Source organism: Vigna unguiculata, chromosome 9 (assembly GCF_037176805.1).
Source record: "Vigna unguiculata cultivar grain cowpea cultivar isolate G323 ecotype 2 chromosome 9, ASM3717680v1, whole genome shotgun sequence".
NCBI classification, from domain to species: Eukaryota; Viridiplantae; Streptophyta; class Magnoliopsida; order Fabales; family Fabaceae; genus Vigna; species Vigna unguiculata.
In genome coordinates this window covers 10,730,777-10,802,865 of record NC_140800.1, presented here as the reverse complement: position 1 = coordinate 10,802,865, position 72,089 = coordinate 10,730,777, and the positions used below count along the sequence as shown (strand labels likewise).

Here is a 72,089-nt window from a genome sequence, read left to right as displayed (position 1 = left end):
AGGCAACAGGCCTCAGGCGACGGGCAGAGTCTATGCCATGACCAGAGCTGAGGCTGCAGGTTCAGGTAACCTTGTTATAGGTTATTGTGTGATTTATGCGATGAGATGTTGTGTGCTATATGATTCTGGAGCGACACATTCTTTTGTGTCAAATGCATGTGTGGAACGGTTGGGTCTGCCGGTGCGCGAGCTACAGTGTGAGCTTGCGGTGTCTACTCCGGCGTCGGGTTTGGTCAGGACATCGTCCTTGTGTGCTAGGCTGCCAGTGGAGGTAGAGGGGCGCAAGTACAGGGTGAACTTAATCTGCCTACCTCTACAGGAATTGGAGGTGATCTTAGGAATGGATTGGCTCTCTGCCAATCGCATTCTGATAGATTGCCGGGAGAAGAAGTTGTTGTTTCCCGACTTAGAGGAGCCTGAGTTGATGTCTTCCCAGGGTGTTATGAGGGAACTACAAGACGGTGCGCAATGTTACATGGTCATCACGCTTATGGAGGTGGAGAGAGAGGGGAGATGACGTTTGTGATACTAGTCGTCCAGGATTTTGTGGATGTGTTTCCGGAGGAGGTACCAGGGTTGCCTCCCAGTAGAGAGGTGGAGTTCTCTATTGATCTAGTCCTAGGAACAGGCCCGGTCTCGATGGCCCCATATCGCATGGCTCCGACAGAGTTGGTAGAGCTCAAGAAACAGATAGAAGATCTGATGGAGAAACAGTTCATACGGCCCAGTACTTCGCCTTGGGGAGCACCAGTGTTGTTGGTGAAGAAGAAGGATGGGAGTTCGCGCCTGTGTGTGGACTACAGGCAGCTGAACAAGATGACGATCAAGAATAAGTATCCGCTCCCGAGAATTGATGGCTTGATGAATCAGTTGCATGGGTCATCAGTGTTCTCGAAGATAGATCTACGATCGGGTTATCATCAGATTTTGGTAAAGGCTGATGATGTACAGAAGACAGCCTTCAGGTCGAGGTATGGCCACTATGAGTATGTGGTTATGCCGTTCGGTGTGACCAACGCTCTGACAGTGTTCATGGACTACATGAACAGGATCTTCCGACCTTTCCTAGATAAGTTTGTCGTGGTCTTCATAGACGACATCCTTATCTACTCCAGGACTCAGGAGGAGCATGCAGAACACCTGAGGTTGGTGCTTGGTGTTTTGAGAGAGAAGCAGCTGTATGCCAAGTTATCCAAGTGCGAGTTCTGGATGGGTGAAGTTCAATTCTTAGGACATGTGATATCAGCCCATGGGATTGCAGTGGACCCGGCAAAGGTCGAGACAGTGGTAAAGTGGGAAAGTCCTAAATCAGCCACAGAGATCAGGAGCTTTGTGGGGTTAGCGGGCTACTATAGGAGATTTATAAAGGGATTCTCCAAGATAGTGACGCCCCTGACTTTGCTTACCCGGAAAGACCAACCCTTCACTTGGACGGACAAGTGTGAGGAGAGCTTTCAAGAGTTAAAGAAGAGATTGACGAGTGCTCCTATATTGGTAATTTCGGATGTGGGGAAACTGTTTGAAGTCTATTGCGACGCGTCTCATCTTGGACTTGGATGTGTTTTGATGTAGGAGAAGAAGGCAGTGGCATATGCTTCACGACAACTTAAGGTGCATGAGCGTAATTACCCCACTCATGACCTTGAGTTAGCAGCGATAGTATTTGCCTTGAAAATTTGGAGGCATTATCTATATGGTGCTCAGTTTCGGGTGTTCAGCGACCACAAGAGTTTAAAGTACTTGTTTGATCAGAAGGAGTTGAACATGAGGCAGAGGAGGTGGATGGAGTTCCTGAAGGACTATGACTTCGAACTCTTATATCACCCGGGGAAGGCAAATGTGGTGGCAGATGCTCTGAGTAGGAAGACGGTACACACAGCACACCTCATGATAAAAGAGGTAGAACTACTAGAGAAGTTCAGAGACATGAGGATACAGGTGGAGTTGGGGTCCGAGTCCATTAGGTGTAGTACCCTTACTATATCTAGTGACTTCTTGGGCTCGATCAGAGAGAGGCAGTTGTTGGATGCTAGTCTGAACAGAGTTAGGGAACAACTTGGATCAGAGGAAGCCAGAGACTTTGCCGTGAGTGATGATGGCATACTGAGGTTTCAAGGCAGAGTATGTATACCTGATGATGCTGAGGTGAGAAAGTTGATCCTTGAGGAAGGACACAAGAGTCGTCTTAGCTTGCATCCTGGCATGACTAAGATGTACCAGGACCTCAAGGAAACTTTCTGGTGGCAGGGGATGAAGAAGGATGTGGCTAAGTTTGTATCCGCCTGTCTGACTTGTCAGAAGGCGAAGGTGGAGCACCAGAGACCTGGGGGCGTTCTACAGTCGTTGGAGGTACCGGTGTGGAAATGGGACAGCATCTCCATGGACTTTGTGACTCATCTTCCACGGACTTTCAGAGGACATGACACCATCTGGGTGATAGTGGACCGATTGACCAAGAGTGCTCATTTCTTGGCGATGAACTTGAGGATGTCCATGGCCAAGTTGGCTCAGCTGTACATTAAAGAGATAGTGAGGCTCCATGGGGTGCCCTCGAGCATAGTTTCCGACAGAGACCCACGGTTCACATCCCGGTTTTGGCAGACGCTGCAGAGTGCTATGGGTAGCAAGCTCACCATGAGTTCAGCTTATCACCCTCAGACCGATGGTCAGTCTGAGAGGACGATCCAATCATTAGAGGATTTGTTGAGAACTTGCATATTGGATCATCTGGGTGCTTGGGACGAGGTATTGCCTTTGATAGAGTTCACCTACAACAACAGCTTTCATGCGAGCATTGGCATGGCGCCATACGAGGCTCTTTATGGCAGGAGGTGTAGGACCCCTCTTTGTTGGTATCAGGATGGAGAAGCGGTGTTGGTTGGACCAGAGTTGTTAGAGCAGACCACCGAGAAGGTGAGGATGGTGAGAGATAGGATGTTGGCTTCGCAGAGTAGACAGAAGGCCTATGCGGATCGCAGGAGGAGGCCTTTGGAGTTTGCAGCGGGAGATCATGTATTCTTGAGGGTGACCCGAACCACGGGCGTGGGAAGAGCTCTCTGCTCAAGGAAGCTTTCGCCTAAATTCCTTGGCCCATATCAGATAACGAGGATGATTGGACCAGTGGCCTATGAGATAGCTTTACCCCCGTAGTTGGCGAACCTTCATCCGGTGTTTCATGTGTCACAGCTGAGGAAGTATGTATTCGATCCGGCCCACGTGTTGGAAGCTGAGGATATACAGATCAGGAAGGATCTCACAGTGGAAGTACCACCCATAGCTCTTGAGGATAGCAAAGTTGAGGAACGTCGTGGGAAGACCGTCAGCCTTGTCAAAGTCATCTGGGATCGGAGAACGGGTGACTCGACTTGGGAGTTAGAGGAGGACATGAGAAAATCACATCCACATCTATTTACTTGGTGAGTCTTTATTTTCGAGGTCGAAAATTTTCTAGTTGGGGAGAATGTAAGACCCCTTTTTTTATTTTCTGCCCTAAAGTTAGTGGGCTGCCCTACAATATTGGGCCTAAAGGTCGGCCCATAGGATAAAAGCTTTCATGTTGCCCTGATCCCACACTCACTTTCATTCTCACAGATCCAACCGTCAACCCTTTCTCCCTCTCACGAAAAGCTCTGCTAGGGTTTGCCCTAAGGTCCCCTTCCTTCAAGCTCAAACTCAGTTCCTACTCACGTAAGTCGTCCCTTGGCTCATGCTTCTATTTTCCATTGTCTATGTTTGCTGCTATTGTTAGGGTTTAGTAATAACCCGCCTCCTTTCTTCTGTTTTACCGTCCGTTCCAGCTGCTGACCACCCTAAGGACAGTTTGGTTTCCTATGTGCGTGTCGGAGCGTCCCGCTAACTTGACTTCCAGGTACGGGAAGTTAGGATTCCAGTCTTTTGGTGTTGTTTTGGCTGTTCCTGAGTTATTCACTGATTGCATGGATAAAACCTTCGATTTGTTGTGATTGAATGCTTTGTATGCTTGGTTGGTTCGAAAAGTAATGACTGTTGCAGGTGAAACAGTGGCGAGACCTGTTAATCTCGCCTAAGCGAGCTAGTCTCGCCTAAGCGAGACAAATAGGGATTCGCCCAAACCAGTTTGCGCGAAGGGTCGCCCAGGCGACCCGCTCGAATTTTGAGCGAGCAGACATCTCGCCCAGGCGAGAGGGGTCTCGCCTAAGCGAGATCCCGCATTGGTTTCTGGATGCCCTTTTGAGTTCTCGCCTAGGCGAAGGGGGGGTTCGCCTGAGCGAGCTCGCCTCGCCTGAGCGAGGTGCTGGGCAAGACAGAGCTGGGATTGAATGTCTGTTTGTTCCTGAATGATCTGTTTTGGTTGAGTATGATTGTATGATGAATGATATGTATATAAAGGAGCATGAGGTATGTTTGGCATGATTCATGAATTGCGTATGACGGGTTGGGTATGATATTGGCATGTGAAATGAATGAGTGGTTTGGAACTAAAGGAACACGTGATTAATATGAGATGAGGCCCTAGATTCATGGGGTGATAATGATCAGAGGTATGGATTCGAAATATGATGCGTATGAGGAATTAATCTCAGGGGTTGGGATGGAAATGTAAATATGATTTTACGTTCATTTATTTCTGAGCTATGAATGTTGGTCCGTATCAGCACATAAATTCCTTGGGGTCTCTAGGTGAGACCTCTAGGGTCGCGCTTCAGTGGTCGGGACGTAATTCCATGGCCCTTGTTAGTGGGTGTCCATGGTAGTGCCCCATCTGTATAACTAAGTAAGGATTCAAGGTAAGGACTGTATCCTGACACTCTAAGGGGCCAGTTAGTCTCACTTGGAGCGGACTGACTCCTGTGGTGAGAGTAGCAGGAGGCCTGAAATTCATTAAGGGCTAACCTTGTGGTGCGGGAGATTTGATTCATCATAACACTTGTATCACATAGCTCAGGATCGAGCAGCTCAGGGTCGAGCAGAGGTATCCACCACAAGTGCAAGCATCCGCTGAATCCGACCAAGTTATACGTATCCGTATGAGTCGAGTCGAGTCGTAGTGTATTGATTGAGAGTCATAACATGTTTGGTTGATTATATGAATGTGAGATGATGAAAATACTTTTGACTGTCTGATGCATATGTTGTTGGCTCTAGCTTACCCGTTTCGTTGCATGGTTTTGTTGTATGTGGCTGTTCTTTCTTGCGATGATCATCGACTTGGTTGATGGGAGCAGATGGGCGAAGTTCTCGTGGTCAACAAGGGAATGGTGATTCCACCGCTTAGCCGTCTGGGTTGGATCTTACACTTCTCTTCTTGATGTCTTCTTTAGGGCTATGGCCCCTGTATTCGTTGTCTTTGGATTGTAAACTCTTAGTTACTCTGTTATCCTGCTTTGGTTGGCATCGTGGTGTGCCTGGTTTTGTAGGGGTGATGTTGGGAACCCCAGGACTGCGTGATTTCACTATCTTATGTGTGACGTTTCCTTTAATTGTGTTTATAAATTGAATGGGACGTTACATCAAATACTAAATTGGATCAAAGTTTCAAAAATTGACTAATTTCAATTTTAATTAAAAATCAAGGAAATAAGAACATATTTAACCATTTTATTGGTGACAAATATGATATATATATATATATATATATATATATATATTATTTAAAAATTATTAAAATGTATAAAAATTCAATCAATGATAAATAATGAATTGGAAAGGTTATGAGTGTGTGCTTTTGAACAAAGTAACGTGAAGATTGGCTTGTGTGTTAATATAATTACTAGTATGAGGTCCGTGGGTACGCACTGTTATGAAATAAATTGAATAACAAAGAAGAATAATAGATAATAGATAAGAGAAGAAACAATAGAGAATAGGGAATGAGAGAATAGGGAGCAACTCATTTGTGTATTATTATTGATAGGAAGAGTCCTACTTATAGATACAATATCTAATCCATAAAGGAAACAAATCAACTTAGTTAATACAAATATTTACATTAACATTAAGAGTAATGAATCATATGAGTAAATGTATAAAATCAATGGACAATCATTAATTCATAACACTCCCCCTTGAGTGTTCATTGATAAAAGAATGTGCTTCGTTAAAACCTTACCAGGAAAAACCCTTTGGGATAAAAAAAACCCTAGTGAAGGAAAAAGAGTACAACATTATGTATTCTTTAATACAATATTATTCATCACATATTCTATTTCTCCTCCTAATGTAAACTTACATCATTAAGGTGACAGAGTTCGAACTTGTGAATCATTTGCTCAAAAGTTCTTCTTGGCAAAAACTTCATAAATAGACTTGCCATATTTTCACATTAATGAATTTTTGGATATCTATATCATACTTTCAATTGAACAATACATTATTGTCTTCATATATGGTTGTTGATTCCATCTTTGTCGGGGATAGTCACAAGTTTCTTGCACATGTTGAATTATAGACCTTAACCAAACATATTCACAACTTTTCGCGTAATTATGTATGATTAGACGATGTTGCTACTATGGTTTGTTTCATATACCTTCATAAAACCATTGTGCTACCACATGTGAACAAACATCTTGTTTGTGATCAACCATTGTGACATTGTGAGAATATGTAAAATAACATGCATATACATAACCCATTGGTTTGAATCTGAATCATTTGGATGGAATAAGCTCATATTCGTAGTACCCTTAAAGTAATGAAGTATATTTTTTACTCCAAACCATTTTCTTCTTGTAGTTGAAGAACTATATCTTGCTTAACAAATTTACAGCAAATGCAATATTAGATCGAGTATAATTAGCAAGATACATTAGTGTTTCTATGACACTAAGATATGGTGCTTATGGACCAAGAAGATCTTCATCATTTTCTTGAGGTCTAAGAAAAGTCTTTATCAACATCTAACGACTTCACAACTATTGGAGTGCATAACGGACATGACTTGTCCATTTAGAACATTTTAAGCACCTTAATTATATAAGCCTCTCGATGTATAAAAACACCTTTATTTAAATACTCAATTTCTAATTTCAAATAAGACTTTGCCCCTTAAAGATCATTCATCTCAAATTATTTCTTTGAGTAATCAATTGCCTTTGTGAGCTCATTAGGAGTTCCAACAGTGTTTATGTCATCTACATAAAAAAATATTTATGGCAAATCCATTTTTAGATCTTTTCATATAAGTACAAGAACAAATATGATCATTTCTATATCCTTCTTTTAATAAGTACTCAATAAGACGGTTATGCCACACACGTCCTAATTGCTTTAATCAATAAAAGAACATGTTCAATTTTATTGAATAACCCTCTTGAGAATTTGTCTTGTTGGGCAAATAAAATCCTTTAGGGATTTTTATATAAATATGATTCTCAAAAGAACCGTACGAATAGGTTGTAACATCATAAAATCCAATTGTGCTTTGTATCTAACAATTTCATCATTCTTAATTTGATTTTTGCACAAAATCCATATGTACCCAACGGGTTTCACAACTTCAGGTGTGTGAACTATACGTCCAAAAACCTTTCGTTTAACAAGCAAATATAATTATGCTTCTTTGCATATTTTCATTTTGGCCAATATTTTCTTTGCCGACAATCTTCAATGATCATTGCTTATTGATCCTCATTGTCATTCATAGCATTCATCGCTATGTTATAAGTAAAAGTTTCGTCAATGTTAACTTCATTTTGGTTTCATATTATATGATTCATGACATAATTTATTGAGATCTCATCATTTTCAACAATTTTAGGTACCTGAGGTTCTTCTGGAACTGAACCATTAATTATGTCAAATGAATCTTTTGGGATTTCAACCTTTTTTATTAGGTCATTTTTCATTTTAGCTCCCTTTTCTCATTCAAGAGTTTTTATCTTTGGAACCACACTAAAAAAATTCTTACATGAGAATATTAGGTGACTAACCAAAAAACTGCATAATAGAGTATTTGTGATAACTTATTGGCTTGATGCGAATCAATAATGCAACATGCGAAATTGTATATTTCCATGTAGCCATTGGAAGATTAGATCTCGTAAGTAATGGTCTTGCAATCAATTTTAGACGTTTTAGTAATGATTTTGCAAGTCTATTTTGAGTATCAACATGTGCTACTGGATGCTTGACTCCAATTCTAATTTATAAACGATACTCATGAAAAGTATAAGATGTAATTTCACTAGTATTATCAAAACAGATTTTCTAAATCGGATAATCTGGGAAGTGAGCTCTTAATTGTACTAATAACTTTGCAATTACTTGATTGCGAGTTGATAATAAACAAATATGTGACCATCTAGTTGATGCATCATTTAAAACCATAAAATATATAAATGTTCCACATGGTGGGTGTATTGGACCACAAATATCACCTTGTATTCGTTCTGAAAATGAGATTGACTCATTTCTAATTTTTCTGGTGATGGTCTAATTATCTACTTCTATGAACGTATAGTACATGAAAACTCATTGGTCTGAAGAAGTTTCTTGACTCTTAAGTGGGTGTCAACATGAGTTTTTCAACCCCTTTTTTTCGCATCATAATATATCCAGGATGACCTAACTAATCATACCAAACAAAGAATTCATTTTGATTTGTAAAATTTTGGTTTACCATGACATGCATTTTAATTGTACTAATATATGCGTAGTACAAATCATCCAACTGATAATGTCAAACAAGACATTCATTTTGATTCGTAAACTTCTGATTTACCATGACATGCATTTCAATTGTACCAATATACGTGTAGTACAAACCATAAGAGAATGCTGATAATTTCTCCAATATTTTTTTTAACTCAATCATAGAGATATAAAGATATTTCATATCTTTTTCATTGTTTGTCTCAATATAATATCCATTTAGACAAATATCCTTGAAACTTAATAAGTTTCTATTCAACTTCTTGGTAGAAGTATAATAGCTCTTCTACAGTCTTCAAATATATTTGTAGTACTATAAATAATACTAACATTGATGTCTCGCATTATCAAACAAGAGAAAAAATTATTACTCTTGAGAATTGTATAAGTTGTTGCACTATCAATAAGACACATATCCTTTGGTACTAGTGCAAACATTTGTTTTTCATATAAACGTAAATATCAATATGAGATTTATTTTTTTAACACTCTCATAATCAATGAGGTGATCAATGCTTCCATTTGCTTTAGCAAAGAAAATAATAATATCAAGATGAGTAGCATCCATATGGTCATATCAGAATCACCATCTTCATAAGCAAAGTGTGTTTCTATGTTTTTCTCATTATTTCTAAGATGCTTTGGTGTACAATAAGTACAACTCAAATGGCCTTTACCATTGTAATGATAATATATACTTTCATCTTTTTGTCAATATTTTCATATTTTCCTTTTCTCCTTTTCACATTATTGTGCCACTTCTGGTGACAAAATGTGTCTTTGAAATTTTCTTTATAACGATGTCCATAATTAATATCATGATCACGATCATAAAAATATAAATCAAATGTTGCTGCATTCACTTCTGGGAATGGAGCATAACCAATTTGGATAGGTTTCTTGATTTTCTATCAAGAGCTCATTGCTTTGTTCAGCCATACAAAGGCATAAAATAAATTCATAATATTTATTGCTACATTCACTTCTGGGAATGGAGCAGATTAGGCGGATCTCATGATTTTTCATCAAAAGCTTTATTGCTTTGTCCAGCCAGCCATACATAGGCATGAAATAAATTCATAATATTTGTGAAAGCTCTTTTCACAATATTTTTGTCATGAGCAAATTAATTGCTTAGATGCTTTATTTTTTTATTTAATGGTATCCCAATATCCATTGCATCTAAATATATTTCAACATTTAAAATCTAATATAAGGAATTCTTCCTTGTAATATCAAGCGTCACAAATCCAAATTTTGCAACATTTCGCGTGTTTAGAACTAGCACATAAAATAATAATATTAATAATAATAATCATCATCAAAATAATAATAATCACCGTCATAATAAAAATAAAAATAATAAGACAGAGACGAAAATTGATAAAGTTAAACAATTCTTATCTCAAAAGGAAGAATATAAGGTAAAATTATAAATTGAGAAAGGATTAGAAAGAGCCTGGATTGAGACACACAGAGCACTGTTGTTAGAGAGAGAAAGCTTTTACTAGTCCTCAATTGGTTGGAGCATCGTGTTGATGACGTGTTATGAAATAAAGTGAATAACAGAATAACAAAGAAAATAATAGATAATAGAGAAGAGAAGAAACAATAGAGAATAGAGAATGAAAGAATATGGAGCAACTCATCTGTGTATTATTATTGATAGGAAGAGTCATATTTATAGATACAATATGTAATCCATAAAGGAAACAAATCAACTTAGTTAATACAAATATTTACATTAAGTGTAATGAATCATATGAGTATCAATCATATGAGTAAATGTATCAAATGAATGGACAATCATTAATTCATAACACGAGTTTTTTTTGTTTTTGTGTTATTGTTGTTATAGGTATTTTGTTTAAATATTATATATTATATTAGTTAAAAATTAAATTAAAGAATTGTTATTATTGATATAATTTATGTAGATTTGTAAATATATCATTTAGATTTTGGCTAATTATGACAATCTGCTTCATTATCTAATTATTCAAGACCATTGATTATGTTCATTATATATTGATATAATTCATAGTTACATAATACATAGTTTATAGTTATACTTAATTTATATTGAAATGATTACATTTGAGAATAAATCTGAAGGGTGTGGTTTTGGGGGCAAGGTATAATAATCAAATGTCTTGTGAACTTTTGTTCCGTGCATATGTACATATCGTTATTAAAATAAAATATTGGTATATTGTGAACTTTTGTCTCGTACAAAAGTATTGCCCACATATGAATAATCAACTTAAAAAGATATGGAAAAATGCAAACATATTGTGAGATGATATGGCCCCTATTAAAAGTTAGAGTAATTAAAATTAATGTTAAAATTTTTAAACAAAAATACATGTAAAAATTGTTATCAATGCAGACATTGAATTTTTAATACTATTATAGTAATTAATTTTTTTAATATTCAATAAATAATAATAGATAAAACAAAAAAACAAAATAAATAAAAAATAAAAGTATATCTATAACAATATATAAAGAGGATTCATTCTTTTGTGTTCACATTTCGTTATTTCAGTTTTACTCTTAATATTATTTTTAAAATTATAACATTTTATATATAACAATATATAAAGAGGAGACTAGTGCATATACATGGTCATGTTTTTTGTTTGTTTTTTTTTAATTTTTAAAATAGATTCCATTACTATTATATATTAATAAAAATTAATTTAAATTTAAATTTTTATTGGATTCATTGTATATAATTATTAATTCATTATTTTAGCATAGAATTGATTTAATTAACTATAATAAATTTATTTTAGTGAAATTAGTTAAAAGAAATAGTAGAAATAATAAGATTTGAAAATAAATATTTAAATATGATATTGACAGTGCAATGATGAATGTAGATTCTAGAATCTATTCATGACGCAAATAATAAGAAAAGCAATTGATTATTTAAAAAAAAATATTATTACAAATAAATTTAAAAATATCTTTATTGGAAGTTGTGTTTTCATAAGTTGGAATACGCTCAAATTTAATAATTTAGTAATACGAATATATTTGCATTATTTCTTGAGCAGTCATAATTGTCACATCATCTTGGAATAAGTTCATTTGCAGTTCAATCGAAACAATTATAATGTTGGAATATGAAACTATTTATGAGTCATTTATGTAAATCATTTAATAAATATTTATTAATGAATTGGTAAATGTAAACAATTTTAATCTTGGAATACGAAACCATTTATTGAATTTGTAATAATATATTAATTACTTGATTTTTAATATAAATTTTAATATAAATACTAAATAATATTTAGAAATATCAATAAAAATAAACAAAAAATTAAGAATCAAATAAACATGAAAAATGTGAAAGGTAAACTATTTCTGGATAAATATTATCTTTGGGAGCCTACACACAGGTCTATATGTTTTTTTTTAATTATATATTCGCATATGAATTTGTTTGTGTCATATTATAAAATTATATAATAATTAATATATAAAAAAATAATAGTATTATACAGTTAAAATTATTATTATGAACTTTGATCCTATATAAAATAAAAACACTAAATTTGTTAATAACTATTAATACTAATAATAATTATAATAACAATACTATTAATAATAAGAAGAAAAAATGACCAATAAAAAATATAATTATGATGCATTATTAACTTTTGATTTAGAGAATAATGTTAACTCAAACCATAATACAACACTCAACCAATTGTTAGTATTTGTTAGAGCCCTATTAAGATTTTATTTTTCAGCTTGAAACCTAATATAACGCATAAATTTATTTAAATTCCTAATTTATACCATACAATGTTAATCCTTTTTTATACAAAAGTCGTTGTATCCAAGATATCAGCATAACCAACAATGTCCCTTTTAAAATGTGTTTTTTTATAAAGTCTTCTCCGGTGCTCTTTTAAAACAAAATAACTACATCGTGAGCACAAATACCAGAAGTATCATCATTATAACTATACTGCCAATAGTTTAAGTCACCATAAAATTAATCTTTTAAACACAATCCAAACAAATACATTCCCGAAGTAATTCCATCCAACAAAAGTACATTTAAAAAATGGGTTGTTAGAATGAAATCCAATGCACAAGAACCTTTTGTAATTTAAAATGCAATGTAAGATGTAGAGAATTACTCCAAAACTCCAAATATCTACTTTTGGCCTATAATTCGTGTCATAATTTTTCCATAAATCTAAGTTATACTTTTACAGTTTCAGTTAGACACGTGAGTAACTAAGATTTAATTGATGTGGTTGCATCATCTTTGTGCTTAATCATATCAAAATCCACAAGAATGGGAACCTCAACTCCAAGCCAAGATGCAAGACCTAAGCAAAGTACATGAGCAATACTAAATCAGGGGTTGTAAGGAAATCCAATAACATAAACATATTGTTATTTAAATTTAGAAAACATTATAAGGATGCTCGCTAAAATGTCCAATTAGAAAAGGAATGTGATATGATCCTAAAATGTACGTTATTTATCCAAAAACAGAATTTACAACTTTAAATCATTTTTAAGTTACTCATAACAAAACAACCCTAAAACAAAAACAAAAAAATCTGAAATCCACATCAATATTCTACTAAAGTACAATAAAGTGTCATGTTAAGCTATCGTAATATGCACTTGCATTAAACAACGAAAGTTACCTTCTAGTAAACAAAACGTATACCCTCTAGTTACCTTATTTAGCTTTAGATGTTAATTACTCATTAATATGATTTGAAAAAAATTGTTGTCTAATAAGAAAGTAAAATAAAAACATGTCCATATTAGTGCACTTTTTGGACCAGCTTAGCACAATTCCTAGTGTCGAAGAGAACCTTCAAACCTCTGGTTACGCATGCAGTGAGAAGTGCCACCTATGACATATGACAAACCATATAATGAAATATCAAGCTTATGACAACATATATTTGAACTTGAAAGCCATGATTATTAATAGTAAGGAGCACAACATAGGAAAATACTTTTTAATAAGTTTTTTGAGTCCAACCAAGCCATATTGGCTTGACAGACTTTTTTTCTTCAATAGATGAATCATATAATACCAATTTGGCATCTTTTTAAGACTGTGGAAAGAGAGATAAGAAATGCTCCTTAAGCAACCGAGCTTTCGAGATGCCAACATCTGCTCTTGTCGGAACAACATGTCAAATTAGGGATGAAAAAGAAACTTTTTCATTTAACAAATAAATAAGTACCAAACTATATGGAAGGCACATGATAATAAAAATGGTGGACTTGAATAAATTATGACAACAAAGATAGAACTACTTTATTTTTCTTTATTATGTTTGACTAAATACAACTTAATAGCATTGTTAACATGATTTTAGCTTGAGTTTCTTTAACAATAATCACTTTTTGAATTATCTAAGTTCGCTTTCTTTCTTTATAGTATAGCATGTTAATGTTCAACCAAAGCCTTTGTAACAAAGATGTACGCATAACCAAAAGTGATTTTTTTTGTAATCAAAATGTGTTCTATAAAACCTTGTCCAATGCCCTTTTAAAACAAAATAACTACATTGTGAGCACAAATACCAGAAGTATCATCATTATAACTATACTGCCAACAGTTTAAGTCACCAGAAAATTAATCTTCTAAACATAATCCAAACAAATACATTTCCGAAGTAATTCCATACAACAAAAGTATATTTAAAAAATGGGTTGTTAGAATGCAATGCAATGCACAAGAACCTTTTGTAATTTACAATGTAGTGTAAGATTTATAAAATTACTCCAACACTCCAAATATCTACTTTTGGCCCATAATTCTTGTCATAATTGTTCCATAAATCTAAGTTATACTTTTACAGTTTCAGTTAGACACGTGAGTAACTAAGATTTAATTGATGTGGTTGCATCATCTTTGTGCTTAATCATATCAGAATCCACAAGAATGGGAACCTCAACTCCAAGCCAAGATGCAAGATCTAAGCAAAGTGCATGAGTTTTACTAAATCAGGGGTTGTAAGGAAATCCAATAACATAAACATATTATTATTTAAGTTCAGAAAACATTATAATGATGCTCGCTAAAATGTTCCATAAGAAAAGGAATGTGATATGATCCTAAAATGTACGTTAATTATCCAAAAATAGAATTTATAGCTTTAAATCATTGTTAAGTTACTCATAACAAAACAACCCTAAAACAAAAAAAAAAAAATCTGAAATCCACATCAATATTCTACTAAAGTACAATGTCATGTTAAGCTATCGTAATATGCACTTGCATTAAACAACGACAGTTACCTTCTAGTAAACAGAACGTATACCCTCTAGTTACCTTATTTAGCTTTAGATGTTGATTACTCAATAATATCATTTGAAAAAAATTTGTTGTCTAATAAGAAAGTAAAATAAAAACATGTCCATATTAGTGCACTTTTGGACCAGCTTGGCACAATTCCTAGTGTCGAAGAGAACCTTCAAACCTCTGGTTACGCATGCAGTGAGAAGTGCCACCTATGACATATGACAAACCATATAATGAAATATCAAGCTTATGACAACATATATTTGAACTTGAAAGCCATGATTATTAACAGTAAGGAGCACAACATAGGAAAATACTTTTTAATAAGTTTTTCGAGTCCAACCAAGCCATATTGGCTTGACAGACTTTTTTTCTTCAATAGATGAATCATATAATACCAATTTGGCATCTTTTTAAGACTGTGGAAAGAGAGATAAGAAATGCTCCTTAAGCAACCGAGCTTTCGAGATGCCAACATCTGCTCTTGTCGGAACAACATGTCAAATTAGGGATGAAAAAGAAACTTTTTCATTTAACAAATAAATAAGTACCAAACTATATGGAAGGCACATGATAATAAAAATGGTGGACTTGAATAAATTATGACAACAAAGATAGAACTACTTTATTTTTCTTTATTATGTTTGACTAAATACAACTTAATAGCATTGTTAACATGATTTTAGCTTGAGTTTCTTTAACAATAATCACTTTTTGAATTATCTAAGTTCGCTTTCTTTCTTTATAGTATAGCATGTTAATGTTCAACCAAAGCCTTTGTAACAAAGATGTACGCATAACCAAAAGTGATTTTTTTTGTAATCAAAATGTGTTCTATAAAACCTTGTCCAATGCCCTTTTAAAACAAAATAACTACATTGTGAGCACAAATACCAGAAGTATCATCATTATAACTATACTGCCAACAATTTAAGTCACCAGAAAATTAATCTTCTAAACATAATCCAAACAAATACATTTCCGAAGTAATTCCATACAACAAAAGTATATTTAAAAAATGGGTTGTTAGAATGCAATGCAATGCACAAGAACCTTTTGTAATTTACAATGTAGTGTAAGATTTATAGAATTACTCCAACACTCCAAATATCTACTTTTGGCCCATAATTCTTGTCATAATTGTTCCATAAATCTAAGTTATACTTTTACAGTTTCAGTTAGACACGTGAGTAACTAAGATTTAATTGATGTGGTTGCATCATCTTTGTGCTTAATCATATCAGAATCCACAAGAATGGGAACCTCAACTCCAAGCCAAGATGCAAGATCTAAGCAAAGTGCATGAGTTTTACTAAATCAGGGGTTGTAAGGAAATCAAATAACATAAACATATTATTATTTAAGTTCAGAAAACATTATAATGATGCTCGCTAAAATGTTCCATAAGAAAAGGAATGTGATATGATCCTAAAATGTACTTTAATTATCCAAAAATAGAATTTATAGCTTTAAATCATTGTTAAGTTACTCATAACAAAACAACCCTAAAACAAAAAAAAAAATCTGAAATCCACATCAATATTCTACTAAAGTACAATGTCATGTTAAGCTATCGTAATATGCACTTGCATTAAACAACGACAGTTACCTTCTAGTAAACAGAACGTATACCCTCTAGTTACCTTATTTAGCTTTAGATGTTGATTACTCAATAATATCATTTGAAAAAAATTTATTGTCTAATAAGAAAGTAAAATAAAAACATGTCCATATTAGTGCACTTTTGGACCAGCTTGGCACAATTCCTAGTGTCGAAGAGAACCTTCAAACCTCTGGTTACGCATGCAGTGAGAAGTGCCACCTATGACATATGACAAACCATATAATGAAATATCAAGCTTATGACAACATATATTTGAACTTGAAAGCCATGATTATTAACAGTAAGGAGCACAACATAGGAAAATACTTTTTATCAAGTTTTTCGAGTCCAACCAAGCCATATTGGCTTGACAAACTTTTTTTCTTCAATAGATGAATCATATAGTACCAATTTGGCATCTTTTTAAGACTGTGGAAAGAGAGATAAGAAATGCTCCTTAAGCAACCGAGCTTTCGAGATGCCAACATCTGCTCTTGTCGGAACAACATGTCAAATTAGGGATGAAAAAGAAACTTTTTCATTTAACAAATAAATAAGTACCAAACTATATGGAAGGCACATGATAATAAAAATGGTGGACTTGAATAAATTATGACAACAAAGATAGAACTACTTTATTTTTCTTTATTATGTTTGACTAAATACAACTTAATAGCATTGTTAACATGATTTTAGCTTGAGTTTCTTTAACAATAATCACTTTTTGAATTATCTAAGTTCGCTTTCTTTCTTTATAGTATAGCATGTTAATGTTCAACCAAAGCCTTTGTAACAAAGATGTACGCATAACCAAAAGTGATTTTTTTTGTAATCAAAATGTGTTCTATAAAACCTTGTCCAATGCCCTTTTAAAACAAAATAACTACATTGTGAGCACAAATACCAGAAGTATCATCATTATAACTATACTGCCAACAGTTTAAGTCACCAGAAAATTAATCTTCTAAACATAATCCAAACAAATACATTTCCGAAGTAATTCCATACAACAAAAGTATATTTAAAAAATGGGTTGTTAGAATGCAATGCAATGCACAAGAACCTTTTGTAATTTACAATGTAGTGTAAGATTTATAGAATTACTCCAACACTCCAAATATCTACTTTTGGCCCATAATTCTTGTCATAATTGTTCAATAAATCTAAGTTATACTTTTACAGTTTCAGTTAGACATGTGAGTAACTAAGATATAATTGATGTGGTTGCATCATCTTTGTGCTTAATCATATCAGAATCCACAAGAATGGGAACCTCAACTCCAAGCCAAAATGCAAGACCTAAGCAAAGTGCATGAGCAATACTAAATCAGGGGTTGTAAGGAAATCCAATAACATAAACATATTATTATTTAAGTTCAGAAAACATTATAATGATGCTCGCTAAAATGTTCCATAAGAAAAGGAATGTGATATGATCCTAAAATGTACGTTATTTATCCAAAAACAGAATTTATAGCTTTAAATCATTGTTAAGTTACTCATAACAAAACAACCCTAAAACAAAAAAAAATCTGAAATCCACATCAATATTCTACTAAAGTACAATAAAGTGTCATGTTAAGCTATCGTAATATGCACTTGCATTAAACAACGACAGTTACCTTCTAGTAAACAGAACATATAACCTCTAGTTACCTTATTTAGCTTTAGATGTTGATTACTCAATAATATCATTTGAAAAAAATTTGTTGTCTAATAAGAAAGTAAAATAAAAACATGTCCATATAAGTGCACTTTTGGATCAGCTTGGCACAATTCCTAGTGTCGAAGAGAACCTTCAAACCTCTGGTTACGCATGCAGTGAGAAGTGCCACCTATGACATATGACAAACCATATAATGAAATATCAAGCTTATGACAACATATATTTGAACTTGAAAGCCATGATTATTAACAGTAAGGAGCACAACATAGGAAAATACTTTTTATCAAGTTTTTCGAGTCCAACCAAGCCATATTGGCTTGACGAACTTTTTTTCTTCAGTGGTTGAATCATATAATACCAATTCGGCATCTTTTTAAGACTGTGGAAAGAGAGATAAGACATGCTCCTTAAGCAACCGACCTTTCGTGATGCCAACATCTGCTCTTGTTGGAACAACATGTCAAATTAGGGATGAAAAAGAAACTTTTTCATTTAACAAATAAATAAGTACGAAACTATATGGAAGGCACATGATAATAAAAATTGTGGACTTGAAAAAAATTATGACACCAGAGATAGAACTACTTTATTTTTCTTTATTATGTTTGACTAAATACAACTTAATAGCATTGTTAACATGATTTTAACTTGAGTTTCTTTAACAATAATCACTTTTTGAATTATGTAAGTTCACTTTCTTTCTTTATAGTATAGCATGTTAATGTTCAACCAAAGCCTTTGTAACAAAGATATACGTATAATCAAAAGTGATTTTTTTGTAATCAAAATGTGTTCTATAAAATCTTGCCAAGTGCCCTTTTAAAACAAAATAACTACATCGTGTTAGTTGATGCCTCACGATTACCAAAGGATCTATTTCTCAATTTCTTAAAGTTGCTTCGTAATTAGGTATGATACTACTTTCAACTCCTATACTATAGTAGTTTATGTAAACTCTAGTGCATGCTTTAGACTACCAAGTTGAATTATTGAAATGAAACTTGAGACACAAAATCATATTGTTTTTACATCTTTGGTCTTGTCCCTATCTTGAAGTCTCATACCATAAAAGTACAAACATATTTTAAATCTTACAATGTTGCATCTTACTTGGTAAAACACTTCATCAACAACTTGATTTCAAATACTTGAAATATAGTAAAGATTGAAATAAGTAAAGACTATATTTAGTTGTTATCGGAAGAGTCATATCAACTTTATTAATTTTTAAACTTTAAACATAAAAAAAGTAAAACAACCAAATATATATATATATATATATATATATATATATATATATATATATATATATATATATATATATATATATATATATATATATAAAGTTCAAAGCCCAAACCTCAAATCCAACAATCAAATATGAAAATTGGGAAATTTATCAATTAAGAGTTTTTAGGATGGGTTTGAAGATAAAAGTACTACATCCATCCTTAATTTTTTTCCTTATAATCTTATAACATTACCATAATGAACCAACCTAAAAAGTAAAAATACACACCATCAATTTACATAGAATCAGAAAATAATTGAAGGAGGAAATCTTAGAAAAACCAAACAATTCTACTACTATGCAAAAGTGGAATATAATGAAAAACAACGGAATACTGAATTGGTTAGGATGTTAAAGGAATTGCTTTATACATTTAAGTTGAAAACCTAAAAGTGTAGATGCAATATAATTACAGAGGTTGTGTCTAAATATAACAATACCTGACAATGATTCAGTTGTGTAGTAGCCGACTCTAGAAGCTGGAAACAAAAGTGAGTAAACCCTTGTAAAAGAACATCCTTAAAAGTAAAAAAAAAAAAAATCTTTAACATGGAAACTAAAACATGCAGATCATACCTTTTAACGGGAAAGAGAAATATGAGTAAACCTCTTTAAAAGGACTTGCGGAAGAAGAATAGGAAAGATTTAGAAGCAATGAATAATGAAGAAAGAAGAAATCTGCTCAAAATGAACACAACAAAATCAAGAAAGAGTAAGTCATTGCATTAAATGGTCTTGAATAGTAATTTATGTTTCACATGCTATTAAATGTCTTGAATAGTAATTTATGTTTCACATGCTATTAAATGGTCTTAAATAGTAATTTATGTTTCCCATGCTACTGATTTGAAGAGACCGAAACATCCAGAGGTTTCATTGAAGAAACTTTACCATCTAAGTTGCATTAAATGACCTTAAATAGTAATTTATGTTTCTCATGCTATTAAATGGCCTTCAATAGTAATTTATGTTTCCTATGCTATTGATTTGAAGAGATCGAAACATCTAGAGGTTTCATTAAAGAAACTTTACCATCTAGTGTTGAAGAAACTTAATTAAGCAAGTCATTCATCTTTTCAAAAAGTCAAAAGTATTCAGTTTCAAGAACTTGCTTCAGAACCTCATCTGCATCCTAAGTATAATATTTATTGACTAATAACGTCGTCATATAAGCCAAACAAATTATATATACACAAAATCCATAAAAAAAGAAACTTCCATGAATAATGTACTCACAAAAATCAAAGAATTATATATACGCATATTACATATTTGAAAATGTCATCAGGAAAAGAACTTCAACCTAAAAACATAAAAAAACCAAACCATTAAAAAGGAAAAAAATACAACTCCCATGAACAGAAAACCTAACAACAGATCCTTCAAAGTTTAACCTCGTAAACCCACATATGAGGAACACCATTGGAACACCACCAGGAGGACATGTTGGCTCACAAAACAAAAATGATTAAAATCAAACTAAATAAATGGAAAAATAATAAAAATCAAACCTTTTAAAAATAAAACCTCTTAATAATAATTTTTCATCCTTCTGCTTGAGAACTTCATTTTGGATCTTCAAAAATCTTCCATCTTCTCTTTAATAGAAGAAGAAAACATGAAAGAATAGAGGAAAAAATAATAAACGTTAGAAAACTCTAGAACACAAGTACTAAGAAAAATTGAAAACATAACATTAAAATACATACTTGGTAAAACATAAAAACCCAAGCACCAAACACCAACATACAAAACTCAGCAAACATAAACACGAAATCTAAAATGGTCTCAAAACAACTGAGATAGAGAATCCAACCAAAAACTCAGACACACAAACAAACAAAAGTGGCATACCTCAGGAAATTGGGGGAATGAAGAAGAAGGAGTGCAGACAACGAAACCACCCAGCACTACTTTATTTTAAATGAAGATCATCCCACAAAACCCAAATACGAAATAACAATTTAAGATGAGTGGAAGAGGAAGCAAATAAAGTTTTGATACATAAATGTCATACCTTGAAACTGAGGAAACCCAGAAGAAAGCACAACCAAAAACTAAAATCTTCCATGTAGTGAAAAAAATAAATAAACCACATACAAAAAACTAAAGAATGGAAATGACATACCTTTACAAAGGTAGGAAATCTGGAGAAAGGAACCACGCAACAACACCTTTACAAAATAAAAAATTATAGCAATCCAACTTTGACCTAACATTTATTAACGGATGAAACATCCATCAACTCAATGCACAATATTCCCTCCACCCAACAATCCCAGAGGCGGGAAAAGCCAAATGACGAAAAGGAAGCTAGACAAGAATTTTAACTCAAACAAAAAATGAAAAGGAAGGTGGGCAAGAAGGATATAACGGTAAAATAATGATTTAAGTTTTTAAAACACGTAAAACTTCTTCAAGACATAGGTAATTGACCAAAAAACCTGTAAAATGGACAGGTGTCACTCGTTTAAGTTGGGGTATTTGGATAATATCTAGAGGTCATTATTTTCTTATATTTTAGATAAGATTGTACGAAAAATTTTGAACAAACCACTCCGGCTACAATTACTTAAATTTGTTTAATAAACTATTTTTAGGAAGATTAGAAAATTTTGAAGATCAAACTCTAAATAAGATTTTTAACATAAAGTTGACTTCTTGGTAATTTTGAAAATTAGTTCCAAAATATAATATTAGTTCGAAAATGGTTTATTCAAGTGGACCTTACCAATAAATAACATTTTTAAAGTCAATATCATAAGTTAAAATATCGTAATATTTCTTCGGTCTTACCTAATATCGTGGTACTATTTTCAATGTGACTAAAATTAAAGTTATATATAAATTCATAAACAAAAATTAAATTTTATGACTTATGATTGAAGATATCGAGTCAAAGGAATAAATAAGAAAATTGATATACAAAAGTTGAAGTGAGTAAAAATAAACATATCGAAACACATAATATTGAGGAAGGCGATCAAGAAAAAGTGTTGTCAAGATATAGAGAATAGTCCGATCAAGAAAGAAAGACGTAGAGATAAGGACACTAATGTAAAATAAACATATTAGAATAGGAATATAAAATCGGTTGTAAGGGGACCCATGTAGTAAAAATTGAGGTGAAAATTTTGTAAATAGTTGGAAGTATATTAGATCGGTTGTTAGGAGAATCGATATAATATTTCTGATTAGATCGATTATGGAGGGAATTGATATAGCATGTCATTTTTTAATAAAAAAAGAAAATTGGAGCCTAATTGAGACATCTTTTCAAAAGTTAGAATTCAATTGACACCTTTTTAAAAGCAGGTACCAAATTGACACATCTATATGAAAGTGAGTACTATTAGACTAATTAAACCTTGTAAATAATATATTGTGCACAATTAATTCCAATTTCTAGATCTACAACAACTAAATATAGATGTGCACAATTAGACATTAATTTGATTAATTGTTTTTCTCTTCCTGAACCACCTCTCAAAGTAAATCTTTCTCACTTTAACTCCATCAATAAATTCAGCTCCTTATTTCATAATCCTGGATGCTTGTGCTTACACAATCAAGGTGTTAATTGAATCCATTGTGTTGCTTTTCTCTCTGGTTGATGATATAGTGAAAATCATTATGCTATGTATATTGAACATGTGCGTACATGATATGTAAGTTAAGTTAATTGATTGCTAAACACTTTCATTGTTGAAATCGAAGAGTTGGTACTTTCAACTTTTAGGGAGAAGTTGCATATCCTGCATAATTGAAACAATCACACTCTTCTATTTCATTTCAATTTTTTTTTTTTGCATTTGGTTCATGTTATAATAGAAATTTCAAAACTTTATAATTTTATCTTGATTATGATAGGGGAGGAAAGGGTGAGGGTCATGGTGGATATGGAGCTAATTGGACAATAACTGGGAAAGATAATTTTGTGAGGTATAAATTCTTTCCACCTATTGTGATTCTTGCTAATTATTTTGTTATTGTTAAGTGTTGTTTGACTGCTGTGATTTTGATTTTGATTGCACTAATTGCACTTTGTATTTTGGGTTCAAGATCAAGTTCCTCCATTCCCTTCAAAGACCTTTATAGCTATTGTTGAATGAAAAGAGCTTGGATCTCCTATAGGTGATATATTTTATCAGTTTAACTTGATTTGTACTATATTAATTTATCCTCTTTGACCTATTTTGAGGTTATGCTTAGTGACACTTAATATCCTATATTTATAAAATAAACATTCATCTCTTTTATAATTATTTTAATTACATAACATTTTGCTCCCCTCTACTTTTTAAAGAGACCATAATTTTATATTCTTGGATCCATTTTACTATAAGTAGGTAATTACTATAGGAATTACTAAAAGTAGATTCCAATTACTACTTTTGGTCTACATAGTCATGAGACTTGCATTCTAATTAGGTCATTCTAGTTTGGTTACTATTTGGATATCTCACTTAATAAGTGAGATATATCCCCACAATGTCATGATCTTAAGCATTATGGGAGGACACATGTCTCCACTTAATTTGAATTCTCCCTATTACATTCTAATTTAAGGAATTTATTGTTTTATAGAACATGGGTGAAGCTCCTTCCAATCATGCTTGGATGTATGATCGTTGTTATAGTGGTAGAAGGGGATTGAAGGAGTCTTTTGCCGTAGGCATTGAAGAGTTTATCCGAATAACAAGACAATCTAGATATTTTGAACTTGAATGTGGGATTAGATGCCCTTGCATTAAGTGCGACTGTACAAGGATTTTGACAGATGAGATTGTCAAAGTTCACCTTTATAAAAAAGGGTTCATACCAAATTACTGGATTTGGACATTACACGATGAAGATATGCCACGTGTTGATTTACATGAAGGTGATAATTTTGTCCTTAGAGATGGTCTACGTATTGTTGAAATGGAGCAATTATGTGACATGGAAGAGATGGTCAATAACGCTTTGTGTCAATTTGAATCAGCCCAACAACCTAAAGACACTAACTTAGAAGAGTGTCCTAATGAATCTACCCAAGGTTTTATAATTTGTTGGTAGAGGCAAATCAACCTTTATTTGAAGGGGTGACAGACTCTAAATTGTCAATATGTGTTAGAGTTGTAGCTTGTAAGTCCAATTGGTATTATGACGCTAAGAGGTTAGTATCAAAGTTGGAATAGGAGGCTAAGAATATTGATTGTTGAGTGAGTAGTTGTATGCTCTTTTATGACAATGATAGTGGAAAAAAAGATGCAGCATTGCTTGAATGTAAATTTTGTCACAAACCAAGATATCACCCAATTCGTGAGGGATCAAGGCAGAAAAAACCAATTACATTTAAGTCATGTTCTATTTGCCTATAATCCCAAGATTACAAAGAATATTTTCTTCTATGCAAATTGTGCCCATATGACTTGGCATCATGAAAATCAAAGGCAAGGCATGCTATGCCACCCATCTGATGGTGAAGCTTGGAAGCACTTTGATCATAAACATCACTCTTTTGCGTCTGATCCACGCAATGTGCGACTTGTTCTATGTTCAGATGGATTTAACCCGTACATTCAGGCTTCATCTTCACCACATTCTTGTTGGCCTGTGATTGTTACTCCATACAATCTTCCTCCTAAAATGTGTATGTCAAATCTTATATGTTTTTGAGTTGTATTATACCATAGTCATCCGATCCAAAGGCCTCTATTGATGTTTACTTAGAGCCCTTAATTGATGATTTGAAGAAGTTGTGGGATGGTATCTTGACGTATGATGTTTCGAGGAAACAAAATTTTATGATGAGGGTATATTTGATGTGGACTATTAATGACTTCCCTACTTATGGGATGTTATCTGGTTGGGGCACACATGGTAGATTACCTTGTCCGCATTGCATGGAGCACAATAAGTCATTCACGTTAAATTATGGTTGCAAAATTTTTTTGTTTGACTTACATCGTAGGTTCTTACCTAATGACCATCACTTTAGGAGAAATATTAAAGCCTTTCGAAAAGGCCAAATTGAAACACATAGGCCATCTCCTAGGTTGAGACCATTACAAGTTTGGAGAAGAGTGAAACATTTTCCAAAAGTCATTGAAATTGGTGTTGCAAGGATAGATGGATATGGATAGTAGCATAATTGGACAAAAAGAAGCATTTTTGGGATCTTCCATATTGGAAAGATAATTTGTTAAAGCATAATTTTGATGTAATGCACATAAAAAAAAATTCTTCGAGAACATATTCAATACTGTTACGAATGTGACGGGGAAGACATTATTCAACTTTGGATTATGTGAGTACACTTTATATTATATTATCAATAAAATTTTTATAAAATCATTGTCACTAAACTTTATGGTTTCAATGCAAGTATGTAAATGAACACATTGCCAAGGGGAATGCCATGTCTATTCCTTATTGAAAAGTTTGGAAATAAAAATATGGAATGTTAAAGGTATATTCAAAAGTGGATTGAGAAACACAGACTTTTTTTCCTCCGATTTAAATATATCAAATTTAAAACAACTATAAAATTATATTTAAGAAAATTTTAAATACATTTCACAGTATTAAATTTTTAGTTATTACGATATTAAGATTTTTCATATTTAAAATATAAATTCATATGAAACTTCATGTTATCTTTTTGTTATGGTTAAAAGAGATAATATATAACTACTAATTTTCCAATGTTATCATATCTTTATATATTTTGTAAACATGAAAATAAATAATATGTGAATATTCAAATTTAAATAGATTTGTGATATCTTTATATATTTTATATATTTTGTAAATATGGAAATAAATATTCAATTTTAAAGATATTGAAGATAAGAGATCAAAGATATTACAAATAAAAAAAAACCATTGATCAAATTCATTATAAAAATATGTTTTTCAGCATAAAAGAACATTTTCATATTTATGTTCTCTCTCAATTGTGCATTGTAACATTTTTCTGTGTTGAGTAAATTTTCTTCACAATGAGATTATCTTTAGAGTTGGGCATAATTTACTAAACTATACTAAACTATAGTTAATTGTATTATATTAAACTAAAATATACTAAACTATTCATAATAACAATTGAACTGTATTATAAAATAGTTCAGTTTTAAGAAACTAAACTTATGTTAAGTTAACTATTGAACTTAGTAGATTGAAAGAGCAAAATACTTCAAATAAAATATTGGTATTACGATAAGAATTGGACTTATGTATTTTGTGTCTTACGTTCTATTCTTTCTCTTTCATATTGAAATATTTATTCTATTTTGTCTTAATTTTTTTCTTTACTCTTTCTTTGAGAAAAATATAAAATATTTATAATTAATTTATTAAAAAAAATTATAAATTAATTCAAGATCTTATTTTATTTTGAATGAATTTTACTAATGTTATTTTTATATTATGATTTTACAGAAGTTATTTTTAAAAATTAAATTTTGTGATAGCTAACATTTTTATAATTTTTTATTTATATTCTTAAATATTGAAATTAGTATAATAAATATAAATATTAGTACTAACGTATTTTTTATTTTAAAATCTTATGTAATATTATTTTTTAGTTTTAAAATATTTATTATGTGGCGTCAACTTTTTTAAAGAGAATTTATTTTAAATAATTCTTAAAAAATATAAAAAGTTATTGATTCGTTGCTTCACGAAATATATTTTAGAACTTCATAAAATTTCTAGAACATTTTTCACACAAATATTAATGAATACAAATGTTAAAAAAATATTAATTTTGAGAATTTTCTAAAATAAATCCTTTTAAAAAATTTGACGCAACATAATAAACATTGTAAAACTAAAAAGTAATATTACATAAGATTTTAAAATATAAAAAATAAGTTAATACCGATATTTATATTTATTATATTAATTTTAATATTTTAATTACATTTTAAGTTACGAAAAACTTTAATATAAATAAAAAAATTATAAAAATGTTAATTGGTGTATTGAAGTATGATGCATATTTCAAGTATTATTTCCTAAGCACTTTCAAATTATAAACTTTAGATTATTATTGTGTAGTACAATCATATGTAATTAGTACAATTCGATTCAAAATAGTGTAATTAAGTTCAAAAATAGTGCAATTCAGTTCAAAATCAATGCAATGCGGTTCAAAAATAGTACAATTTAGTTCAAAAATAGTGAAGTTTATTCAAAATCAGTGCAATTCGGTTCAAAAACGATTCAAAAACAATGTAGTTAAGTTAAAAATTAATGCAGTTCAGTTCAAAAATAGTGCAGTTCAGTTCTGATATAGTGCAATTCATAAAACAGTTCAGTTTATAACAGTTCAGTTCAGTTTATATTATAGTGCAATACAGTTTAGTGCAGTGCAGTTTAGTCCAGTTTATTTTTAAGAATAACAGTTCAGTTCAGTTTATCTGAACTGTTTTTCAGTTCATGCGAACAGTTTTTTAGTTCAGTGTAATTTTTGGTAGTGCAGTGCAGCTTGGTTTATTTTGCCCAACCCTAATTATCTTGTGACAACTTCTTTGAGATATTCTCTCGGTTACTTACACCATCCGTTTACATATTCATCTCTACATGTATCTTATCTTCAAAGCTTCCAAAAGAAGCGTTATTTTAAGTTGAAACAAGCTCAACATGCACCATTAAAGAATGACACATGCTTTTTCATCCAACCAGAAATCTCCCTTAGTGCAAACTCAACGGTGCAATCTTCGAGTTGAATTTCACGCCTAACCCGAAGAAGAATTATCATCAGGAGTTTTTAAAAATGCTCTGGCATATTTTTCTTTAATTGCCTCGACCAAAAGCATGAACCCTTCTTTGTATCCTAGTATGTGAAGCTGATAGGTCCTTCTCTGATAATCAGATTTTGCTCTTAAGCATCCACACTCTACAAAAGTTATCTTGCCCTTTCAGCCTCTTTAATATACGGTAGGTGTTGTGCCCTCCAAGCATTTTTCCTTTCCAGCAACCACTATGCTCTTCTACCCTTTTTGCTATTCAGCACCTGATACTCATTGTGTCCTCTAAGCATGTTTGCTCTTTGGTGGCCGCTGTACCCTTTGAATAGGGATTTTTTTTATTTTTCTATAAAGATCTTATCTTTTTTCTTGTGAGAATTTATGGGACTTCATTTGTTCTATTTCTGTTTTGGAATAGTTTTAAAATTCATATGCTGTTTGTTTCCGTCTAATCTAGCAATCCCTTAGTCTTTTACAAAAGTAAAATAAAGAATATGTGCTAATACAAATTCTTAAATTTTGCAAAGTGTTCGATTTTTCCCGCTTTCATATATTTCCTTCTCTCATGCAACAATTGGTTAGAGGACGGTATTTAGGGGGAGTGGATTAAGTAATAAACCATTTTTTGTTGGAATCAAATTCCAATTCCTTTTTGTTTTTGCGACTAGCATATTTTTTTCTATAAATTCTTCCTTTTCTATTTTTCCTTTGGTGAAACAATAATTAAAAGATTACGGACTATGCATTTTCTTATTAAACGTGAAGGAAAAGAAGTAAATAAGAATAATAATTGTGATTGATGCCACACGCATCGATGCTATCAAGGATTTGTTTTGACTCAAAGATTTATTTGTTATTATAAATCTTTTACAATTTTATATTGAAATTAGCTTTTGAATGAAAAATTTATTGTAACGTACCAATTTAATAAAATAATTCTAATAAATAGAACGAGTTTCATGTTTATAGTTAAAATAGAGCACTGACAGTAAGTTTATTAGAATTAACTTTTTACACTTATCCCAAATTATATTAGAATGGAAACCCAAAAACACAACACAATGCCATGAATAGAATCTAAATACAGATTAGATTAAACTGGAAATTTGCTCGCAGAGCAAGAAACTACAAAATAACAATACACAAGAAGAAAGGCTCAACAATGACCAATAAAGGAACTAGGAAGCCTAACCACACTGCAGCCTCCCCACCAACATCACGATCACCAAGAGTTTCCACATCTGCTCACACCAAGGATTTGGTGATCATCGCAAAAAGAAAACCAAATAGAAACACAACACAAAGAGAAAGTGCAAGCTAGAGATAAAAATAATTTCCACTATATATGTATACAAGCAGATTTTTAAACAAACATTTTAGTAAGCACTCAAAGCATGTGAAGGCAAACAATGCAAGATCCTCAACTCAATTATCCGGATTATACGCTTGATATAGAATTCTAAAGGAAGTATGCACCTATGCTGGTTTCCAAACTCTGCAGTGTCTAGACACAAGGGGTTATCACCCAACCACACCCTAAGGTTAATCCCATGATCATCTAAAGTCATTATCCTGCCAAAGACTAGGACCTCCTGCCACTCTCGCCACATAAATCATTCTACTCTATATGAGTGTGAACAATTATTAGAGTTCAGGATACCTTCCTTTATCTAGACATCTCCTATATCAAGGTATATACTAACCACACCATCACCAAAAGTTTCCCATGAAACTATTTTACCAACATCATTCCACATGCTATCTCAAGCATTATAATCTCATACCAATGTCCAACCAACCAACCAATTCATGTTTAATCTCATGCCAAGCAAAACATATGACTATATCATCACATTGCATAAAACATACGTGGCATCATACTTCATGCTTTAAAAAGGGTAAACAAATCAATCATGGGAGCATACAAGCATTCAAACAACTTTGTTGTCAATCTTGCTCAAGCTAAGGAGCTCAAGCTAAGGAGCTCTCGCTCAATAGACATGAGTCTCTTGCACAAGCGAAAAGCTCTCATCTAGGCGAGATTGAAATCAGAGAGCATTATAAGGGTTCGTGAGTTCTCGCTTAAGCGAGGCCTCCTCGCTTGAGCGAGATTTCTCTCGCTCAAAACTAGAGCTCGTCGTCTTAGCGATAACTCGAGCAGAACCTAGGGTGAAATTCTTGCTAATTTCTCTTAGACGAGGGTTGCTTGCTTAGGCGAAAACAACATAGCTCTTCCCGTAGAAAAAATTCATCCACATCCACATACCCAAATTCAACGGGTATCAAACTTTTGTCCCATCCCCATCCCCACCAGGTAACGGATATAATCTTGTACTCGTTTTCTTACTACTTCAATATTAATTTTAATTAATTGTTATAAAGTAATAAAAAATTACTGTAAAGGAAACATAATATTATCAAATGTTCCATATTAGGAGGATGATTGTTTCTTCGATATCAAATACTTTGAAATAAATTATAGTTGTTTACATTTTATATTAGAATACCAAATAAAGTTTCATGAGAGCCAAAACATTTATTAAATTTGAAAAAATTAATGAAACCTAGTTGATAAAATTTAAAAATATTTAAAAAAATATAAAAGGAAAACAAATATTCAAATTAAAATATAGTTTAAATGGTTTGTTTACTTCAATTTTTTAAATTCTAATGAATCTATTTTTTATACACTAATCAAAGTTATAGTACATCATTTAATCAAAATGACGCAAAGAACAAATAATAAACATAATAATAAAATTTTGACATAGATCTTGTATCTTTTGAACTCCAATATATGTTGGATGGTGATAAAAAATATTCATGACAATTACATTAAATTTTTATATTGTGGTAAATTAAAGTTATTTATACAATTATAGTGAAAAAATTAAATTGTGATTGATAATGAGTTAGAAAATAAAAAATAATTAGATAAAATATATTGAAATAGTATTCTTGCATGATGAAAATAAACAAATAAAAATATTAAAAAATTAACAAATGTGTATGTTAGAAAAAATTTGAGAGACTATTGAAAGAAATTGCACAAAGAAAAACAAATGTATAATTAATGGTATGATAAGATGAAAAATACCTTAGAGATTTAAGAAAATTTTAAAATATCAACATATATACTCAATGGTTGAGAAATAATGAAAAAAAATTTAGTGAAACAAAAGAGTTCTTCAAATAAAACAAAAAAGAATAATAATAAGTAAATATTTTTTTATATTACCTAGTAAATGAAATGTTTATGCTATTAAACACTTAAATTGAGAGTATTAAACATTATCATGTGAAAGAAAAATATACAATAAATAAGAATATTAAAAAATAATAGAAATATTCAAATGTGAGACATAAAAAAATTTTAATTGACATACATCATTTTAACATAATTACATCAAGTTTATGATAAGATGAAAAATATATTGGATATGCGAATGAGTTTCATGATAAACCAAATAATTAGAAGAAATAAAAAAATAGAAAGTATATATATATATAGGGTTACTTAATTAATTGTGAATATTTTAATAATTTAAACGGGGACTAGGCCGGGGACGGGTTTCGTCATCTCATACTCATCCCCATACCCAAAATCAATGGGTATCAAACTTTTGTCTCATCATCTGTTTTCTTACTACTTCAATATTAATTTTAATTAATTTTGTTAAAACAATAAAAAATTACGGTAAAGGAAACATAATATTATGAAATATTCAATATTAGGAGGATGATTGTTTCTTCGATATCAAATACTTTGAAATAAATTATAATTGTTTACATTTTAGATTAGAATACCAAATAAAGTTTCATGAGAATCAAACATTTACTAAATTTGCGAACATTGAAACCTAGTTGATAAAATTTAAAAATACTTTTAAAAAATATAAAAGAAAATCAAATATTCAAATTAAAATATATTTTAAATGTTTGTTTACTTCAATTTTTTAAATTCTAATGATTTTTTTTTTATACACTAATACATGACTTGATCAAAATGACGCAAAGAACAAATAATAAACATAATAATAAAATTTTGACATAGATATTGTGTCTTTCGAACTCCAATATATGTTGGATGGTGATAAAAAAATATTTATGACAATTATATTAAATTTTTATATTGTAGTAAATAAAAGTTATTTATACCATTATAGTAAAAAAAATACAATATGATTGATAATGAGTTAGAAAATAAAAAATAGTTAGATAAAATATATCAAAATAGTATTCTACATGATGAAAATAAACAAATAAAAATATTAAAAAATTAACAAATATGTGTCTTAGAAACAATTTGAGAGACTATTAAAAGAAATCACATAAAGGTAAACAAATATATAATCAAGGGTATGATAAGATGAAAAATACCTTAAAGATCTAAGAAAACTTTTCAAATATCAACATATATATACTAAATGGTTGAGAAATAACGAAAATTGTTTTAGTGAAACAAAAGAGTTCGTAAAATGAAACAAAAATTATTAATAATAAGTAAAAAAAAATTGTATTACCTAGTGAATGAAAGATTTTTGCTATTAAACAGTTAAATTAAAAGTATTAAACATTCTCATGTGAAAGGAAAATATACAATAAATAAAAGTATTAAAAAATAATAGAAATATTCAAATGTGAGACATAAAAAAATTTTAATTGACATAAATAATTTTAACATAATTACATAAAGGTTATAATAAGATAAAAAAATATATTGGAGATGCGAATGAATTTCATGACATACCAAATAATTAGAAGAAATAAACAATAGAAACTATATATATATATATATATATATATATATATATATATATATATATATATATATATGTATGTATGGTTACTTAATTAATTGTGAATATTTTAATAATTTAAACGAGGACGAAAATATGGCGAGACGTGTATTATGGCGGGTATATATACATCCTCATACCCATCCCCATACCCAATTGAAAAAGTCGGAGATTCCCCATACCCATACCCAAACACAGTCAATGCAGAGATTTTAAGAAAAAGAACCATATTATATTTTATTAAAATATTATTATACCTATTTCAAAATTTAGATTCTATTAGGAATACTTGTTTATTGAATATTATACAATAGCACACTGCAGAAATAAAAGTACAAAATACCATTTCTACACACTCGTAAAACCTTTATATAATTTTAATTTCCCAACTAATTCCCTAACCTTGTGTTTGGATGGAGCATTTCAACAATGCTTAGAAATTGAAATGCTTTACATTTGAATTGCTTGCAATTAAATTCTATTCATTTTTTAAATAATTTGTTTGGATAAGAAAATTAAAATACCTTACATTTCAATTTCTTGTTTTAAATTTTTTTTTGAATTTATTGTGAGATAAAATTTAATTTTAACAATATTTATTTTAGGTTTAATTATGTTTTAAGTTCATGATAAATTTGGAAACCCGACGATCAAGAAGGGCCTGACGACACGGACGAGTCCGACGACCCGGACGAGCCCGACGACCTAGACGGGTCGACGACCTGGACGGGTCCGACGACTCGGACGGGCCTTCCAAACCGTCAGGCCCGTTTGGGTCGTCGGGCTCGTCCGGATAGTTTGACCCGTCCAAGTCGTCGGGTCCGTCTGTGTCGTTGGGACCGTCCATGTCGTCGGGTCCGTCTGGATTGTCGGGCTTGACGGTTTGGAAGGGTCCATCCGGGTTGTCGGGCCCGTTTAGGTCGTTGGACCCGTCCAGGTTGTCGGGCTCGTTTGGGTCATCGAGCCCGAAGGTTTGGAAGGGTCCGTTCGGGTCGTCGGACAATCCGTGTCGTAGGGCCCATCCGGGTCGTCAAGCTCATTCGGGTCGTCGAGCCCGTTCGGGTTGTCGGACCTGTCTGGATTGTTGGGCTCGTTAGATCATTGGTCTTGTCCGGATAGTTTGCCCCGTCCGAGTCGTCGGGCCATTCTGGGTCATTGGGCCCGTTCTGGTCGTAAGGCCCGTCCGGGTCATCGACCCGTCTGAGTCGTTGGGCCCGTCCAAATCGATGAACGGGCCTGTCTAGATCATCCAGCCCATTTAGGTCGTCGAACATGTCTGGGTCGTCGAACTCGTATGAATCGTCAACCCCATTTGTGTCATCGAGCCTACCAAAGAGTCTAGAATGTGAGGTTGAGTGAGAAGAATTTCAAATTTCGCCTATTTTGAGGGTATTTGAATTTCTACTAATTTAACTAATTGAAATCCTTCAGAAAAATGCTTGCATTTGAAATGTTTTTTAATTTGTGTATCCAAACAAAGCATTTCATTACAAAGTAATCTAAATTCTTCAAAAAAAATGAATTACTTCATTAAAATACTCTATCCAAACACACTCCAAGTGACCTTTCATTAAAACAAGGAAAACTCAAATATGTAAGATGCTATTGAGAGATATGAATGTAATTTTGATCCAATGGAACAAACAAGAGTCAAATATGGAAATAATAAATCTTATCTCGATATAACATATTATGTAAAATATATTTTATACATTGGTTTTTAATGCAGTTGATGCAGAAAGTGCTGATGTCAAGTCCTTTGTGTGAAAAAGTTTTAATGATAACACCCTGCCAAGAAACAAATTGCAAGTCTTTCAAGATTAAGTTACTATTGTTTCAATTACCAATCTGAAGTATGCAAGCTCCAACAGAATCAACTTACTTGAAGAAAATATGATTACAAACAAACTAGACTAAACCTGGTTTAGAAGATAAAAAAAGGAGTAGGATTATAAATTTTGTGGTCAGAACATGGATTTGGTAGTAGTAAGAAGAGGCAAACTAAACAATAAACGAGATAATATATATATATATATATATATATATATATATATATATATATATATATATATATATATATATATATATATATGCATTGTTCAAAAGCTAAAAGCTAAAAAAGTGTAACATCATAAGCAACAAGCTCATAATTAAAACTGTCAAAACGGGTAATTTGGATTAGTCCAATCCGGCTCGATCCATCACGGGTTGATTACTTAGTGAGTCAATCCAACCTGACTCGCTGATTAGCGAACCAAAAAAATTTGAACTCGACCCGGCCCACCACGGGTTAGTAGGTTAAACAGGTTGGTTTACAAACTCAATTAAAAAAATAATTATTTTTTTATTTTTTTCAGTCAAAACTAAATTATAATTCTAATTAAAATCTAAATAAACTTTAATACAATCCAAATACAAATCAAAATCACAAAAATACAAATTATCTATGTGTTGGCTAAAAAAACAATTTAACATGACCCAAACACAAAGTCCAACTTAACAAAAAAACACTTGTGTGACCTTTTATTTGCGGGTTAGCTCACCAACCCACTCATCACGGGTTCAACCCAAGTGAACCGAGTTTTAAGTGAGCCGAACAAAAATAAACCCATATTAAAATTTACAAAAAAAAAAATTCAACCCAACCCGAATCTATAGTCAGCCAGGTTGATTCGTGGGTTCCAACCCATTTTTACAACTCTACTCGTAACTAATATGTGGTTAGGATAAAAAACTTAACAGGACCATTAAGCATTGATGCAATCAGAGCAAGCCAAATATCAGACGATTCATGCACTTGCAATATTCAAAAGCAACCAGAAAAAGCATAAATTTAAAAGCAATCTTCAAAAGCAATATTCTTGAAATTTTTCATAACTCACAAGAGAGTATGGTCTCAGAAATCCATATTACATCAAATACCAAGAATTCAGGTCCAAATTTTGAAAAGGCAAAAGGTATCAAACAAGTTTATCCAATGGTAGATCAATCAGTGAACTAAGTTTATCCAATGGTAGATCAATCAGTGAACTAGTGCTTCTCATAAGAATAAGGGATGGTAAAAGTATCCAAACCTACGGATATCTATGAATAAAACCCACAAAAATTGCATTACCTGGAAATATGAACAATTGAATGGAACATAATACAAGCAAAATTGTCTGTTATGATGATGACAGAAGGAGTCAAATGAGTAATTATTATCTGATAATATTCTTGAACAAGAGTGTGAGAAAAACAGAGAAAAAAAGAACACAGGACTCAATGATGAAGAGCTTGAAGGATGTCCCTGATGAAGTTGATGAAGGAACATAGGCCACCCAAGAAGTTATGATCAATCACACCATTTCCAGAAACTACATGAGCAAAATCAACAAGTTTGACCAGAGGCTTGGTGTTCCCCTTCTCCTTCTCATACACCACCAGAACAGAACAAGAATAGAAATGATATAGAGTCTGAACCTCAAACCACGCTTTCAGCTCCACCAGCCGCTCGAAGACGGCGCCCAAAACCTCCGCCGCAAAGTCGCAATCGGGGTCGGACTGAGAATTGTCGGAGTTGGAGGAGGAGACAAATTTGCGGAGGACCACAGCGACGCCCTCAGCGGAAAGGGTTTGGAGAAAGGTTCTGGAAGGTTCCCAGGAGGAGAAGGAGTCCTTGATGCCGGTGATTCGGAAGCCGAGGGGGACGGTTGAGGTGGTTCTATCTTTGTTGAGACATTTGGCGATGTAGTCTTCGGAGTGACCGAGGTGCCATGTTCGGGAGCCGATTTTGACGTCCATGACAGAGGGTTTGGTGTAGGGCGAGATGAGGTCCTGGAGGAGGAGGTGGGTGTGGGGGCCGGAGCCGTCGGAGGCGGGGACGACGGCGGTGCCGTGGAATGTCGGGAAGAAGGGGCGGATGGAGGGTGGCACGGTGAGGGAGGTGTAGAAGGAGAGCTCAGCGGAGCCCCTGTCGTTGTCTTGCAGTGGCTTGTAGAACTTTCCAGAATCGTCCACCAGGGGACCCAAAACGCCGTTCTTCGCCATGTGACCCGCCACCTGGTGCTGCGGCACCTTCAGCATTTTTCAAGATTCTGAAACGGGGAAGAGGGTGTGTGAGAAAGAAAACGCGAAACAAACAAACAAACAAAGTGTTTGATGAAATGCTTAAGAAAACTAGAATGCATATATGGTGTTTGATGAAATGTTAAAATGAACTAATTATGTGACCGTGCAACGTGGATATCCTTTAATCAAGCTAAACATGTGAGATGCTCCTAACGCATGGATTAAACCAAAAGAAGCTACTGGAATTGAACTGAAAGCATTATATGTAGATGCAGGATGGTTCGTATTGGTCTCTATTGAACATAGGAACAAAAATCACAGCGAAATGGTCGAGTAAAATTCAAAACACCAAATTTTGAACCCTAGTTGAACAAAAGTGACAAACAGTTGCACGAACAATTGCACGAACGTGAATTTAAATGCATCGAATCACGAATTGAGTGTGGAAATGATTCGAAAACATTACATATAACATCACAAAGGAATCACAAACAAGAAACAAACGTAAGAAACACTAGAACGCAGAATTCGAAATTGAAAATTCATGTAACTGTGTATACTTCATAAACTCAATTTATCAAAGACAAGAAAGAAATGAAAGAAACAAACGGTGAAAACAAAATGAATATACAATTTTATTGAATAGAAGCATATTCTTACAAACAAATGTTCGGTGAAATCACATTGTTTGAAAACTCACAAACAATGTGAACTAGGAAAGATCTTGATCCAATGCTGACTGTATAGTCACGGATCCAAGTTCCATCCAAGAAACAAACATGAACTATGGAAGATATTGACCCAATGCTGGCTGTGCAGTCACTGATTCAAGCTTCCTCCAAGATTGTGCAGAACAATGGTGGAAAACAGAAAGGAAAACTCAAAGAGAAGTGGTTCTGTGGTAGCGTGAGTGAATGGTTCTCGTGTGGATGTGGTGGTGTATGTTGGCTCTCACGTAGAGAGAGTGAAAGAGTGAATGGTTCCTGGTGTGGTGTGAGGCGTGATGGTTGGATGAATGAATGTTGGTTCTGGTATGGTTCGCGTATTATTTACATGATACGTTCATCCCCAACCTTTCTTCTTTCACTCTCAAAACTCGATAGTATTTTTATTATTTTCTGTGCTTTTGAATATTTTTCTCAGTCAAACAAACAATGTATGTGCATAGTGAGTCTATGTACATTGAGAACATAAAGCAAAAGGGATTTTTTTTTTTTTTTATAACTAGTTTGAGACACGGTTCGTATGTTTTTGTTTTTGTTTTAATTTTCATTATTAATAATTAATTTTATTATTATTATATTTGTATGAATAATTTGTATATAATAATATTTAAACCAAAGACATGGATAATATAAAAATAAAGTTAAACAATTATTTTATTTTATTTTAACATGTGTTAAAATGTTTAATTATGAATAGTAAAATCTAAAATAATTAAATCGGATATGTTCATCAATTATCACAATGTTTATTTTGTAATTTAAAAATAAAAAGTTAAATGAAATAGTTATAATAGGTTGAATATAATATTCAAAATAATGATTATCTTTAAATATTTAACTTTTATAATAAATATAAATGCTAAGAACATAATAAAATAAATATTGTGTTATGTTACAAAGTAAATCATAATATAATGTATCAATTTTTCGAAATTAAAATTTTGACATATATATATATATATATATATATATATATATATATATATTTATATATTAGAATCAGTAATATTTTATAACATATTATTTACACATTTTACATATTATATTTTGTAACATATTATTTACACAGTTCTTGGCTTTTTGTTAATTCTGAAACTCGAGCTCCAAGTTATATATTTCGTACTTCAATATTTTGTAAACTCTTCTATTCTTTGAATTTGATATGGCATTGACACGAATGCCATAAGTATATGCTTCACATCAAATGAGATGTAAAAACACATAATAAAAATAAAAAAACCAAAAAAATTTCAAGGAAGAGGTGTGGTACATCATCTGCTTGCTTTTTTATCTCCTCCACAAGCTACAGTGATATAATTTGTTTTAGCCTGATATCTAAATGTTCCCGTAGTAAGAAAGTATAAGCATTGCATTCTAATATCGTATGGGAACAATAATTATTCATACACTATTTGAACTTTGAACTTGTGCATAGGGTGCAATAATCCTTGCAAAGGTGAAATTTGGATTGGGTGTGTTGTTGGGTTTTTATTTTATTAGTCGTTGGGTGGTTAATGTACTAGTCGTTGGATAGTTAATGTATTAGCCGTTGAATAGTTAATGTACTAGCTGTTGGGTAGTTAATGTACTAGTCGTTTATAGCCGTTAGGAGTACAATTGATGAAAATTGTAAGCCTATAAATTGTATTGCTTATGGCATGAATAAACACAATGCAAAGTGAATAAGTTTTCCATTCTAGAGCCTCTTTCTCTTAACAAAGTGGTATCAGAGCTAGGTAGACAGCCAGAGAGCTAGAGAAAGCTAGGTTGTTCTTGAGTGTTAGAGAGAGCCAGTTGCTCGAGTGTCTGAGTGAAACAAATAGTAAGAGAGAGTGATGGCCAACAATATGTCCTTACCTCAGTTGACACAAAAAGCCAACTACGATAAGTGGAGCATGCAGATGAAGGCCTACCTCAGATCCCAAGACGTATGGGATGTAGTTGAAAGTGGCTTCGAAGAGCCAGAGGATTCTGATGAATAGACAGTCGCTCAGATTGCTACATTGAGAAAAACACGAGTCAAAGATAGGAAAGCTATGTATGCATTGTACCGAGCTGTGGATGATGTAGGCCTTGAGAAGTTAGCAAACGCTACGACTTCAAAAAAGGCGTGGGAGATCCTGGAGAAAACATATAAGGGAGATGAACGTGTGAAACAGGTTCGTCTTCAAGCTCTCAAAGGAGAGTTTGAGAGGTTGTTAATGAAGGAGAACGAAGGGGTAACCGAGTTCATATCTCAGGTGGAGACTATAGCAAACCAACTCGACAAGAATGGGGAGCCGTTGCCTGCAAATTGAGTTGTGAAGAAAATTTTGAGGTCATTGACAATTGATTTTGACAACATTGTGTGTGCCATAGAGGAATCCAAAGACCTCTCAAAACTCACGGTAGAGGAGCTTGCTGGGTCCTTGGAAGCGTATGAACAAAGAAGAAGAAAGACGAAGGAAGACTACTTTGGCCAAGCACTCCAAGCAAAGACAAATTTCCAGGAGAAAAAGTTGTTTTATACTCAAAACACTCAAAGCAGAGGAAGAGGCCGGGGAGGTAGAGGAAACGATCGGAGTGATCAAGGTCGAGGTGGACAGGAAGTAGAGAGAGAACATACCAACAACCAAAATTGGCACGGAAGAGGACGCGGTTCGTGGAGAGGAGGTCGGGTGAGCAACTCAAACGTTGAGTGCTACAAATGTGGCAAGTACGGTCACTATGCAAAGGATTGTAACTCGGATAGGTGTTACAATTGTGGTAAAGTTGGGCACTTTGCAAAAAAGTGTCGATCTGAAAGTAAGAAGGAAGTGACGACCAATTTTCTCACAGAAGATGTTGAAGAGAATGGAGGGTTGTTGATGATGTCAATAGCCGAGGATATGCAATTGATGAACTTGACAGGACAACAAAGCAGTTCAACCAACTCGGTGTGGTACCTTGACACAGGTGCAAGCAACCACATGTGCGGAGATGGGCACTTATTTAAAGACTTAGCAAAAGTAGAAGTTGGAGATGTGTCTTTTGGAGATGATTCAAAGGTTGCAGTAAAAGGTCGAGGAACGATCTGGTACTTGCAGAAAGATGGTCGAGTTAGGGAAATTTGAGACGTGTACTATGTACCTGATCTCAAAAGTAACATTTTGAGCATGGGACAGTTGATGTAAAAGGGTTACTCGATTTTAATGAAAGAACGAGTACTAGACTTGCAGGACAAACTTGGACGTTTGATTGCTCGTGTAGAGATGAAGAAAAAACGAATGTATAAGTTGGAATTAAAGATCATACAAGAGAAGTGTTTGAAACTTGATGTCCAGGATGAGAGACAATGATGTGGCACTTCCTGTTTGGTCACTTACATTTTGCTGGGCTGATGGAACTGGTGAAAAAAGGTATGGTGCATGGATTGCCAAGCATGGAGTTCAAAAGTAAATTGTGTGAAGAATGTATACTCGGCAAACAGTCGAGGACTTCGTTTCCGAGAAATTCCAAGTACCAAGCAAAGGAACAACTAGGCCTAATTCATACTGACGTGTGTGGACCAATTACTCCTGAATCCTTCAGTGGTAAGAGATACTTTATTTCTTTTGTAGATGATTTTTCACGAAAGACATGGGTATACTTCTTGAAGGAAAAGTCTGAGGTGTTCAAGAAGTTTAGAGTGATGGTGGAGAAGGAGACAGACAAACACATTAAGACTGTTCGGTCTGATAGGGGAGGCGAGTTCACATGAACAGAGTTCATGAAGTATTGTGAGGAGCAAGACATATGAATATTTTTGACAGCCTCATACTCACCACAACAAAATGGTGTAGCTGAGATGAAAAACTGAACTATTCTTGATATGGTTCGGTCCATGATGAAGAGTAAGAATATGCCAAAGGAGTTTTGGGCAGAAGTCGTACAATGTGCCATTTATATACAAAATAGGTGTCCACATGCAAGGTTGAATGAAAAGACACCACAAGAAGTATGGAGTGGACAAAAGCCGAGTGTGTCTCATCTCAAGGTGTTTGGCAGTGTAGAATATGCCCACGTACCAAGTTAGCAAAGAACGAAACTCGAGGATAGGTGCAAGAAGTATGTGTTTATTAGGTATGATGAGATGACAAAAGCCTACAAATTGTTAGACCCAATAAACCAAAAAGTGATAGTAAGTCGTGATGTTCGAGTAGATGGAGCCAATGAGTGGAGTTGGAACAACTAAGTTGAAGAGATGAATGAAGATACTAGCTCGTCAATTGTTATACCACCAGCTACAGAAAATTTTGAAACCACTGACGATGAAGATGAACCCCGACGACCCAGAATACGAACCATACAAGAATTGTATGAGTCTACTGAACAGGTACATGTTGTTTGTCTTTTGGTAGGTTCTGAGAACATAACCTTTGAGGAGGCGGTGCAAAATGAGAATTGGAGACTTGCAATGGATGAGGAGATCGATGTAATTGAGCGCAATAACACGTGGAAGTTGTCCAATCCCCCAACAAGAGCTCGACCCATTGGTGTGAAATGGGTATACAAGAAGAAGATGAATGCTCAAGGTGAAATAGAGCGTTACAAAGCCCGACTTATTGCTAAGGGCTATAAACAAAAGGAGGGAATTGACTATGCTGAAGTGTTTGTGCTAGTCACTAGAATGGAGACAGTTCGACTGCTAATTTTAATGGCAGCTCAGCACAAATGGTCGATCTATCAGATGGACGTGAAGTCAGCATTTCTGAATAGAATCCTGGAGGAAGAAGTTTATGTTGAACAACCACTGGGATACATGAGAAGAGGAGAAGAAAAGAAAGTACTAAGATTGAAGAAAGCGCTTTATGGGTTGAAGCAAACTCCTCGGGCATGGAATTACCGCATTGACAAGTACTTCAAGAAGAAAGGATATGAGCAATGTCCATATGAACATGCTTTGTACATAAAGAAAAGTAAAGGTAATGTAATGTTTGTTGCTCTTTATGTAGATGACCTTATATTCATGGGGAACAATGCTGAGATGATTCAAGAATTCAAGGACATAATGACAAGGAGTTTGAGATGACAAACATGGGATTGATGGAGTACTTTCTTGGCTTGGAAGTCAATCAGGGTGAGAAAGGCATTTTTGTGTCCCAAGAAAGGTATGCCGAGGAGATCTTGAACAAGTTCAAGATGACAAATTGCAACCCGATTTTGACCCTAATGGAACAGGGTACAAAACTCTCGAAGTTTGATGGAGGAGACCGAGTTGATGCCAACAAGTACCGAAGCTTGGTTGGAAGCCTTCGCTATCTGACAAGTACAAGGCCAGACTTACTACTAAGTGTTGGTATAGTAAGTCGGTATATGGAGGAGCTGAGCTACAGTCATTGGAAGGTTCTGAAGCGAATACTAAGGTATATTCGAGGAACAATATCACTCGGACTATACTATACTAAGTCAGACAACTACGAACTAGTAGGGTACTCAGATAGTGATTGGTGCGGAGATGTAGACGACCGGAAAAGCACATCCGAGTATGTATTTTTCATGGGCCACATAATGTTCACTTGGCTTTCAAAGAAGCAACCCATAGTAACATTATCAACATGTGAAGCTGGGTATGTTGCAGCATCATGGTGTGTATGTCATGCGGTATGGCTTAGAAATCTTCTAAGCAAACTAGAGATGAAACAAGAAGAAGGTACTGTCATACGAGTGGACAACAAGTCAGCCATTGAGTTGGCAAAGAATCCGGTCAACCATTGAAAGGAGCAAGCACATTGATGTGCGTTTTCATTTCATTTGAGAACATGTAAAGGAAGGCAATGTGGAGCTGGTGCACGTGGGAAGCCGAGATCAAGTTGCAGATTTGTTTACAAGGTCACTACCCACTGTGTTGTTCAATAACTGCAAGAAATTGATCGGGATGGAGGATAAAAGAAACATTTAAGTTTACGGTGGAGTTTTGTTGGGTTTTTATTTTAATAAACTTAAATGTATTAGTCGTTGGGTGGTTAATGTACTAGCCGTTGGATGGTTAATGTACTAGCCGTTGAATAGTTAATGCACTAGCCGTTGGGTAGTTAATGTACTAGTCGTTTATAGCCGTTGGGAGTACAACAGACGAAAATTGTAAGCCTATAAATTGTATTATGGCATGAATAAACACAATGCAAAGTGAATAAGTTTTCCATTCTAGAGCCTCTTTCTCCTAACATGTGTAACCTATGCCTGTCATAGAAATAAAAGAATCATTACTGAGACTTACTGAAATTCGGGAGCTTGCAGATGTCAAAATTTGAGGTACATGTTATGGTATGGTTAGTGTAGTGCCATGTTGGGTAATCATCAGCGTAGATTGTTATGAATAGTTGTTGTGAATCGAAGAACATTACCATTGATACGAGGATGCATTGAAGGAACTATGTCCACCCGAAGTTCCCCAAAACCTTCTTTATCATTTCATCCCACAACACAATCATCTTCTAATGTTGCTGAAGAACATAACTAGACTTGGTTGCATCTTTGAGAAGTCGAGAACCTTAAGAAGTTGAGAGCCTTTGAGAAGTCGAGAACCTTGAGAAGTTGAGAAGTCAAGAATCTGGAGAAAGTCGACAAGAACTTGGAGAAAGTTGACGAGAACATGGAGAAAGACGACGAGAACATGCGAAAGGCGATGAACCAAAAGATGAAGTAGATTCGCCATGGCAAAAAATCAACAAGAAATGAGTAATTGCGGAAGCTGTTTTTTTTTATTTATGTAATACCATATTAGATATGTATAAGCCTTGAGAATGAAAAAAGAAAAAATAACGCACAATAGGTGTTTGATGAAAAATAACTCAGAGAGCTTTCTTACTTTTCATTTTGATTTATTAGAAACTTGTTCAATATATAAAATACAATATTGCATGATATAAAGGAAAAAGTAAAACTTAAGATATCATCATAATACATAATATTTGATAATAATAATAATAATAAAAGAGAATAAAATATATTATATTTACATCAATAAAATTAAAACCAAGAGATATGTAATATCTCTGACACATTATGGTACATAATATAATAAATTTAAGTTTTAAGTTCTTTATAAACTTTGTTGATGTTAATTTATTTGTATTCTATGCTCAAAAGTTTTATATCTTTTAATTACGTAATGTGACTATTACCTTACATCATCATTACTTGTTCACATGAAAAAAAAAAAACAAAATGACATAATTAAATTTGAAGTCCCTCATAAATTTTGTGGTATTTTTAATTAAGTTCCTATTAAAAAATTTATTTTATTGAATATCCAAAATTTTTATCTTTTTTTAGTCCCCGCCATCAACTTGCATAACATGGTCGTTTGATTCAATATTCTCAAGAACAACACTACAAACTTGGATAAAAAGAAAAAAGGAGCTTTGGAACCCTAAATTTTTTCTTTACTAAACGACATTATTTCATATCTCTACATGGTTGATTTTTGTTTTGAAATTTAATTTAAGAAATGAAACTATGTTATTTTTATGAAGATAAATAGGGTATGCTTTCATTATTATCCAAGTTTGCGTTGTTGTTTTTGAGACTGCAGAGTAAAACAATCATGTTACTTTAGATGACGGGAAAATGAAATAGTAGAAACTCAATTACAAAATATAAATTTTTTTATATTAATAAGAACTCAATTAAAAATATCTAACTTAATAGGAACTTAAAACTAAATCATAATTTTTTTTTTTCATGTGAGATAAGTAGTGAGTATGACAACATAAAGTAACGACCATGACACTCCAGATGAGGACAAAATCAATTGACATGGATTCAATTTGAAAATATAAAACTTTTGGATACTCAATAAAACATGATTTTTTAGTACAGGAATATAAACAAATTTATGTGGGATTAGACCTAAAATTCATATGAAATCTATTTATTAAATTACATGTTATATCGAAACTTACTGGTAGCAAAATAAGTCTAATTAATCCTTTTTCTGTTTCTGGTAATTTTACTGGTGAAAAAAAAAATTCCAATCAAAATGTCTGTATAAATATTGATAAGAATCAAGCATGTATTTAAATATGTATATTCACATGAACTGAAAGAGTTATTAAATAACTAACATTAATTTTGTTATCACTTATTTTGGTGGATTTAAATGATACCAGAATTTTCAATAAATGATTCTATCAACAAATGATGAAACTTAAGATAATCAAGACAACATTTTAAAACTGATTGAATAAAAGAAAAATAAATAAGAATAAAAAATGAAATAAGGTTGAATGGCAAAAACAGAAGTACAATTATAATTGAAAATAAGACAAGAACTAGTAAAGAAAAAGAAAACAATGTAGAAGACTTAAAAAGTTAGAAGAAGATGAGATGAGTGTCACTTGAAGATGAATAGAAGTTCTTGATAAAGTCTCTATAGAGTCATTAATTGCCTCCTAAGAACTAATATAGGAATCAAAGTAAGAAGTCCTTCCACAATCCAAATCCAAAATAACAAATTCCTTCTTCAAGTGTTCTCACAAGTTCAACTTTGTATATATTTTTTAAAAGTGAATTACAAGAGGTGATGACAACTATTTATAATCTCAAAAAGTGAAAACAACAAAAAAATATATCCTCTAAACAAGCCTCATTTTATAAGAAGAAGCTCAATTCAAACTTAAACTATTTTGAAACTATCATATTGGTCTATTAAAATATCAAATTTTGATAATTAAACGATTAAGGAGGTTAATCATGTTTAGGGATGACAATACGAATAAATCACGTGGGCTCGTAATCTTTAACTTAGATAGAACTATTCTATTTTATTATGTTTTATTTTATTTTATTATTTTTTTATTTCGTACTTGATAATTTTGACATATTAATTTGACCGATAATTTTAACATATTTATTTGATGTAAATTTTAATCTTATTATTTAATTTATTTTAATATTATTGTTAATGTAAACTCATTAGATAAAAATAGGAAACATTAAAACATGATTATTATTATTATTTTTACAATATTTGTGTAAAATGTTTTAAGACGTTGATTGTGTGGACTAGTCTGCAGACCCACGGATCAACAAAACTTACCCACGATTTTAAATTTTATACACAATAGTTTAACTCAACCCACTTTTTACGGTAAATTGCAACACAAATTGAAAAGGATAGTTCAACCCATACCGTCATTAACGAGTGAAGGCATTAAAATAATCATTCTAACATTTATAAATAATAAAAGAAAAATAATTTTTTGACTACAAATTTTGATAATTTTCTTTTATTTTATAAAATATCATTATTTAAGCGATTTTTTATTTTTTTATTTTCTCATTTTTAATATTTTAAAATTATTTAAAAGATGACATCTCATGTTGTAAAACATCTCATGTTGTAAAAGAAAGTTATCAAAATTAAATATTCAAAATATCATTATAAATATTCACACAAAACCCATGTCGCCTCGGCTCCAAAATAGATGGCTTAAAAACTTTCCCTACAATGTGTATACCACAAAAACTTTTTCTTACAACGTGTATCAACCACTAAATAATTACAAAAAAACGATACTATTATTTCCACACCAAACAAATTTTTACTTTCCAATTTTTTTATTATTTTACAAATAAAAATTTATTTTTTTTAATGATCAAAATACCTTTAAAAGGGAGCTGGTGCATAAAAACACATTTTCAGAAAATGATTCAATCTTTGAATCTTAGAATCTTATATAGGATGATACTTTGCCAACCCTTCAGACTCATACCACCTCCTATAAGAACATTTCATAATAGTTTTTTTCTCAACTATTTAATTTATACTTTATTATGAATCACATTGTTCGTATTTACAAAAGTTGGTGTCAAAATAATTCTCTCCATATAAATGAATACTCTCACTTAGTCAAGAAATTGGTTCCGTCACTAGTGCAGTAAGGGCTTTCTGCCTCAGTTATTTTTCACATTTTGCCTCGGGTCTGGAACCGAGGCATATTGGGACGAGGCCAAAAGGTACACATTTTGGCCTCGGTTGTTTTGAAATCGGTGCCATATACACCGTTTTCTGCCTCGGGTCAGTTACGACCGAGGCCATAAGTGATAAATATTTTCTTACGTTCCAGTCCCATACCCACCACAGGATTTCTATTGCACAACTTCTGCACCAGAATCATCAATGTCCCCTAACCGCGATGGCACCAGCGCCAGCACCAGTGCGGCCAAAGACGACGCCGTTTCAAAGAAAAAGGTCGAGAACGAAGATCTGGTAAGTTCAAAAGCTGTGCATCAAAATTTCACTCTTCCTCAACTCTAATGCCTGTTAGGCTATTTCTTGAGAGTTAGAAATTAAAATCGATCGTTTCTGTCACAATTTGTGCAGTCCGATGAGGATTTGGCGTTGAAGCAGCAGCTAGACCTTTACGTTGAGAGGGTTCAAGATTCTGATGCAGGATTGCAGAAGGTTGTGGCGGTGGAGGAGGAGGCGGAGTAATCGGAGGCGATGGCGACGGTGATGCGGAGGTCGCGGAGGAGGAGGGAGAGGTCGAGGGCGAAGGCGATGCGGTCGTCGTTGTTGCTGGAGATGCGGTTGACGCCGTTGTCGGTGACGAAAGAAAGCGAGAGAGAGAGAGAGACCGCGCGAGAGAGAGCGACAGAGAGAGGAACCCTATGGAGGCGCTGGCGCAGGGAGGAAGAAGGGTTCAGGAATTTCAAACCCTAAATAAACCCTATGGCTTCGGTTGTTAGAGGAACCGAAGCCATTAACCCCCTTTTGGCACCGGGTCTCCTTGGACCGAGGCCTATACCCTGATTTCCAGCCACTTTTTGGCTTCGGGTCCTACTGGACCGTGGCCTATACCCCTCTTTGGCACCGGTTTTGAGCGAACCGGGGCCTATACCCCTCTTTGGCTCTGGGTATTTAGAGAACCGAGGCCTAAAACTTGGCTCTAGTTGCAAAAATGCCACCGCGCCATTATATGCTTCGGTTCCTGGCCAACCGAGGCATATAAGGCGAGGTAAAATGGGAATTCTGCACTAGGCATGAGGGCCTAGGTGAGCAACTCCTCGCCACAGAAGTCCCCCGGACGGAGGGTGATGGAGCTATAAAACCCTACTCTGCCACCGTCGGTGGTGGAGCTATCCACCTGCCCTCTGATGATGAAGAGCATCTCCTTCACTGGATCGCCTTCTCTCACGATGTACGAGTCTTTCGTGTTCAGCGATGACACCAGCCTCTCGCATATCGCGTCCAGAAGCTGGTCATCCATTTGCCCGAAAAATGGAACCTGAATCAATCAACACCACCACGAATATGTTTCACCAAAAAAAAAAAAACAATGTTTCATTCACATACGTAACACACATTTTTTTGTAGTGATAAGAAGATACTTACCCGACGAACAATGTCGAGACAGAGATGCCTCTGAATCTGGCGGCGAAGGTCTAAAGGCAAAGCAAGCAAAATGGCTTCTTCGTCTACTCCTCTGGTGGCCAGCCATTTATATTGAACAAACCTTCGAACACGTTGTTGCAGTTCAGGTGGAAGCTGTCGGTGATTCATCCACTCTTATGTATCTTTTTGTCTAAGTCTCCACTCTTCAATTCTTGCAGTTGTAGATTGCAGATAATTCTTTTTTTTTTCAAAAAAGTGAAAAATCAACCCAAATTGTTAGTATGAAGTTTCAAACATATTTTTTATTGAGTTTCGACAGGGTTTGTATTTTTTACCTGCATGTTACCAATGAGATGCGCGAAGAGGATTAGACCTGCGATGCATATGAAACTTGAAAACAATGTTTCACCAATGTAAGTGCTAGTCTGAAGATTTTGTCCGTATGAACTGCACATGGGAAAAGGGGTTCACAACACAACGAACTAGAGAATCGTAATGATCTCTTCAATCTCAAACCAAAATTATATCTAACATCAAATATGGAACATGAGTGTACCTTAGATTCTTCAAACCCCACCAGAGGCAGTAGAAGTATTTTTGGATGAATCTTGATGAGGAAACGTGATCGGTGAAAGCATCAGCGAAAAGTCCAAACTGAAACTCGTTTTTGTTATTGAGGGCGTCGCAATCACTGAGAACTCTGGTGCGTTTGAACCAAGCTTGCCTTTCACGGTAGTCGATGGTAGCACAATCCAGAAACGAAGGACTACAGGATGGGGAGTGCGTTCTGTTCATCTCCTTTCTGCATGTTATTCTCCAACACTCGTACTGCCTCTGAATTGAAGCTACGTACCACGTAGCTCCCAGAACCTACACTGACCACAACATTTCAAAATGGAAAATGATATACGGAACCCTTATTTTGACTCCACACTTGACTCCTGAAGTGGCATGCACAGGTGGAATTTATTTTTGAAATTAAAAATAATTTTTTTGAAGCATTTTACAGAAGTGGCTTGTAGCGGAGGAGTTTAAGCGTTTCTATTTTCTCCTTCTCCCACGCACTCCGTCTTACCCATACTCTCTTGTCTCTGAACAGTCGCCGCACGAAAACTGTCTTCTCACCGGCAGGGTGTGCATTGTAGATGGCAAAGGGTTTATTGGTAAAAAATTTTAACATTCTTTCCTTTCTCCCCCGCGCTCACTGGTATGAGTTTTGACTTCACCCCCTTTTGTGGTCGCAGTTGTAGGTTCTATTTTCACCGGCAAGGGCAGCGGTTTCTGGAGGGGTTATTCTGGCGAAGGAAGATAACAGAATCTGTGTGGCGGCTAAACCTTGAAAGGGTTAGGGTTTGCGGACAGGGAGGGCGTTTGCTGTAGAGGAGTTCAACCGTGTATGGAGACCTGAGTAGTAATTTGCTGAACTGTTTATTAATGGCAGTCCTGAACCTCTTGCCTAAACTTTTGTTCTCATTGCAATAATAAATCTGTTAAACCACAAAATGTGTGCTTTTTTAGACTGCAAAGAAATTAAAGCTTATGAATACATGAATCAACAACACTGAGCATAAGTCTACAATATAGATTAGTATCATCTTAAGAACATTTTGCACAGTTTAGTATCACTTTCTTATAAGCAGCATTTAGTTGTGAATAGGTATATTAAATCTGTCACATTTTGTGTGTGATGACCTGTGTGCAACTAAGTGATGACCTGTGCAGCATTTCTTGTAACAATGTGGTTTTACTGAATTTTTTGAACTCAGACTATAACAGTCAATTCGTGTTTTTGGGGTGAATGACGTTGGTTAATAAGATGTGATTTGTAATAAGTGGGGTTAAAGATGTCTGATTTGTTGGTGATGACTTTTGTGCACCCAAGTGATGACCTGTGATACATTTTTTGCAATCAGTTTATTAATCCAATTTTTTATCCATTTTGTTATAGCAGTCAATAATTGTTTATGATATTATTTACTTTGGTGCATGTGATAAATTTTTAGTTATATTTGGTCCTTTGTGGATATATGTTTGATGAATTTCAATGAACTTGGTATGTTATTTAGGATTTTTAAGTAAGATATCTAGTAAACATGAACGCAAATGTATTCTGGAAGCAGGCAATAAGGGGAAGAAGAAGAAGGTGGTGAAAAATGTTGATAAGGTATAATTGGAATCTTTAAGTGATTTAACTTTTTTTATTATTTATAATAAATAATATTTTGTTCATGGTGCTATAGGTGCGAATTGTGCATAAGTGCAAAAGCAAGTACATTGTTGAAGTAAACAATGTACTAAAAGACACCTACCGTAAGCGGATCCAGGAAACACCATTTAGATGGTGTTTGGAGGTGGACAACGCATTGGAAATAAATTGTCCTTTGTTGAGGAAAGTGTTGCGTAGATGGGTTCCACAAGGGGAATACATTCGTGTAGGTCAACATTTGGTGGGGTTATCGGTTTATGATGTTTGTATCTGCCTAGGTCTTAGTATGGTTGGTAAATGTGTTGAATTTGATGTTGATGTAAGTAGGGTAGTAGGGTAAGAAATGAATTTGGTTATGTAATTAGGAAGCTCTCAATAAATGTTTTGTTAACCATTGCCAGGCATGATTGTGGTATTATGGTGTTGAAGTATCTTGAGATATGGGACGGCGTCAAAAGATTTGATAGGAAAAGCATGCCAGCTTACACTGATGTCAGTATAATACCCTCGGAAACAAAATGTGGAAACCAATGCCCAGCCCAGTATAAATTCCAGTCCAAACGCAAATGACAACACAAATATGGGACCCAATTTGCAGCCCAACGTCGAGCCTACTAACACTGCTAATGTGGAGGATATACTGCAGAGGATGGTTCCTCCATCCACAAATATTCCATGTCTGGAGGTTAGGGAGAGTTCTAAAGTGCAATCTTCTGTTCTGGATAATATATCACTTTAGTAACTCATGACTGTTTAATGTCTTCAATTTTTAGGTTATTTATTTTTAAATTTAGTGGTTCTGTTGTTAATTTTAATTTTCATGGCACTGTTGGAATGATCTACTACATCTATGATATTAAACTTATTTTATCACTGTGGTATCCATGTAACTGTCAGTTTAACTTATTATATGATCATCTATGTACGATTAACTGTTGATCACCGATAAAGATTTTGCACACATTCATAATTTCTGATCTATGAAAAAGGTTATAGTATGAAACTCACTTACAATCAATCACATAAATAGAGTAAAATTTAATGTAGGTTACTGCCCATGATGAATCTGTGGGAAAATTGTGGCACAAGTGGAACATAACATACATGCCTAACATTGACAATAATAATTGATTATCAATGAATCATTAAGTGCTGACCTACAATAAACATTTTGCACACCTTCCAAATTCGTGGTCTCTGCTAACATAAATTCTACGAAAGTAAACCTTACCAAAGTAGGTGTGTGATAATTGATAATAACTACTCCATACTTAATGAAATATAACACCTTTATTGCGTATATGAAAAATATTAAACAACAACAAACTACGTGTGGCATAATTCATCCACAACTCCAACATGATATTTTTGTTATCTGTAATCAAATTATATGATGACTCAAGAACAATTAAATAGTGATTTGGTCCAAAAAATTGGACATAATAACTTTCAGATTTTTAAATGTAGATCAATCATATATTAAGTGTTGACCTGTGAACAACATCTTGCACATAATTACTGATTTGTCATCTGTGTGGTAACCAATATTACTAAATTTTGGACCACATATGTATTCGCTGTTCACCTGTTATAAAATTTAGTTGCACTCAATCAAAATTAAGATGAACAACATCCAACTATCACTTAACATAAACCACTCAGAATTCCATAAATGAATGACTAAACCAAACAAGGAAATTGTCATCAATCATGTCAACAATGTCTAAACATAAAAAATACCAAATTTAGCAATACAAATCCAAATTACAACAAACATAAAATCTCTAAATCAACTACTTATGGCGCTTCCTCAGATTAAATGTTACAAAAAGAGTTCTTATTGCCATACTCCTAACACGCAACCGAGTACCATCCCTTCGTCGCATATACATGTTGCTTTGTTCGGATTCTTGTGCTTCCTGATTTGGAAAATGAACTTCTTCCACATTACCCTTGTCACCAGAATTGCCAAATTCAATGCTGCCAGTGGGGTGGTTCGAATTAGGTGTTTGCGAATGACCAGCACTTGCTTCACCAAACTCAGAAAACTTCATTTTGCCCTGTTGATGCTGGCGCTGGTTCTTCCTCTCAATCATCATTGCATTCAAGTCTTCAAGTTCTTTTTGCAATTCCCCTAGCACACTTTCTTGTTGTTCAACAGCTTTAATTAAGTCAACTATTTTAGTACCCTTAGTTTGACGTCCATATACCTCAAAACCTTCTTTAACGAAGGGATTGGTCAGCTCTTTTGCAGAGGCAACAACATCTACAACAACCTGAAACAATTCACAACAAACTTCAATCAATATAGATGACAGATTTAGGAAAAAAATCAAACAAATCATCACTTGTGACCAAATAGGTCATCACTCATACATCACACAAGTGTAATCAAGTTGGCAATGAAACCACATCAATTCAGTCATACCACACGCTTCCAGGAAATTCAACACAAATCATCACTTGTGACCAAACAAGTCATCACTCATACATCACACAAGTGTAATCAAGTTGGCAATGAAACCACATTAAAGAGATAATTTCAAATGAAATCACACTATCCATACTAAATCACCCCATAATCAACTATTGAGTGCTATCACATGAAAGATCAAAAAGATTGAGTCAAACCACATGATTGCAAAAAATGCAGCACAACTCATCACTTGGATGCACACAAGTCATCATCAATAAATCATACAACTTTAATCCACTTGGGTTTGAAACCACATCAAAGAAATAACTACAAATGAACGCATATTACCCATACATAATCACCCCATAATCAACTATTGAGTGCTATCACATGAAAGATCACAAAAATTCAGTCATGCCACACGCTTCCATAAAATTCAACACAGATCATCACTTGTGACCAAACAGGTCATCACTCATACATCACACAAGTGTAATCAAGTTGGCAATGAAACAACATCTTAGGAATAATTACAAATTAACTCACATTATCCAAACAGAACCACCCAATAATCAATTATGGAATAAAGTAGTATGGAAGATCAAAAAGATTGAGTCAAACCACATGATTGCAAAAAATGCAGCACAACTCATCACTTGGATGCATACAAGTCATCATCAATAAATCATACAAGTTTAACCCACTTGGGTATGAAAACACATCAAAGAAATAACTACAAATGAACGTATATTACCCATACTTAATCACCCCATAATCAACTATTGACTAGTATGAATTCACAAAATTGAGTCAAACCACATTATTGCACAAAATGCAGCACAGGTCATCACTTGTGAGCAAACAGGTCATCACAATAAAATAAGACAAATTTCATCAACCTAGTTAGAAAACTAGTATTCATGAACCTATCAAAGCACCAAAATCAAAGAAAAGGAAAAATAACACAAACTTACCAACCACCACCTGAATCGAACAACTGAAAGCACCAAAAACCCTAACTTCGCAAGCTTCGTCTTCGATTACAGTGTTGTGGTCATTCACCTGTACAAGATAGATGTTAAATTTGTCTTTAAATAATAACTGACTCGACTATGCCGGCGAAAACCAAAAAAAAATCTCAGTTCCTTAACCGAAAAACCCACAATGACGACTTCGGAAAAAAATACCACAAACCTGTTGTCGTAGTGGAGAAACGCACAAAAATAAAACATACCTACGAACCACGAAGCTGAATCCAACAATGGAGATGAACAAAAACCCTAACTCTAGGAGGAACGTCTTCTCCCTTTGTCTTCTCTCTTCGTATGGAGTCACGTATTCTCCTTTCTTCCTTTCTCCTTTCTTCTTTCTCCCTTCGAGTGGGTTTTTCCTTTCTTTCTTTCTTTTCCCTTTTTTCGTTTTTGTTGTCTTTGCGCAACCCACTCTCCACACGAAAACCTAATTTTCAACCCTTTCAATTTTGACGCCCAAACCCACTCTCCAAAACGTGATTCTGACCCGCTCAATATTCACGCCCAAACCCACTCTCCAAAACCTGCCACGTCAGTAAAATGCTTCAAAAAAATTATTTTTAATTTCAAAAATAAATTCCACCTGTGCATGCCACGTTAGGGAGTCAAGTGTGGAGTCAAAATAAGGGGTCAGTATATCATTTTCCTTTCAAAATATAAACAAAAATATCAAGTAAGTAATATTACTTTATTCATTTCCAATTGCATTTCAAAATGAAATTTGACAACAAGAAATGTAGTAGATATGAACAGTTACATGGCTGGCGAGCATGTAGAAACCAAGATTGTATAAGGCTCCTGCCAAGGCAGTTTTGGCAACAAGTCCACCAGTCTTCAAGATTCTCCGTTGCAGAGGAAAAATCTGAAACAACCTCGGAATGAACTGAATGAGCACAATCAAAGACAGGGTGTGGTTTACATGAGCCACCGTAGAATCTTTCACCGCCGGAATCACGAACCAGACCACTATCTGGAATTGCGTACAAGAAACAAATTACATCAAATACCATTTCCAAAATCTCAAAACGAATCGCATATAAGTTTTCATTTCTATCCATTTTGTGTCCGGTTTCTTAGGTTGAATAGTGGAAGGAATATGAGAAAGGAGACCTGAGGAAGCGGAAGGGTTGCGAGGAGATCGACAACGAAATCATGTTTGAGGTAGCGTGAGGCGATGTCACGAGGATCTGTGACGAGTTCTTTGCGGCCATAAACGCGAGAGGTGGGAGCGATGTAGGCGGTGCGGAACTTGAGGACCATGTGGAAGAGGAAAAAGAGGTCGGCGACGGTGCGGGAGAAGGTGACAAAGACTCCGAGGACGAGGTCGGTCTGCATGCAGGCCTTGTCTCCCGTGATGGGGAAATAGAAGTAGAGAGGGTCGAGGAAGAGTGCGGCGATGCAGACGTAGAAGAAGGTGCGGTTCCATTTGGCCACGAACTTGGATTGAGGGTTTAGGATTTGGTACCACCATGGCACTTTCTTTCGCAGGGAGAAGGATTTGGGGAAATTGCTGAAGTGCGATGACACTGCGAGTCTATAGAAGTCGCTGTTCATCGTTGCTCTTTCCTCTCTTTTTCCGTTACCATGCAACCACCAAACAACCAGCCTCGGATATTGCAGATCATGAACGAAACTTTCTTGAAAAATCACCAAGGAAGGTAGAGAGAGAGAGGGATTCCAAAAAAGTGGAGGAGGAGAACTGGGTCGTTAAATAAGGAAAGAACCGCGTATGAACTGTGCATGCTTGATCCCTGCTTTATGTTTTTTATTTTTTTAAATTACGTCATATAATAAAATGTTTCATTTTCGGATGTTACTTTGTAAAGATTAAAGTTATTTTAACAAAATTAGGTTTTTATTCTTATTTGATAAACTTTATATGTGGACTTTTTTTGTTCGAAAACCATAGTTTAACCAAGGATGTTTTAGATAAAGTAAACAATGTCAACGCGGCGATACTTAACTTATTTTTATTTTTAAAACAATTCACCGTGGAAAAGCACAATATTAGACTTGCCTTCTTATTTTTTCTTTTTGGTTTGAACTTTCACGCTCTGACGTTCGTGTTTGTTTTCCTTTCTTTTTTTAGGGGTGATCATTGATTGAATTTTTAATGATTCAATTCACATTTATTTTGGATTTAAATAATTGGATTAGATTTTCGATCTAAATCTAATTTTTCAAAAAAAAAGATTGGATTTTTAAAAATTCAGATCCAAATATTTAGATCTAAATATTTGGATCAAGTTCAAAATCCAAAATCCATTTTTCATAAAATAAATTCAAATTAATTTTTTTTAAAACTTGTGTCAATAGGACTGACACCATAGAATTTGGCAGATTTTTTGTCGGGGCCAACAAGGCCAAATTTTAGCATGGGATGAATTTGGATGACTTTCGAACAAATTTCGGTCGGGGACGACGTGACCAAATTTGGGCCAAGGTCGACTTGACAAAATTTCAGTCGAGATCGACTTGACTGGATTCGACTGAATTTCGGCCAGAGCCGATTTTGCCTAATACGACCAAATTTTGGCTAGAGCCGACTTGGCCAAATATGGCCACATTTGGGCCAGGGCCTGATCAGTCAAATTTCGGTCAAGGTTGACTCCACTAAATCCGTTGGTCGGGACCGACTTGACTGAATATGACCAATTTTCGATCATGACCAACTAAGTTGAATATAGTCAAATTTTGTTCGGGACTTACTCGACTGAATACGGCTAAATTTGGGCTAGTGCCGACTAAACCAAATTTTGGTCATGACCAACTCGATTGAATTTGACCAAATTTAGGTCATGACCGACTCGCCTAAATATGACCAAATTTCAGTCACGATCGACTCTGCCGAATACGACCAAATTCAGGTTAGGACCAACTCAGTCAAATTTTGGTTGAGGCCAACATGATCGAATTTTGACCAGTGCCGACTCGACTGAATTCGGTCGAATTTTGGTCGTGGCTGACTCAGTTGAATACAACCAAATTTCGATCGTGACTGACTCATTTGAATACGGCCAAATTTCATCCTAGACCGTCTCAGTCGAATACGATCAAATTTGGGCCAGGGCCGACTTGGTCAATTCTCAATCGGGGCCAACTCGATTGAATTGGACCAAATTTTGACTGGAGCCAACTAGGCTAAATACAGCCAAATTTTGGTCGTGATTGTCTCAGCCGAATACGGTCAAATTTTGTCTAGGTTGACTCAGCCCAATGTAGTCAAATTTGGGTCGGGGTAAACTCAACCGAATACTTCTAAATTTTGTCCAGGACCAACTAGGCCAAATTTTGATCAGGACCGACTTGACAGAAATTCGTTCGAAAGTCATCTAAGTCCATCCCATGCTGAAATTTGGCCTCGTTGGCCTCGACAAAAAATCTGCCAAATTCTATGGTGTCAACTATATCGAGAATGTAATCCACAACAATTTTGGATCCAAAATGGATGTGGACCCAAATTTGTGTCCATAGGGCTGACACCAAAGAATTTGACAGATTTGGCTGAATACTTCCAAATTTTGTCTGGGACCAACTGGGTCAAATCTCGATCGGGACCGACTTTACAGAATTTGGGCTAATTCGACCAAATTTTGTATAGGGTCATGTCAACTCAATCAAATACAACTAAATTTGGGCTAGTCCGTCTCAACCTTTAGCCTAACCTAACAAAAAATATAAAGTGAAAATTTGGATTGGATATTTTAGATTATCCATTTTGAAAATCTAGATTTCAAGAATGGATATACAATCCATAAAATATATAAAATGTAGATTAGATTGATATCCAAATCCAATAAAATGGATTTTAAATGGATTGGATTTTTAATAGAATGGATATTAAATGGATTGCATCATAGAAAAAATGGATTGGATCATAAAAATTGGATTTTTTGCCCACCCTTACTTTCTTAGCCATTTGATGGTTGTTTCTTCGACAGTCTCTATTCAGAAATTTGGTGATTGTGTGTGTCTCTTCCAAAGGCTCCTCTTCTACCTACTTTTTCGTTGGGTGTGTCGCTGAGAGTATCAATTTCGTAGGTTGTTATTTGTGTTTGCCCCCTTGCAAGGTAGGCCTTATACACGATTTTGTCTTTGACAACCTCCACCCCCACATTTGTTGTTTGTGTTTGTGGTGCCTTCATCGCTATTTTGTTTGGGTGCGTCCCAAAGAATGTCCATTCCATTGTGGTTGCGGTGTATTTTGGGTGTCAGATGAGTGATTGGAAGGCATTGTGGTGTTACAACGTTAGAAGTGGAAACCATTAAAGGAGGAGGTAAGTTTTCATTTTAGGTTTATGGTTTGGATTGATTGTTATGTATTTGGAAGGGATTTAAGGTTTTGATTGGTTCTTGTGGATTCTGCATTGTGGTTCTAAATAATTGTTTGACAATTTTAATTTTTTTTGTTGCGTTTTGGTTTTGGATTGTGCATTTTGAATTTGTATTGTCTTGATTTTTCGTTCTTCTGGTGATGTGATGGAGGTTGTTAGTGTTTTGATTTATTGCCCAAGATGATTGTTAATTGTTGTCATCCTTATAGTTGTTGTTTATTTTTTATATGGAGTAATCGTTATGTTTATTTTGTTTTTAATTCTTGCATAATGGTTGTGAGATGGGAAATTGTTGTAGATTTAGAAGAGGGTGTATTTGTTGTTTCGTGGTAGTTTGTGGTTTTTTTACGCTTAAAGTTAGTAGTGAAGACATGACTTTGTTTTTCGGGTGCATTCAGTTATAGATCAACTGATTTTGTTCAATTTCTATGATCATGTTAAGTATGTTTACTTCAGTTCGTGTAACTAGGTATAAGGTTATGCTTTTGTGGTGGGTGGAGTCAAAACTTTGATAGTCAGAGGTTTTCTTAGCAGTTAGCATGTCCACAAGCTCAAATGTAATTACCAACTCCAATAAGCTAGATCAACTTACACGTATTAGTTTTATTGTAGAAGTTAGATAACATAACTTGTATAGAAATTTAGTGAAAAAATTATTTTTTCTTGTAGTAGAAACTCATATCATTATTCATTTTTATCTTATTTTCTTATAAGTTGTAATAGACAAATATTTTTGAACATAACTTCAAATTCAAAATGTTTTTTGGAATCTTATTTGTACCTATAATCATGATTTTTTATTTTGTGTTGTTGGGTGTGTGGAATTGGATAAATGAATGGGTACTTGTTTGTTTGATGTGTCTTCATACATTTGTGTTATGTGTATATTTATTCTCGACAAGTGTGAAGTAAACATTATATTGAAGTTCATGTTGGTGTTAACTAAACCATGATGAATTTGAGCAATATTGACTATGAAATTAGTAATGTGAATGATCTAAGATGATTGTGGGATGGTGTTTGTAGATATGGTGACAAAAGTATCTTTGTATACACATGTGTAAGTACATTTGCACTTATATTTGATGTGGGGGGATATTTTTTTCAAAGCCTATTTTAAGTCTTGATAACTTGACCTATTGACACTATAGGAACAACTACAACAAATAAGGGAGTAATACTTTTGTGACTGGTTTATGGATGAAGATAATAGCCATAAAGATTTTGTACTCAAGCATTTCACTTTCAAGAGTCCAACCCAATGATGTACATGGTCCATAGTGTCTCCAAGTGTTGTCTTATATTCACTTCTATAGTGTAACTATAGTAGAGGATGAAATTTGATATACGTTTTGCATTTGGATATTATTGTATATGAATCTTCTGGCAAAATATTTAGTTATGCAAAGTACTTCAATTGGATACAATCTTGTACATACTCATGTGTTAGTAAATTGACATCTATGTTATTTTGTCATTGGTAGAGGCTTTTTATACCTTATGGAAATATTGGCCTTGTGCTTTGCCACTTAATGAAAACATTTCATCCGGGTCAAATTCAGTTTCAAATATTTTGTGCCTTGATGTGGGTAACCTTCCTTTTTTCAAGTGAACCAAAAACCCACAACCCACAACTCACAACTTCTTATGAAATCCACATGGAGCTCTCACCCACACCAAATACAGAGTCAGATGTGTGATAATAGATAATTTGTTTTACATGGTTTGCAAACACTCTTACAATGTTTATCACTTAATTACATTAGTTTGGTATATAGTTATTTCATATATTTGTCAATCTTTTTTTACCTTTATTTTTTTCAAATGAACCTACAACCCACAACCTCTAACGAAATCCAGATGAAGTTCTCACCCACCCAAAATACAGAGTCATAGATAATCTGTTTTACCCCTTGTGCAAAAACTCATAAATTTTTCCACTTAATTAATTACCTTGTGTTTGGTAGATAGGTATTGCATATATTTGTGAGTCTTTTTTGTTATTAAATTTTATTTGAAGTGAACCAAGACCCCACAACCCACAACCTCTAACAAAATCACATGGAGTTCTCACCCACCCAAAATACAGAGGCAGATGTGTTGTAATGGATAATTTGTTTTACATGGTGCGCAAACACTCTTATAGTGTTTGCTAGTTAATTACATAGTTTTTGGTACATAGTTATTTCATATATTTGTCAGTCTTTTTTTACCTTTATTTTTTTTCAAGTGAACCTACAACCCACAACCTCTGACAAAATTCAGATGGAGTTCTCACCCATCCCAAATATAAAGTCATAGATAACCTATTTTACCTGATTTTGCAAAACTCTTATAGTGTTTGTCACTACCTTGTTTTTGGTAGATATGTATTGCATATAATTGTGAGTTTTTTTTTGTGTTCTTAAATTTTATTTGAAGTGAACCAAGACCCCATAACCCACAACCTCTGACAAAATCCACACGGACTTCTCACCCACCCTAAATACAGAGTCAAATGTGTTGTAATGGATAATTTGTTGTGCATGCTGTGTAAAAACTATTAAAAGTGTTTGCCACTTAATTTTCTTAAGTTTGATACATAGTTATTGCATAAATTTGTAAATATTTTGTCTTTTATTTTTTTTTTCAAGTGAACCAAAAACCCTAAACCTCTGACAGAAACTACATTAAGTTCTGACCCACCCCAAATACAGAGACATAAATAATTTGTTTTATCTACTGTGCAAAACTCTTTACAGCGTTTGCCACTTAATTACCTTGTGTTTGGTATATACTACTGAAATGAAGTGTCTAAAACAATTCCCTACATCATATCAAACCACTGCAACATTGTGTTTAAAATAAAATTTGGTCATTATCAATAACTATAGGGCAATCAATAACGATTAATGTCCATCCTACATTAAGTTATTTTTGAAATATACATTGAATGTCATTGGCAAACACAACCAACATCAGAAAAAGGTGTTTGACGATGTCATATCCAGCCTATAAAAGAGGCCCAAAAAATGGTCAGCACTTCCTCACCTGCAAAAACCAGCATAATGGAATTTGTTAGATATTTGTGCAACTACAATTTCCGCAATTTCAAAAGCCAAAACCTACTTACTTATCAAGGAAACCAAATACTTTACTTGTCCTAGTTATTTGAGGTATGTCTAAATTTGATTGTATAAATGTTGACAACGATACAAAACCACTACATTGAAGAGTAAAAACATGCAAATGCTGCCATAATTACTTAATACTTGCTCATATAAGATTATTTCCTCATTTCTTCAATTCTAAAATTACTAATGAATCATACCATAACATCCCTAAATTGTGCACTAGAAAATATGTTGAAAAACATTGCTGGCAAAATGTATTCAATACTTAACTAACAAACACTAACTGATTAAGTGGCAAATGCAGTACATGTTTTTGAACGAAAGATATCCCAGATGAAGGTGCCCAATTGATATGGTACTAAATTTCACCAGGGACACATGTCCACCTTGCTTTTTCAAAACCGAGTGGGTTGTAGGTATCCCCAGATTGTGCACTAGAAAATATGTTGAAAAAATTTGTTGGCAAAATGTATTCATTACTTAACTAACAACCACTGACTGATTAAGTGGCAAACACAATACATGTTTTTTTAGCGAAAGGTATCCTAGATGAAGGTGCCCAATGGATTGGAAATCGCATTTCTCCAGGGACACAAATCCGCCTTGGTTTTTCAAAATCAAATGGGTTATGGGTATCCCCAGACTGTGCACTAGAAAAGATGTGGGTATTCAATACTTAACTACTAAAAATTGTCTGATTAAGTGGCAAACGCAGTCTGTATACATATAAACATTTATCCACAAAGTCTGTATATATATCTAATGACAAAATTCATTTGAAAAAACTTATATATATACACTTAACCCTTCTCACCATTGTAACTAAGTGTAAATATAAAACTTCATCAACGTTTAACAATATAAACATCAAACTGATGAAGCACAAATTCGTTGTGCATCTTTTGGTCCACACACATAAAAGATTTCTATAAATGCTTTGACTTCATGCTATAGTGGTAATAGGTGAATGGTTTATAACAAAGTCATACCCTACTAATAATAGCCTCATTCAATGATACTAAGATCAATACCAACCACACCACAACTCAAAATAAATAACTTTAAATCCAAATAGATGAAAGGACGAAACAATCCATCACCCCAACAACGAAACCCAACCAATAAACAAAAGCGCATCGTTGCCCACGTGACGAAAATGCCAACTTTGAACCAAAGAGAACAAAATCGAAAAAAATAACGATGAGAATTGAACCAAGAACCAACTTTGCATGAAGAAGAAAACAATCACAAATGGGTTTCGTGAAATTGGCGTAGATATTATGGACTAATACTTTAAAAATAAAAGACAGAGACAAGCCCTAAATATGGAACCAATGCACGACACATAAAGAGACAAAATTTTGCGTTGAAGAAGTATGGAGGAGAACCATTGACACATTGAAGAAAGCTTAGGGACGCGCGAGATAGGGAGGGAATCACAAAAGAAAGAAAATGAAATTGAGGAGAGACACTTTCACGAAGGTTTCCTATGCTTTTAACGCCAGTGTGAAATTTTTTATTAAAATATATTAATGACACGTTCCAGCCAACTCTCCTTTGTCAAAGTTTTGTTTGTCAAAAAAACGTTTAGTTTTAGCAAAAATGAGATAATGACAAATTTTCTTTCGTTAAGCGATAACTTAGGATATACATTTAAAAAAAGTAGTGTGAAAATTTTTATTAAAATAAATTAATGACACGTACCTGCCAACTCACCTTTGTCAAAATTTGTCAAACTTTTGTTTGTCAAAAAATCGTTACCCCAATACAGTGGTTAAAGTTTGGTTTTAGCAAAAATGAGATAATGACAAATTTTCTTTCGTTAAGCGATAACTTAGGATATACATTTAAAAAAATTATGGTTGGTGAGCTATTAGGGATGAAACCAAAATTCACTACCTCTAAAAGTAAAATTCTATATTAACATCATTAACTTTTTTCTACCCTTATTTAATACCTAATAAAACCTAATACTTTTATTTTTTTTCTTAAATTCTTTTTAAACTATTTTATATTTTAAAACAAACATATAGTATTATGTATATGCAAAGTACAAAGGAAAGTGTTAATGTACTCATTACCATTACTAGAAAATAGATCGGTGTATCAATACACTAATAAGAACAACCAAACAAAGTTAGCTTTCCTCACTTAAACAAAGCCTTTTAGGAAAAATATGTCTCTCAAGGATGGATACTCTTCTTCTACATCTTTCTCGAGCTCTCACTACACATTAGGATTCTCAGAATGAGAGGAGAACAAAATGAAAGATTGGGGGGGGGGGGACTTCTCCCTGCACCTTCAATGCCTTCTTTAGTGCCCCAAAAGATTTCAAAATTCCAAATTTACCACTCAATAAAAATAAAAAACTTATTTCTCTCTCCTATTTAATGCTTCATATCTGCCCCCACCCCCAATTTTAACCTAGTTATCTCCTTCACATATGTAATTATTTTCTTTATCTCCCTGCGGCTTTCCACATCCTTCTGCTTTCCCACATTCGCAAGTGTGAAGTTGCAACTTCTCCCCCCACATTCAAAAGCTGCCTTCCTATAGGTAAGTCCTTCTATTTTTTATTTTTTTGACATATTATACTTCTTTTTACCTATTATAGTTGATACAAACTTGGTTAGAGTTGACATTGGCACCCATTATTTAGATTTGTTGTGTTTGATTTATGTTGTGTTCTATATAAATGAAACTGCGATTTTTTTGAAGTCTACTAAAAATGGATGCCGACATCCGCTTTGGAAATTAGGATTATGAATGTCAACATGCATAGTTTTTTTTTTTAAAAAAATTGGTAGCGTTTTATAGATGTCGACATCCAATTTATTAAGTTGTCTTACGAAAGTCAAAATCCGTAATTTAATATTTTGAAATTTTTTGGTTACACAAGAGGTCGACATCTTGTATGTAAAACCCATGAAATTTAAATAGTTAAATAAATAATTATCTAATAAATACGAGTAGGGGAGCCTTTATGGCATTTAATGGAGATTGTTATGATGTGGAAAAGTACTAGCTCAAATGGTTGAGAGTACTTGATTGTGTGAGAGGACTTAGGTTCGAGATTACTATGTAAGCCATTTATGTGTTATTTAATTGTTATTATTTTAATTATGCGCATGATCATGTTGAGTGATAATAAAACCTTAGAATTATAAGAATTATCACAAGACATGAATTGGTTGAATGGGCAGCCAAGTAGGGACTGGAAAACCATCTCATAATTGTGCTTGAATGGCAATTACCACCATCAATGAGATAATTTTCATTTTGGCCATTAATCACCCTTAATACCTAATTAAAAAGTCAGTTGAGGGAGAGAAAGAAGGTTTCTGAAGAGCTATTTTGGGAAGGAATCAAAGGGAGGGCATTGGTGCTCAAGGGAAAACTCATAATTCAAACTCTAAGCAAAGAAAATTCCAGGTTAGGGGAGCTGAACCCGAAATTTTATGATTATTGTGGTATATGCATGATGTATGATATAAGATTTCTTGCTTGCTTTCGAATCAAATCAAATTTCTGGGTTTCTAGAATTTTTCCAGAAATCGCCTGGCGGACAATGAACTGCCGCCAGACGACACATGAAATTTTGTGTTGTTTTTGGGTTCCTAGAGAGGAACCGTCTGGCGGCATGACCCTGGGCACCAGGCGACGCATGAATGCAACCCAGTTTCTGGGTTTTCCTTTGAATGGCCTGACAATGGTTTTGAACCCGCCAAGTGACACGAGCCTATTTGGCTCAATTTCGATGTTTTTGGGATTCTGGAACGAGGTTAAATGAGAAGAAATGGAATGCGTATATGTATGGATTATGGAGTATTAAGAATCATTATAATTATGAAGTAATTGGATAATAATAGGGGAAAATTGTATGAATGTAAATTTTAGGGTGGATGATTGGTGATTCTCAAAGTTACACGAAATTAAGTGGGAAATTATTAATGAAGTATCTTAGATTGGAAGTTTAGGAATGAAACATGAACCTAAATACGTAAGTATTGAGACATAAATTGATGGAAACCATAGTTGTGGTGAATGGGCTAAGGTTCGCGGGTGCAGGAAGAATGTTGGGGTTCCTGGAACAGCAGGAACCGCCTGGCGGCACCTTAGTTACCGCCAGGCGTCATACTAGTGATGCGTGGTGCTCTGATTCACGAAAAATGTTGTTTTTTGTATTTTTCGCGGAACAGGAACTTCTCGGCGTTGGTTTTTTACCGCTAGGCACCAGGCGCCACCATTTTTCTAGTTCATACAGTTTTTGTAAAATTCCATTTTTTGGTTCGTTAACTGTACGATTTAGGTAAAATTTTGACAGGTGTTCCATAACATGTGGTTCTTCACTTTGAACGGTGGAGATTTGATTTGGAGGTCAGTAGCTAGAGATATATGTTACTCAATATTGGTGATTTTGGAGTCTTTAAAATACATGAATAAGCTCTTGATAATTTCAAGTAATTTCTAATGAAGCATGATTGGGTTATGTGGTAAGTCTCTATCAATTTGAATGTCCCTTTGGGTTAGTCACATGTTGAGAATTGGTTATTGATGAAGGCATGTGTGTCAATATTAAATTGCATTAGTGCATAGGATCATGTGCTTAAATAGTTAGAGTGTTGCTGCTTATATTTTGTTTGAGCATGTGTTATTCATAAGTTAGAATTGAATGCTAGCATGGATTTAAAGGGAGAATATATATATATATATATATATATATATATATATATATATATATATATATATATATATATATAATGTGAATGGATTGATTTTACTGTGTTCTGGGTGCTTAAAACGATGATGATCTAGATGAAAACTTCAAAAACAGAATAAGGCATAATTGTGAGTTGTGGTTTCATGAATGCATTAATAAGACCCTAAAAGAAGCATATGCAGGTGCATAAATTAAATATGCAATGGAGATGAAATTTCCTACCAACATCCTTAACAAGAAAACATGAATTCAACTAGCTACTGCAACAAACTTAGAACAAATATAGGAAAAGTAAAATTGGTATAGAAACTTAAATCAAACAGAAGCAAGATAGAAAACATGAAATTGGAAACTGCTTTAGGGATTAAACTAGAGTTCCTTTGCACTCGAGAATAGTGTCTTGCAGCATAGTGTTGGTGTCCAATGTTCAGACCCTTAGAGCTCCCTAGAATTAAATTTCCAAGTGAACTTACCTGGTTTTCAATTCTGATAAATAATTTATGTTTAGTTTTTTGTTGACTCCAGTAGTGGTTCTTAATCATCAAACAAATGAGTGGTGGAATCAGAAAAATAGAGAGAAGGCAGAGAGAAATTTTGAAAAGAATTCTAAAGAGAAAGTTTTTATAACATGAAGGTCAAAGGTCAAATTGAAAAAAACAACTAAAAAATATATGGAATACAACAACAACGGGAGAAAGAAATTAACCTTTATGGAAGGAGACTAAGCCCGACTACGCTTGAGAGAGTAAATATTTCCTCATCAGAGGAAGTGAAAACTCAATCCAAATCCTCAAATATAGAAGAAGCCAACATTTGTATGTAATTCAAAGGTGTGTGACTTTCACATGTATATTGAGCATTTACTGCAAATAATTTGCTTTACTTCCCTGTGTAATCATCACAAATCATTGCATATACAGTCATGCATCTCAATCTAAGATTTATTACTCATCCATAATAATGCCTACTAGTGAATTCTTCATCCAACTTCAAAATTTCTTGTTGTATTTCTTTCCATGTATGAAATTACTCTCTCTTATATAAACTCAATTTGCTAAAACCAACCCATATCATCACCATATACCATATTCATAATAATGCATATAAGCATGGTCAACTCATTACCCTTTGACATATTAATGGGAGCTCATCCATCACATACCACCCCATTCATTGAATTCATTCATACAAAAAATATCATATATATCGTGGCCCTTATACCCTTCTCTCAAAAAATATGATGCCTTTGTATTATATCATTTGTCTAACCTAATCTATTATAATGTATCCCATATAAATGTACCTTCTTCATATTATTGTACAAGAGTTCCTCCAATCCAAGAAATTAATGACATAATTGAGGAAAACAACTTCACAACAAGAAAAATATGATTTATCTACCAATAATTACATACAGATTTGAATCCATAGGTAAATTTAATATTACCTACAGATTTTACATACGAATATGTAATATTCATTTACATACAATTTTTTTCGTAAGTAATATGAAAAAAATTTACCTACCAATTCTTTTGTACGTAAAATCCGAAATGTTTACAAAAAATTATATCCATAAGTAATTAGCATGGATTTGCGAACTTGAATAAAAAAAATTACCTACTAATCATATGTACGAATCTTCAAATAATTTAAAGTATCAAGCCTTTATAGCTCAGTGGTAGAGCGTCAGTCTTGTAAACTGAAGGTCTGTAGTTCAATCCTGCATGAAGGCATTTTTAAAAGATTTTTCATTTTACAAAAATGGAATACCAATATTAATGCATAAAAAAGTTATATAAAAAAAGAAAGTTTCACATATTATCAAATAACTTATCTATTATCTAGGAAAGTTACCTTCTTACCTATTTTTATTTTGTTAACAAGTTTTCCAATTGTTAGTTTTAGTCATTTAACATTTTTTATTTTTTCCATATGTCTTTATAGAGTTAATTTACATTTTTACCCATGACTTTTATTGATTCTTTTTTTATACTACTTTTTTTGTGTTATCATTTTTCACTACTTAGTTATTTAATAAAATTAAATTTAAAAATATATTTTAATTTATTTTGTAAAATAAGTTATTATCTAATAATTTAAAATGTCCACACTAATGTTTGAATCATCAATTATGTCAATGTTGAAATTGAATTTAATTCATGATATGTGTAACGTCCCAATTAAATAGATAAATCCAATTTAATAAAACGCCACATACATAAATATCCAAAGAGTACGAAAATTTGGATATGAAGGTACACCGTACCACAAACATATTCATAACAAAAGAAAAGAGGCACCACACTGCCTAACATAAGTGCAATAGATCAAAAGTAGCACAAGTTCTTGTTTAGACAAGAGAAATCCAACTAATAACATTCCTTCAGCGACGGGCTCCATAGAGAGCCTAATACCAGTCCATAACCATCAAGCTGCAACATCCCTATTGTCATTACCACTGCTAGGGGTCCTCACATATGTTCACATCAATAAAAATTGATGATCATCGCTAAGGAGAAAGACCACACACATAACAATCAAACAAGCAAAGGGTAAGCTAGTGAAAGAGATTCTTATATCATGACACTCAACATGCACCTTTCAAAATCAAGCATAAACATCAGACATCCACACATGAATTACCAAAACAATTAAGACTCTTAGACTTGACCATCCGGATACGTACAACGAGGCACCACCACGAGATCGTGGAATTATGTCCTAGCAGTGAGGCACCACCACAAGGCCTCTGTGAAATTACGTCCTGGCCTTGAGGTACCACCACGATACCCTCATGGAATTACGTCCTTACGTTGAGGCACTACCATGAACTCTCACTAGGAGGGTCCATGGGATTACGTTCATTAGATGAGGCACCAACATGAGCACTCACTATGAAGGTCATGGAATTACGTCCTACCCATACCTTATCCATGTTTCACCAACCACTCATAGAGTTCTCATACACATCAATCTCATGCCAATATGTATATATATACCAAACTAACTGAGCATATATCACACCAAGCTCATGCCAAACACATCAACTTCCAGCCCCAATATAACATATATAGTACATATAGCGTCATGACTTGAACTGTTTCAAGTGCACATCAACCAATCATGTGAAGCATACATATATACACATAACTTTGCCAATCTCGCTCAACCTAAAGAGCCCTCGCTCAGCCAGAGGAACCCCTCGCTCAAGCTACCTACTCTCGTCTGGGCGAGACTACAACAGGAAGCACGTCGAGGTCTCGCTCAAGCTAGCCCAACTCACTCAGATGAGACTATTCTCGCTCAGGCAAGTGGCCTTCGCATAGGCGAGCCCTCGAAACAGATGGGAGTGAGTTGTTGCTGTTCTCGCTTAGGCGAGAGCTCTTCGCTTAAGCGAAAGCTTTCATTTTGAGCGATCAACCCGCTCACCTAAGCGAGTTCAGTAGAGCTCACCACTCTCTCGTGCAGAAACAGATTCACATCATCATAGCAGTATAATCCACGTATTTTCACAGAACCAATAACATATATCAATCATCCAGTATGTAAAATCAACCAAACATACATCTAAAACTTGAAAACAACAAAGCCCTAGCTTCCCTTACCTAGAAGAAGGCTACCAAAGACTCGCACACCCAACCAGCTGAGCACAATAGCTCTAGTGGCAAATTTTGTGAGTTGAAAAGAGGTGAAACAAAAGGAACATAATGTTATCACGATGAATCTTTGTTGGCTCAGAAAACCAGCTGGGAAAAGGCGAAGATGAACTAAAAGAACTTACGTGGAATAGAGGAACAGAAAAGATCGATTAGCTAGCTTGGAAAAGGAGGGAAGTCCAAACACTAGCAAAGATCTGTAACGAAGAGAAGAGTTTGAGAGTGAGATGTTTGCCAAGTACAAGTAGAATGGAAACTGAAAGGGCAACTTAGGGTCCTGAAGCCTCTAAGTGGGCTGATCTTAGGCCCACTAAAAGGCCAAGCCCTAAAACTTAAGGCAGTAAGAAAAAAGAGGCTTTACAATATGCGTCCCTGAAATGAATTTAAAGATTCATGAATTTTTAAAATAAATAAATAATTACTTCTTTTAATGTGTGTCATTAGATGGATTTTACCCATCATTAACTTTTTTTCAACATAATTTTATATATTTATTATTAAAGAATAACTTATATGTAGAAAGCATTAATTATTTTGTTTCAATACAATTTTTCTTATTCTTAATTTTATCCTTTTATAATTGTTAATTACTTTATCGTTTAAACTAGCCGTGTAAACTTTAATAATATAGTCATTTAGAATAGCGTATGTCCATACACTAATTAAAGGAGTCTATACACAAACACTAGACAAGTATGTCTATATATTGATTAGACAGGTCTAACAATATATACTAGACAACATAGATTAAATGTAAGACCATGAAATATTATAATAATTAGGAAATATATATTCAAGGTGGTTTATTATTATTTTTTGAAATATTTATAGTTTATTAATTATTTAAAAAATTTATTTTATTTAAAAGACATATAAAGTGGTTACTATAATATAAGTTTCCTGAAATATATATAAAGTAGTTATCATAATATAAAATAGGTATATATATATATATATATATATATATATATATATATATATATATATATATATATATATATATATATATATATATATATGGGTTATTTCTTAAACAGATTCAAGGTGGTTTATTATTATTTTTTTAAATATTTATAGTTTATTAATTATTTAAGAGATTTATTTTATTTAAAAGACATATAAAGTGGTTACTATAATATAAGTTTCTTGAAATATATATAAAGTAGTTATCATAATATAAAATAGGTATATATATATATATATATATATATATATATATATATATATATATATATATATATATATATGAGGGTTATTTCTTAAACAAATTCATTGTAAATTATAAGATTTATTATGTGTGTGAATTACTTTTTCTAGCTCGGCAATAGAAAGTCATTATAACTAAAAAGAATGACAGTAAACTAGTTGGCATTCTTCATGAATTTGGAACCGTAGAGATTGTCATCCTATGCCATGGTCTTCGATCCACCAAGGTGAATTTTCCCTTTTAATAAATTGTGAGCTC

At 33.7% G+C, this 72,089-nt stretch overlaps 1 non-coding gene and 2 pseudogenes across 4 annotated transcripts; 1 reads left to right on the top strand and 2 right to left on the bottom strand.

Annotated features, from left to right (window-relative positions):
* Nucleotides 1–36,097: 36,097 nt before the first annotated feature.
* LOC114162779 (inositol polyphosphate multikinase beta pseudogene) lies at nucleotides 36,098–38,184 on the bottom strand (annotated as a pseudogene). 3 transcript variants are annotated; one of them, XR_014984524.1, is made up of 2 exons: nucleotides 37,783–38,184; nucleotides 36,098–37,108 (listed from the first exon to the last, which is right to left on the bottom strand). The product of XR_014984524.1 is annotated as an inositol polyphosphate multikinase beta pseudogene, transcript variant X3 (transcript). The 3 variants fall into 3 exon arrangements; XR_014984522.1 differs by having other exon boundaries at nucleotides 37,743–38,183; XR_014984523.1 differs by lacking the exon at nucleotides 37,783–38,184 and adding an exon at nucleotides 37,245–37,646.
* Nucleotides 38,185–48,645: 10,461 nt separating this feature from the next.
* LOC114163440 (putative cyclic nucleotide-gated ion channel 16) lies at nucleotides 48,646–56,519 on the bottom strand (annotated as a pseudogene).
* Nucleotides 56,520–68,629: 12,110 nt separating this feature from the next.
* On the top strand, nucleotides 68,630–68,701 carry TRNAT-UGU (transfer RNA threonine (anticodon UGU)). Its single transcript has one exon. It is a non-coding gene; the product is annotated as a tRNA-Thr (tRNA).
* The last annotated feature ends 3,388 nt before the right edge of the window (nucleotides 68,702–72,089 follow it).